The 72,089-nt window shown below is 47.7% G+C and overlaps 1 protein-coding gene across 1 annotated transcript; it reads right to left on the bottom strand.

The window, feature by feature from the left end:
• Positions 1–15,053: 15,053 nt before the first annotated feature.
• Positions 15,054–45,897, bottom strand: LOC118287410 (heparan sulfate glucosamine 3-O-sulfotransferase 3A1-like). The gene is made up of 2 exons (XM_035612554.2): positions 45,131–45,897; positions 15,054–17,553 (listed from the first exon to the last, which is right to left on the bottom strand). The coding sequence occupies exons 1-2, from the start codon at positions 45,766–45,768 to the stop codon at positions 16,932–16,934; spliced, it is 1,260 nt and encodes a 419-aa protein (XP_035468447.2). The 5' UTR covers positions 45,769–45,897; the 3' UTR covers positions 15,054–16,931.
• Positions 45,898–72,089: the final 26,192 nt, after the last annotated feature.

Raw genomic sequence — 72,089 nt, 5'->3', positions numbered from 1 at the left:
AAAAAAACTTCTCTTCGACAAGATGGAATATCCCTCTGTGATCAGACTAATGTTGTTGTTGTCGTCTCTCCTCGCCGGCTCCTCCCAATGCCTCTTCTCGATGTAAATAATGAATGTCCTCTCCCGGAGGGCATCGGCTGTAACCAGAGTGTGGGTATTTAACTGCACATTTAAAACATTAGCCAGATACTTGGAGCGTCCTGCCATCAGTGACAGAGGAGGGGTGGCTCGCAGGAGGGAAACAGGAAAAAAGGAGGAAGGGAGGAGAGACAGAGGGAGAGATTAGACATGGGAATTACGTTGCGGTCGTTCATAAAATGGTGAAAGCAGGAAAGGAAACATGTTCCCCCTGACCGCACGAGGCTTTGATGGGACTTGATGAACTCTTGCGTGTGGGCGTGGGATGGAAACAGAGGCAGAAAACGGAGAGAGATGTAGGCACCACGAGTGCTTTGGCCAAATTCATCGTCCGCATGGTTTAATCCAATGTGTTGCTTGGCGGCAGCTTTCATTCATCAGTCTGCCCTTAGCTGTGCTGACTAACACAGCCTGTCCACAGCAGCAGTCAGCGGGGAGATGATCCGCAGTAACGGGTCGAAATTTGTCTTTCCACAATTCTATTAGCTGTCATTCACTGCCAGAGCTCTCTCCTGCGCAAATGCAATACATCTTAAATGTCAAAGCTAAATGGCAGATAAGGCGTCTTTAGCTTCTGTGACGAGACAAATGTTAAACATAATGTGTTTTGATTGATCAAATGTGGACATAACTTTGAGTCGCCGGAGAACCGGCGGTGTGGAGGGTTGCTTGCACACAAGCACATCTCCCTAGACCAAATCATTAGATCAGGAGATTGAGGTTGAGGATGAATTAGTTCACAATAAAAAGGAATTTTTGTTTTGGCTGCAGCACAAGTGGCAGGGAGGACAAAAACAAAGACTTGTGGGTCGCCAGGTAAAATTCAAAGGAAGGGAAGCAGGTCGGTACAGGAGCACATTACCGAAACAGGTTAGCAAGACCTCAAGTCTTAGCTGAACCTCACAAGAGCATGAAGAAGTATGTGCTGTACAGTCTGACAATTGATTGCGGAAAACCAGGCTGGTACGAATGCAGGTGAGCTGAAGAGGGAAATGGGAACAGGTGTATACAGTAGGTAGGCGGGGCAGGTCTAATTGCTCCACCTTGTTCACAAGCTAGTTGCTAGGGTTCATTTGCAGCCTCCTCCTTGAAAGATATTTCATGAGAGTGGTACGACTGAACCAAAACACCTAAAGTTGTGGGCTGGAAAAACAAAAACAGAGAGTGGGAAGATGCCAGAGCGCTCCCTGAAGAGTTGGAATAATTCCCTGTAGGTTCATTAGTTTGAGTAATCCCATAACAAGTTGCTATTTGATCCAATGTTTGAATTTGGACATTCAAAACAGATTCACAGTCTTGTACTCCTTCATGTCATTTGCTTTATGAGCTGCTTCTCCCTGCCTCAGGCATGACAGGACCCCCCTCACCTCTGTTCTGTCACGTAATGAGACACAAAGCCCAGTTTATTTGAACAAAGCTCTGCAAACAGGAAGAGCTATGAATCAGCAAATAAGATAAGTTGTCACAGATGTGCTGGTGGGCAGTTTTGATGGCCAATTAATTGGAGGCCATAAAAAGTTCCAGTTCCTGTAGGTTTTAGGGGAGGAGGGGGCTCATTGTTGTAATGGGATCATTCGGTCCATAGAGTTGGTCAGATTGCTTGAATCCAGCTTGTTAATCTGATTTGGGTGTGTCTGACCTTAGCGTGAGTCTGCCAAACAACCTCTGCCTTTCTCACAACTACCGAAGGGCCAGCATAACTTTTCATTTTGCCTCGACTCTCCCTGTATCTACAGTAGGTAACCGATACTTTATTATCCCCCCTTGACCTTTAAATTTGGGACTACTCCTCAAGTAAACACGGTAATCAGGTTTCCCGGTCCTTCAGCCGAGGCCTAATTGAAGATACTCAACTGAGAACTCAATTGTGCAAGTGTGATTTAGTTAGTGCCTGGCCTAATTAAAGTCCTGGAAATGACCTCCAAAGTTCTGTGTGGCATTAATCAGCTAAGACACCTCATCAAGCCACCAGAGGAAGGTCTGCTCGAGCCTGCACTCGCACAGCAATAACTTGGTGTGTGTGTGTGTGGGTCTGTGTGTGTGTGTGTGACTGATTTCCTGGTCTTTAACCCCCGGCACGGCTCTGACAGGATCAGCCACACTGTGCTCTATTGACAGACCTAATCCCACCTCCGTGTTCGAAACCTCCATTGCCTGCCACCATCCCGACACTGCACACGTTCCTCATTTCCCCCGACATGTGGTTCAAAACACAGGGACCCGAGTTGTTTTAAGAGCAACACCCGCAACCCCCCCACCCCCATCATCCCCGAGCGCGAGGGACCGAACTGGCTTATGCTCACCTCCCGCCCACCCTCTGCAAATGTTTGCCTAGATCTGCGGAGGTAATGCATGCAAGTTTTGATTAAAGCGCTCCCTTATGTGTTCTGGCTCAGGAGCTGCTCAACCATTAACGCCTGTGCCATGAACAAATGGATTGTGTGCCAGCGCCAGAGCCCTGCCTCTCAGCCTGCTCCGGCTCTCCTCCATCCAGCTCCACATTCAAAACTCAACCTCTTAATTCCCTTTTAAATGTTTTTGTGCCGTCCCTTCACCTCCGCATCCATATGCTCACTCTGAGAACTTTTGTGCAGTTTGGCGCAGGTTTTCTTTGACCATTCGCTGATACACTGCAATAAGTTTCAGGTTTGTTCCAGCAGGACTTAAATCAAATAGCTTTTCAAAGATTGCACTGGCAGGAACTTGGTTGACGAAATAATACAAACTTTTTACAGAAGACTTTTGTGCAGCATGAATCATAAAGGTTCGGGACAACAATTCATTTTTCTCTTCACAATGTGTTAACCTACAATATGATATATGCTCAGTGCAACTGAACTAGTCGTACTAATGTGTGAATTTGAAATGTGACAGTTCTGATACATTAAGCATTAAATCAGGGTTGAGTTATGAAGAGTGAGTAATGCTTTTTAAAATTCACCTGGAACCTGGTTCCAATAAAACTACGAACCTGTAAATTGGCTTAATATGGGCACTTGGCCTCTGCTGAATTGAAGCTATTCAATAACATTTCACACATTGCATCTCTGCAATTTAGTTCCGGAAACTTCTCATAAAACGCAATCTGTCAAGAGTCGAGCCCGGAGAGGCCCGCCGCTCTACCTTCCAGAATCTCCTTTGTGCCCTGGTGCTCGGTTGCAGTTGTTTTTGTCTTATCACATTTTCACACAGTCCCCTCCGCAGCCCTGACAAATTTGAAATGCCGCTTTTGTTCGTGGCGCTTCAAAGTAGAGAATGAGAGAAACGGGGCCCTCGGAGAATCAGCAGTACCATCGGCGCTAACGCAGGCGCTCTCCATCTGCTGTGGAAAAGCAGCGAAGGATGCCAAGGAGGCGCCGGGCACCACCAGTGCACTACGGTGAAAGTTATATGTAGCCACACCATCACTCTTCTTCGTGAAATCATGTCCATGCTTGACCGCGAGCACCGACCAAATCAGGTGGAGAGTCATTTGCCCAACGCCTCAGACGGTGACTGGTACATAGACCACTACTACTTCTACTCCTCACTTTGATTTATAGCGTCACCAAACATTTTCCTGAGGAGTTTATGATCTCAATCTCGAGTTTCTAGTCTTCTTCAACGTAGCTTGATGTTCATTTTGTAAATTTGGTCCCATTTAGAGTAAAATAGACGATGAAGCACAGTATGCATTGGGGCGTGGATAAAGCGTGATTGACAGCTAGTACCGTCCAATTGGTGCCGGTTGCAGGTGTAGGTCAGGCCCCTCCCCCGGCTCCTCCAAATATGGTTTCTTTGGTTTCCAAAAACCAAGATGGCGCAGGTCAAAATGCTAAACATGAGGCTTCAAAATGGCAGCTCAAAAAAAACGACACTTTGTGAGGGGAGCAAGATTAAATGGTATGATTTGTGATTTTACCGGCAGCATGCTGTTAGCGAGGCACAGAGAAAGAGGGGAAGTTGGAAAGAGAAATAGTGTGGGAAGGGAGACGATGGGGGGGGGGGGGTGAAGAAAAGGAGCATTAAATCAGCAACGGTCTCCCTCACACTACCTTAACGGAACTTCTTAGATTTCTTTGTCTTGCTCTCATGCATGACACAGATTCGTAATAAAAGAGGTTGTCGCTAATACGGGCAAAACTGTGGAGCAGGCTGTTTCCACAGCTGCTCTCACGCTGGGACTCGACGAACGGATTTTGGCCGAGCTACAGGATCCATGATCGGTCATTAGACACACGTGCCAATCATACGTTCCCCTGTGCCAATCACGGATTTGCTTTCCCATCCTCATTCCATTCCTTTCCCTTTTTTTTAAACATAAAGCCAACAACACGTCTTGCAGATCTCTGAGAGGACTGGGCAATATTTTTGGAAAAGCTCTTTAAAACTAATGGTGCCTTCCCCCCTAAATTGTGGGGAGGGTTAGAATAAAGTGCTACCTCACCAGGCCTCTAAAATTGTCAAACTGAAACAATATGAGCAGAGAACATCACTGTTTGGTTCATGCGATGTTGCGACGGGGGATCGCTCGTATACACCGTTTGGCTCTGAAGGGTCTCGGGTGAAAAAGGTCAGGGGGGTTAGTTTCAAACTAACCGTGTCACATATGGAACCGCGTGACCCACCGCATGTCCTTCGATCTCTGAAGTACGAAAGTCGCTGCGCACACACAGGCGGTTCACCAAGCGAAGCGTAATCGTCCCCATTATCCACTTTATGAAAATGATATGACTTCTGCTGCACCAGAGTGCTGAGTTTAGCACAAGCTGTTAAACACCACATTAACTTTCGGGACCCAAACATGCATAAAGCAGAGGCTGCAGCGATGCATTAATATTTATGGGTCGGCAACGATGCCTGTGCTTTTTTTTTGTTTTTTTTCTTGTTAAAGTATTTACAAAGTTCTGTTATTGATTGCGAGGAGGGAGCCGTCCGCAGAGAGCGGAGCGCAGCAGTCACGGCGGCTGGTTCGGACCTGAGAGGTCACTGTTGACAAATTAGTTTGTTGACGGGTCAGCGAGAGGGGCCGCGAGCCTGCAGGAAGGGGTCAGGGGTCAAGTTTGTGCAAACACAAACTCGACGCGTCGCAGCTACCGTCGGCGGGGTGGTGGAGGGGGATCTGCAGGCTTCGGCTCTCGAGTCGGAGGAATCATTTACTTAGCAAAAGAGAAATGATGTCAAAATTTGAGTTTCGATACAGTGTCAATTCCGGTTGTGCAAAACAGAACGCTGCTCGAATCCGCCGTGCCGTCTGGCTGCGTGCCACGCGTTCCATCGCTCCATTACCTCCCCTATTGATTGAAGGGGCTGGATTTGATGTGTTAATCCGCTCTACGCGGTGAAAGATTCCTGTCTTTGGAGACACTAAACACACACACGCGCGCTCACCGACGGAAAGTAATCAACTGAGAATTGTGCAAGGCTCCTCGTTCACCTTGCAGTCCTGTGAAGAGCCTTTGATCAAGAAGTGCTTGGGTTTCACATAAACGCCTGGATACCTTTCAGAGAGCGCGCTAAGCACACGGCTACTCGGGGGGATTTAGGCCACTTTAATGCCTGTTTTCAAGAGCCTCCCTGTGGCATTCGAGCCAGCGCGCTCGCTCGAGGTTGCGCCGGCGAGTTCTGACGCGCCACACAAGTGGATATCACGGGACGCGGACGAATAGTGCGATTGTCACGAAAAATACTGGCTCAACTCCAAAAAGCCCTTCTCTTTTCTTGTGCGACAACAAAGCCGCGCGCCTTCGCGCTTTTTTTTTTTCTTTTGCCGATCCCGAACCTTCTTCTGTCAGCTCTTTTTTAATTTTGAGGCTCAGGAGAGGGGGGGGGGGGGAATGTGTCCTGGAACAAATTTTGTTTTGCTAAACATAAAAAAGGTGACCAGTAAATTCCGTAAGATACAGTATATTCTGTAATCGGAAATTAAGCAGCTTTTCGCACATTTGCTGAATCCACTCCTAAAAAAGAAAAATGGCTATATATTTGTTAAAACCGCTACACTTTATTACGCTTATATCTCGTTGTCCACATTTTCTTGACTTTATCCCAAAGCATTATTACTTACATGCTCAATAAAATAATCATCATTTCAAATGGCCGTGTCAGATTTCTGTGTCAGACCACCGACCGACGACTCTGTTTGGAAACACGCTCCCTTCTGTCCCAAGCCCCGAGTCAAATGAACCATTTTGAAAACTTATCAAATAAACATGTTGTTCTTGAGTTCGTCAGCATGCACAATTGCGTGCGCGTCTCCTTTGTCTCGTAATCGCGTTCGACATTACGGAATCCCCCGGCGCGACGTCGGCACTGAGGACTGTCTCCGTCTGCAGAACTGCAGCCAGGTTCATGAATATTTGTCTCCATAATTACTCAACTCTCCCATCGCCACCTGTCATCATGAAACATGTTTCGCGGGTGCAACAGCCTCCACTTTAATTCCAACAAATGCACTTTTTTAGTTTAGACATTGTGGAGCGAAGTTGCAAGTTGCAGCGTTGACATTTCTGTTGTTGACATTACTGTACAGGGCTTTGGCCGACGTAGCGCCGCAGGCTTTCCTTTCCGACCCACTCACTGCGAAGAGGGACTCCCTGACTCATTTCTCCATCCTTCCACTTACATCGGAGAGACATCGTCAGACTTACCTCCTGGCCACGAAGCACCGGCTCCCCATTTTCCAGTGGTCAGTGCAGCATATTGACAAAAAAGAAAAAAAGAAAAAGCAACACTCGCCCAAGAGCCCCCGCCGCCGCCGCCGCCCCCCCATGAATCAAAGCGCAGAGCAGCGAAAGGTTAAAAGCTCCTGGGCCCTGCAGACACATTTTTCAGGGAAGGGGAGGGAGGGTGGGGGGACGGGTAATAGGATCAGGGCTTCCATAACTCCCCAGAACAGCCAATCCTCCCTGGTTTCTGCCCGTTTAGCCTTCAAAGAGAAAGTCTGTGTGTCTGTGACGGCCCGGTCAGGGGGGGTTAAGGAGGAAAGTGCATTTTTTCGGTCACAAACTCAATTTCCTTGGTGAGCTGAAGAGGCCATGCTTTAAGATCCGGAGCGTAAAGCCTGTTTAATTTGTGCCACACAGTCTCCCTCCTGAACCTCTCGCTCTGGGGATGGACCCACTCCCGATGAAGGAACCCGCAGTCCAAGAATGTCTATATCCCGAGTCGCGACCCCTTTGTGCGATAACACACGGAGGTCTTTGGTGTGTCTGTGTCGTACTTGTCTCTACGTTGTTATCTTAATGTGGAGGAATTTGTCAGCGAAGAAAATGAGGCCAAACAAATTAACCCGGTTTCTCATTATTATCAGCGACTTCACAATATGTCCATGAATGTTGCTTTTGCATGAATTTCGGTAGATGCAGCGTTTTATGGTCCGTGCTCCATCCGTAATACAAGGTTAAAGAAAAAAAACCACAGCTCTACTTACAGAATATTGTCCACGGTTTTATCTTGAGTTCATTGTGAAATTTCTGTGCAAAATCGATTCAGCTCAATGGATTTGTTCGTGCAGACGATGTAAATCCCAATTATTTTCACTGTGTTGAACTTTGACAAAACCACGCTGAGATCTGAGCGGACTAATTTGAATGTAAGAATAATATTTCGTATTTCCGTTGACATCCGAGGATGCACTTTAGCCGTTGTTATTTTGGACTTGTTTACCGCGCGAGGCTTTGACATCGTGGTAATCCGGGCTAAACAGAAACACCACTCACCTACGTGGCCTTTGTACCGCATACACGCCTCGACAATGTGATCAATTATCACCGTGCCACTGAAGGCTGCACGCCCGAATGCCTGAACCGCTCGGCTCATGACTGCGGCGAATACATTTCACCCGTCATCACTCGAGCGAGTGGTACACTGTCCCCCGATGATTACAAAAAAGAAAAAAGAGACCGCCATTGTCCCGTGCGTGCACAGCCGAGATCGGATGACGACGACAGGGCGAGCGTGGTGGAGCGGAGCCCGGGAGGAAGGCGACGAAGGGGGCAGGGTTCCCGAAGGGGGTGACCTCGGCCCCGGATCCTGCTCGCCAGCTGCTGCTGGAAACCGGACACCCGAGTCCCTCTCCGCTGCCGCCATCCACCTGGATCGCTTACCTGACACACACATAAACTATGCAGCATACACAAAACACGGATACAGATGCAAAATGCCAATGATATCCCATTTGGTCCTGCTGGACAGTATAGTCATGCACACGTTTTATCTCCTTCTGGGAACATAAATTGCTGTTGAAACTTTACAATAGGCTCTTTGGGAATGTCTTAAAGGTCAGTTTTAGAGTATAACCTTATTTGTTTGTCCAGTCTACTTCTTCTCAAAGCTAAATCCACCGTTGGCCTGGGCTCATCTACAGTACGTGTGCCATGTGCTACCTCCATGACTCGTGCTGCTGCTGCTGCCAGCTGCCCCTCTTCACCTGCCCGGTGTTGGGCTTCACCAGGAGGTCATAATACATGGGAGGTTCCTCGCTACCCACGTGCCCAGCAATGCAAATGTTTTCTCCTTTAGGAACTCCGGAGTATAGTGCGGATGACGCCTAAAAGGGCCACAACAGGGCCACAACTGCCTCCGACTAAAGGGCCTGTGCCCAACGACGGGTTGCTGATATTTACCTTCTCAAATCTCATAGAAAGATTCATTGGCCCGGACTGCGTAAACAAACTGTTACTCACAGACAGTTTCTCTTCATGTATGTAGTTTTTTTTTTGGAGACACCAGTAAAATGAGTTCCTGCAGCCAAGTATTTTGTGTCGTGCACTTGGCCAGGACATGCTTGAAAAGGCGATTTGTGGTGGGGTTTTTTTTTTTAATCCCACCGAGGTTTTCCTTTGTTAAATAAATACCAAGTACCAGCGGGAACCCAGACGCACGCTGAGAAAAAGAGCAGCACGTCAAGAAACGTCCACAAGGTTTACGACTGTTTCTCAAAGGCCAGGCGGCGGCGTTATGTGCGGCGATACATCACACTCAGGCATACCGTACGACAATCAGTGTGTGGAGAAATACTTGACTGCACATGCGATCCTTCACACCAGGGCCAGCCCAAGCCTTTTGTGGGGCCCAAGGCAGAGTTTGACTTGGGGGGGGGGGGGAGGCCCCCACCGCCTTGGCGCCACCAATACTATTGACTATGGCCCTGATCATTTGTACACCTATTGTAAATCTAACTCTCCCATTATTAATAACATTTGTCCGCTGTTGCGCTGACAGAGGCAGTTGGAATTAATTAAAGCAGTAGTGTTTTCTAGCCAGCATGTTAACATAATTTGTGTATGATTACAGTTGACTGGGACATTTCAAGTTCTCCTGGGCCACTGGAGCCACATAGTTGGCTCATGTCTCTAGGGGCCGACTCCGCTTGGTACAAACCTCCGTGATTACAACTCCATCACCTGGCAACACACTCCTTTTGGCAAAAGAGTGACAAACTGCCGTAGCTGTCGTATTTATGAGCGCAAGGGGCCACCGTTAGCGCGCACGCATACTTCACACGGTGACCCCCGTGGCACCGTCATTTGTCAGAGCGAGACAAACCTCGGCTAACGAGGCCTAAATGAAGGAGTCGGGAGGAAACCTCCCAGGTGGGGCGGAGTGACAGAATGGGGAGCGACGCTGGATAAACACCCGCAGCGTTATGTCATAGGGTTCCTCTGTATGAACAAACCCCCTCCAACACTCCCAGAACAGGTTGAAAAAGCGACGGACTAAATCGAAGTCATTTGACCAAAGGGACGACTTCAACCTCCTCGGACTGCGGCAGCTCAGGTTCCCCCCCGCCGCCCCCGGTTGCACCGCTCTCTATCTCTACATCAATCCCAAGTGTGCCATGACCCGCTCCACCAAAATACACAGTCCTGAGATGAAATATTGAATTGGTCTGTAACACCTCACAGTGCTCTCCTCCGGGCTAGTTCATCATGTCGGCTCTCTCCAGCAACACTTTGCCTCCACAGCTCTGGCCCCGGGTGATAAATAATTACTCGGTGGAGCCTTGACTTTTCTTCCTTCTTCTGCGGTGTTTGCATGCTGTCGCTTCACTCAGCACTGTGGCACTCCGACGGCGTCAATTATTAACCAGCTCCTTTTGCTTTGGTGTGTACTCTTGTGTGTTTGGAATTCAGTGTTGTTTCTGTGTGAATAATACCACGGGGGGGGGGGGGGGACAACAACTTTGGATCGCATGTCTCAATGTGAGCTGACAGATGGTTATGCTCGATTATGTCTTTCTGTTTATTAGTTGTAAATATGGGGTTGCTTTGTGTCCCAGCGTCTGTGAAAGGGTTCTCGGAGCGATTCAAAAAGGTTTGTGAGTTTCTCGGCAGTGTAGTGCATCGAGGACCCGCGAGGACGATGATGGGCCAGTGTCCGTAATGAGCAGGAGGTAAACAGGGGCTGGCTCTCAATCATTCATAAGGCAAACAGGGTGTGCGCTGAATGGGAATAAGTGAGTAATGATTTATTCAGGGCTATTTGTTTCAGGCCAAACGGGCTAATTTCTCTCCAAAACAACTTTATCCAACTCTGCCGTCTCCTGTCACTGACTAAACTCCTTCTTTTCCTCTGTGAAAAGAACAACAGACCAGTTTGTACAGTCTCACCCTGCTGCCATTCAAGCGCTAACGCTAATCAACACACTGTCTGAGGAACGTTTCATGCACGACGACAAAACAAGAAGTCAAATGTGAAAAGTGAAAAGCAAAACATACAACATTTGTTTCATTATGATTGTCAATAAATTAGAAAATTACAATCCACCACCAAAATATTAACAGAATAGACATTGTGGCAAATGTAACATTTCGTCCCTATTCTCCCTCGAACCACAAATTTAAAAGTCAAAAAGGCAGCTTGTGTTTTCAGGGTGAAGTTTTGTCCCGTCGATGTTTCTTAACTTAATTAACAAGTTTCAGAGCAGTTGGTCAGTGGGTTTGTCTTTTTTTTTTAATTTTAGACAGTCAGGCTAGCTGTAACCCCCTGCCTCCAGTCTTTATGCTAAGCTAGGCTAATTGCCTCCATAGGCTCTAGCTTCATATTTAGCATATATCAATCTTCTCATGTTAGTCTCAAGCATCCTTGAAATTATTGAGCTATATCGCTTCACTAGCTCGAGTTGAAAAATGTATTTAAACTGGTGCAAAAAAACAAAACTTTAGACAGCGCCACTAGCAGTTTATCACCCAGGTCGTTTTTTACGCTAAGCTAAGTAGGAGCCTCCACTTTGAGAGGCTAGAACCACAAAATATTTGGCGTTTTTGCATGAATTTACCAAAGCCACTGATTTACAGCACTGTAACAATAACTCACTTTGGGGGGGAAAAAAACTGAAAACCGTGAGTCAGATGAAAAACAAATCTTTTGGTTCATACTTACATGCCACAGTGTCCCAGTTCATTTAGAACTAACCCTTCCTGAGTTATCTGGCTTTTGCATAACCAGAACAATGGCTGTCATGTTTATGTGCGCGCGCACACACACACGCGCACACACACACATTTACACAACTTTCCCCCCCAAAACCCGATCCGTGCAGATGCCCAGTGTGATTGTGTGACTAAAAGGTTCCAGTGCCGCGCGGCCGGGCCAACAGAGCCTCCCACCGACGGGGCAGAGCCTCTCCCCCCTTGGGGACGGGTTTTGGCCTCTGCCCCTCAGACAATCTGGCCGTCTTGTTTGGAGTTCTGTCACCCTGCCTTTCGTCCAGGGGAAGGAAAATCTGAGCTTAACATGAACACATCTTTAATCATGTGTCAGGATCAATTATCGCCCCGTGGAGCGGCAGCAGCTCTTTTTTGAAGAACTCCTTTTTTTCTTCTCTTTTTTCCTCGGGAGGGATGCGTGAAAACTCCGAAGTCAAAACACACATGTCTGGAAAGAGTCCTGCTCCCAGACGATGTTAATTGCTAATTTTTTTGCGAGTTGTCTGCTGTACTCCGGGGCACAGAAGTGACAGTTCAAAGAGAAGGCCCCCCCGCTTTTATTGCCAGCACGCAAGCCACTGGTGAAATGCCTTTTCATCGCGATGCGAACAATTGGTCTTTTTTTCATTTTTTTTTTCTTCATGGGAACGTCTTAAAAATCCAAAAAAACCAAAAGAACAATTGCCGCATCATGGCCCCGGAACATTTCTGTGCCCGTATGCATTTTGCAGGCCACAATCTCTCTGCTCTGTCACAATGAGGACAATCTGCAGTGCGGTCGGCGGTGAAATGTCAGAACTCTGGGAATGCGAGTCCTCAACAGAGGCGAGCGGAGGCTCCCGTCGCTCGTTTGAAGCGGTTTGATGAAGAGATGAATTTGTTGATGGCTGCTGCGTGTTTAACGTAAATGCCTTTATGTTTACCCGCCTGCAGCCAAGAGTATAAAACACAGGTGTCTCGGCTACATCTGGCCACGTAGGGCACCAGATAAGACTCGGGGAAAAAATGCCGCTTTTGAAGTTTTGCAGATCTCCCTCTGAGATGCAGCGCTGCACGATCAGATGAAGCAAACCTGAAATTGAAAGTGCGACTCAGTCGCCCCTCCTGGCTGTTTTGATTAAGGCTGTGTGTGTGTGTGTGTGTGTGTGTGTGTGTGTGTGTGTGGGTATGTGTGTGCGCCTGCCGGAGATATTTGCCCAGACTAGGCCGGGGGGGATTAAGGGGCTTCTCTTCTGGGATCCAGAAAAAACAGAGGCCTGATCTCCTCCATGTCCCTCCGCGGGGCAAGAGGCGGGTGGCGACCGTGTTTCGTGTGTGCGCGGAAAAACCAGTGGGTCGGGCGCCAAAGCGTGCACTCGCGGCAAAAGATGAACAAACCATTCCTGGCCTTTCTCCCCTTCAAAGCGATCTCGCTGATCCCTTCACTTCATCATTTGACATGGCCTTTGAGAAGCCCGTGGCACCTCACGCCCGCACGCACATTCCCTGTGCCGTGTTTTTCCCAAAGCGCCGGCGGGCTTTCTTTCGTGCAGCCCACCCGTCATTCGTCGCACCTCTGTGTGCAAACACAGGCCGCGAGTTGCGTGTGTGGAGGGGGGGGGGGGGGGGGGGGTCTGGATGAGTGCAAGTTTAAATAGCTTAGCGGTGCGTGCCAGCTAATTGTGCACAGGTGACTTTACACAGGTGCGTCTCCACGCTGTTTTTTGGCGAGGTTGCGCGACGCCCAGTTTAAGAAGAGAGCTCATCAAAGGGATTTTCCGAGGCTGCCGGACATGCCTGTCTTTCTGCAGCCGCTCGCCACACGCCCTCCAAAAGCCCACCACATGCTTCAAGCTCCTTTTTCTTTCAATCGAAGGACTCCGAGTCGTCCGCGGGCTCCGTGCCGCTGATCCTGAGCCCAATGCTCACTGACAGTGGTGGTCTGCGCGCCGTCCCGCCGCAGATGCATTTTCCTTTTCATGGTGAGCCGCCCCTCAGAGAATTGAGCGGGAGGATGAAAACTGTCGCTCTTTATTACCGTGAGTAGCCGTCGCCGAAGAGGCCCTGCTGCCGCCAACCCCCCACCCCCTCCCACCCCCTCCTCGCTCAGGATAGGAATAACAAGCAAATTGAACAAGTCAACAAATGGACATCAGCCTCCGCTCCCGGAGACTCCGCGCGGGCAGTTGACGTCACTTTGTGTCAGCGCGCTGCCGCGGAGCAGCTTCGAACGCGCTTCAAAAAAGATTCGTGGACTCTTCCTCCCTCTCGTCGCGATTCGTCCGCTAAGTGCCTGTCAGTGCAAATTTAAGTCAGTCGGCGAACCGCAGGAGGAGGAGGCCAAGGGATTCCTTCGGCGAGGAAAGACATCATACAGGTGCGGAGGAGGAGGAGAGATGTTTACAGAACAAGTTAATCCCTTCGGGCACAAGCTGAAGCGAACGTACACATTGTAAACTATTATGTGAGCCACGTGGATACGTTCGTGGTCTCAAGCGATCAGTTTCGTCGAAGGCCGCCCTCAGGTACGACGTATAGAAGTCGTAAAAACATGTGCGCGTGTGTGCTAGTCGATTGGCCATTAGCGTTCACCGTAGAGGAAATAACTTCCACGGGCCTAAAAAAGAGGTGATTTGTAAGATTGGACATTTATACGCACGTTATGCATCAGCACTTACCTCCGACTTCATCTCTTCAGAAGCTTTCAGGCTGACATTCAGGACGGAGATCGGCAAATTGCTTCCTCGAAGACGGGCCGACACTTAACTTATTAAATGGATCTCCACTTTAATGCCGACCAAATATAGAGTCGGACGGATGGAAAGTGATTCGACATTCAGATTGAGGAGACCACGGCGCTTTCATGATGTTGAGTGGGCTTGTTTTAGCTGGTGAAGATGTCGTTTCCCATCTTTTAAGGGGACGCCATCGCGTCGCCAACGTACAAACCTTACCAGAAGTTCTGTTGTGCACAACAACCTACGTCCAGACTCAACGGTGTGAGCACAATAGAGTCCCATGTTTTTGGCCACGATGAACAGAGGACGAAAACACCGTAGCCTTGTCTCTAAGACAGCAGAATATCTGAATATTTGATCGATTATTTCTTCATTGTCGTGCATCACTTCACTTGCCGTCGTCGCCCCGCAAAATAGGAGCTGCCAGGCCATTCGGAATGAGGCCCCCTCTCAGATCCCAAGTGTCTTCCGAAGATTCCTCGACGCCTCCCTTTTGATCCTGTCCGCCCCGGAGGCCGGCTGCGGGTGAGCAGAGACAGTATGCGCCGGTGTTACCAGGGGAGACATGAGAGAAGCGAGGGGAGCGCTGCGGCGGTTCTGCGGGAAGCCGAGCTCGTTAGACGCGCGAGCGGCACTGCGACGACTTTAATGTTCCCTCCTTCGGCGCCGTGCCGCGGATCTGGTATCTTGTTACGCTCGTGCGTACGACTTATTTTTTTTTGAGGTCGACTCATTGTTATGAAAAACAGAAGCGGAAAAAAAAAGAGAAAATACATCCAGGCCAGTGTAAATTAAACATGTACATATAGCATCTTTTATTCAATGAGTGTCTTGAGAAAAACTCCCGACAAACTTGAGGTGAACGACAGTCAGAACAGCACAGTCAGATTGGTAACACGATTATCAGGGTTCTTTTCCGATGCTCGCCCTGAAAAAAAACCCCCACACACACACTGTTGATTTTGTGTCTTTGGAGGAACATCTGCTTTCAGAAAGTGGCTCACAACACAAGTAGACAGAAATTAGGGAAAAACAACTCAGCCATTGTTCTCATGCGCCCTCACACACACACACACACACACACACACACACACACACACACACACACACACACACACACACACACCGCCTCGAGGCAGGGAAGGCCAGTGACATCAAGTGTATTCAATTCACAACGAGGCTTGTTGAGGAAATTCGAGTCGCGGCCCGGGACCCGGCCCCTCGGAGGTCTCTTACCTCCACCGGAGTCGCTGTTGCTTGAATAATCGCGAGGTGCCATCTCTGCCTGTAACTTCATTAACTGAAGGTTTTCGGGGGAAACATCCCTTGAAATAACATGAGCCGCAGCTCCGACGCTGAAAGTGGACACGAGTGTTTCCCCCCCCCGCACTGAATAGCAAATACACGTTAGCATGGATGACCTGAATGAGGATAACACGTTTTGTTAGCGTTCAGTATAAAACAAACAAAAGAAGTCTAAAGGCATGAGCGCAATAATCAAAGAGCAAAAAATAATCATGAGGAGTTATTCAAAATACAAACATACTGCGTTGAGTAAACTCTTGAATAAATACATTTCAAAAATACATATATTTTTATCTTTTCATATCCTTTTTTTGCTAGAAAATTTGAAAGCAGCTATGTATGTTTAAAATATGGCATTAAATCACTCAGTAGGAGCTTTTTTATCAAAAGCCCCCAAACACATTTTCTTAAGGAATCACTGCATAACAAAGTTCTCTCTCTCTCTCTCTCTCTCCAGACTTAAAAAAGAAAAGAAAAGAAGAGTTTCTTCCGATAGTGCAGGGCGAGACATGACGAAAAATCCCTCGACAACTCAATCGTCTTTTCCCAGATGAAAACATCTCCATGATTGTGGATTAGAGGCAGCTCTGATGATGAGAAATGTAACGGTGAAAGATTGCATATCCGGGGCTGCCGCCGCGGAGAGATCGGAGCTCCCGTCTCTCCCGTAACAGCCACATATTGCTTATGGTTCGGCGGCGAGGCCGTGTTTCTGCGACAGAGTAATAAGGACACTGTCGGGGAGAAATCTATATAAGATTTTTGACAACAAAGTCGGAATATTTCTGAAAGAGTCAAAGTAAAAGTCAAAAGTTCAGAGTAAAATTTAAAACATTGTCACGGTTTTATGAGTAAATCAATTATAATATTTTGGAAAACAGTCTTGCTATTTTAAATATAACCATGTACTTGCATCATAATGTTTTAGCTGTTATATTCTTGAGAATTAAAATCATATATATATATATATATATTATATATTATTAAGAGAGCTATGTTGTAAAATTTATACAAAAATAATTAAAAGGAACAATTTTAACAGAATTAACCCTCAATTTTACAAAATATTAAAAGAATCATAAATATTATGAGAATACATTTATAATTTCGATGAAAAAGGGGGTAAGTTTCGAGACTATAATAAGCAAAACTTTACAATTCGATAGGCTAGATCTGATAAGATGTCCATGTTTTCCCTTTGTACTGTCGATCAGTACAGATGTTTTTGAGTATTGCGATATTTACGTCTTATTCCTTGAAATATGACAACTTTGTTCTCAAAACTTTTTTCCTCCTTGAGTGGCCCTCACTAGTCCATCGTAGTTTTTCCCATAGTCCTCAGTGTCACGGACGAACACGTTCAGTCATCCCAGCCAAAAAAGCGTCCCGTCATCTGGTAGAACTTCATGTTGAAGGGCCGGTAGAAGTCCCGCAGCCGCTGCACCACCTCGGGGTCAATGTTCGGGTGGGTGCGGCCTTTGGTCTTCCCCAGGCAGTGGGGCTTGCTGCTGCCCTCGGCCTTCTTGAGGCAAGGGAAGCCCTTGGTCTGGTTGAAGTAAAAGTGTTTGTCCGTGATGATCCGCTTGAGCCCCAGGAAGTCCTGCACGCGGCCCAGCTCTCCGGCCGGGTCGCTGATCAGCCGCTCGCCGCTCACGAACAGGATCTGGTCCATGGGGAAGTACTGCAGCCAGTTGTCCAGGTGCTTGGCGTAGATGCCGATCTGCACGGCGCTCCACGAGGTGTCGATGAGCCCCGTAGTCCTGTTTTTGAAGGTGAGGCTCTCGAAGGAGGGAATGTCGGGCTTCTTGGACAGCGTCTGCGTGTAGTCGGAGATGGCCCTGGTGACGGGGTCCCTCACCACCACTATCAGCTTGGTGTCCCGGGACATGGCGGCGATCCGCGCCGGAGCCTCTCTGGTCACAAAGTAGCTGGGGGTTTTCTCCATGGTGATCTGGCCCTCCAGCGTCTTGGGCATCAGCTCCCTAGGAAGAAAAAACAGAGAACAAGAAGGGGGGGGGAGTAAGATATTTTTTCGAACTGCACCTCTGACTCAACGGCACGAAGCAACGGACACAACCTCTCTTATTACAATAAACATTACAAGTGGATGAACTCAGGCTAAGTCATCAAAACCTCGGAATCCAATCAACCAAAAATAACAAAGCTAACGGTGCATGTGCAGTAGTTTATTTATTTGATCTCTATCAGGTGTGACCAAATGTTGATTTGCAGTTTTGGCACAGCACCACGCTTCGGGCTCGTCTCTGGATGTAGAGACATTCTTGCGACGATAGTATGCAGATGCTACGTCAAGTGATCCTTAATGTAGTCAGAGGCCTTAAGACATCAACAGGACTCCCCTGGGCGCATTTGAAAGGAGGTATTCTTCACTCTCATATGGCGCAGCAGGAAGAATATCAATCTCTATATCCATGCTATGGTAGTGCTGGCTATGAAATATTGATACTTAAGCCAAAAGGCCCTCTGCGCATAATTGATCACCTTCCTGTCTTTTACCTTTTTCGACAAATGGAGAACATCAAGAAGCTTTTTCGATGCAGGAGTTGAACATGTGGTCTTACCCTGTTTGTAGGTTTTATAATCAGTTGGACTTGAGTAACTACATGAATATGTTCACCCCTATGAAATGAAATATTAGTGAAGAAAAGTATATTTAGAGCAAAAACGTTCAGCTAGGCACGCCCTGAGGTTATGACATGTGATGGTCGAAGTCCTTTTTTTGTCGCAAACTCACAGAAGGGATGGGGAAACAAGCTAATCCATTCGGCCATGCCACCCCACGACTCCCACTCCTCTTTCTCCACTTTCCTTCTGCCCACCCGCCTTCAGGACAGTGACTCCCAGCAAAGCGGGTAAAAGCAGCTCATGAATGATTAAAGCGCCCTCCCCGTGCCATTTAGAGCCTCTACAGAATACAGCTTTAAAATTCACCAAAGTACAGAATGCAGGCGTCAATTATTCATCTGCTCGGGCTGCTGCTGTTTAAAGCGATGACTGGCACTGACAAAGTGGCCCGGGCTGCTCCCGGGGCAGTTTGCTGCCCGTGACAGAACTGCTGAGACCCCTGAAGGACGGAGGTCATCGGAAATGTCTGACGGAACCGGAGGGCGCGCAAGACTTCCAGCGTGCTGCTTATGATCGTTCCGTTGACATACAATCAAAGTTGCAGCTTCTGCCAACCGGCGAGTGTCTTCCTCTGATGTGATGGGCGCCGTTTTTCTGCCTGGTAAACAATCATGCTCCGTTTAACATGCACAGAACGAAATGAGACAGAGGGCACCGAGATGCTTGCAGAGGCCAAGCTTTACACAAAAAGAGTGCATGTTCAAAGGACATCAGCTGTCATGATCAATGTGAGGGCGGGTTTCACCGAGGGATTTCTCCAGCAAGTCCTAAACAAAATATATCAACTGGAAAGTCCTCATTGACAAAACAACATCGATTAAGGCTGGGTTAGGTCCAGGCACAAAGACACCGAACACTGATCTCTTGTGCCAAAGCGCAATGATTTCTTGACCCATCAAACCACACGACCGCCTCCTTCTGTAGACTTAGGAGTCATTATTCATGTGAGGACTGTGTTTTTCCCTTTATTCCAAAGACTGGATTCATGTTGGAAAACAAAACATTTGGACCACGCTAAAAATCCTAATCAGAGATCATTCCAAAATATTCGGGATTGACATTATGACGATTGAACTTGTCAGAGTTCTGATTACTGAGGCAACAGCGCAAGTGCGTCTTTGCCAGTTTTCCATATGGTTGTTTCAGGATTTATAAAAGCTGCCGGTTGAGCACAGCACACGAGGTGAAACAGATCTAAAAGCCGTAAGTCAATACCTCCAGGCCAGTGTCAAAACACACGAGTTTATGTGGTTGAGTGGATTTTCTCCGTGAGGAACAGATCACAGGGTCAGCACAAGGAGGGGGGCATGCAGGAAGTGGTCGATAAGAGCAAGAGCAGCAGCTCACGGGCGCACCAATGTCTCGACATCCGCTGGCAACGTTGACCATAACCTGACACCCCCTCCCAAGTCCTCTCGATGTCGTCGACCTCTACAACAGCTGTGGACAAGGCTCCTCTCCTCTCACATTAGCTCTGCCTCACCGCCCCAAGAGTCCAGGATGAGGCTGCACTCTGCAATGGTGCTTTAAAACAAACCCAATGTCATTTTGGAAGATAATGGCTACCAGGCAGTAATGAAGAACGTGGAGACTAATTATTGATAGACGGGGGCTCTCTGTCGCTGGCATGCAGGTAAAGTCTTCCTGTTCGACTTCCTTCCTGCCTGTAGTGGCCACATGCTGATTTGGTGGAACCACTAGACGTCTGCAACGGCCCCTGCAGTCCAACAACTTTATGATAGAAAGGAGAACATTATTGTGTTATGAAAAAGAAATGAGCCCGTACCAAAAGGAGGCATCCATATTTGATGGCATGTGCGGAGCTTGTTCTGTGGTTGGTGCACTCACAGCGGTGGTATGGCAGGTGCGAGGGCACTCGGCGGGTTTCAGGGTCACTGTGCGTCGTGGAAGTCCAAGTATGAAGCACTCATGTATGTCAGGTTGATGTAAATTTTATAGCTATTGGAAGAATTCGGTTTCAGGTGCACAGAGTGCAGTCACATGAAAAAGGATACTGCTTTCACTCCCTTGTTCTGTCTTCTACGAAGCTACAGATGCATTCTAGGTCTTTATTGTTTAATCTTGATTTCCTGATTTAGCATTGCACTATCCTTTTTATTCCACACTTCTCCTTTCCTTGTCAATATCTGCCACCTTCATTTCCCACAAGCAACTCAACGATGACAATTCGGTTGGAGATACCGCTAGGTAGGCTATCTAATGCTAGTAGGGGCCAATTTAGCTTCGGACTGCTAGCCCCAAGCAGAAATTAGGAGCTATCTTAGAGAACTTTAATCTAATTTCTTTCTAACTCCACACCTACATGTAATAAAGAAAACTAAAATTCAAATCTTTTGTTTTTAGAACCAACTGACGGTGCTTCAAGTCTTGTCACTTTGCACAGGTCTTTCACCAAAACCAAGTTTTTAACGTGCAATAAATACAAAATGTAAAAGATTTGTGAAAAGGTGCCCATAACAAGTTTTTCTTTACTAGTTTTGGACATTTTTGCAGACTAAAGGATTAATCAAAGACTAATCAGCAGATTTAGCGATAATGAACGTAAGTGTAAGTTGCAGTCCTGGTGTTGATTTATTTCCGTCAATCAAGAAGCATGTAAGTGACACCATCGTTACACAAGCAAAGATCCTCAGTTCTCAGCTTTTAGTCGGGCAAAGGAACAAGACACGCTTGGTTTTAAATCAAGTGAACCACACTAAGGTATTTCTTTCCATTCGACAGCAGACACATACGGTGCTTTCTAATGAAACTTTATTGGCAGGGTATAGGCGATGTAACAGATGACAAAACCGTTCCAAGTGCTTGAGATTTACTGCGGCTCCAGATTCTGCTTTGATGTCTTCATCGGGCTGCTAAAATACGACTCCCTGAGCACAGTCATGCACGAAACGCAGGCTGCGGGGTCCACTCGGGAAAACATCCACGCCGGCCCCCGAAAAAAAAAAAAACAGCACATGAACCCTGGCCTACCTTTAAATCAAATTCCCTGCTTTTGGCAATGCGTCGAAGTACTGGACGGAAACGAGAAAAATACTTGGGATTAACCAAGAACATCACAAACAGCTTGTGTACATGACAAAACATAACACATGTTGTAATTGTACGTCATTCCTCTCATATGGAACTAACTAGCTGCGGAGGGATGCCAGGACTCATTCAGGCGACTCTGTTCCCCGTGAAGAAGCCAACTCCAATGTACACAGTGAAGTGCAGTACATCACTCAATGGCTCCTTTGTAGACTCGTCTATAAAGTAACCACGTTGGAATAAAAGGCCCCGATGCACCGCTGCTTTCGTTTTCCCCCGCCGAACGGACTTCACTCGCAAAGTACAGGCTGTGACTCATGTCTGCCTGTTATATAAATGCCAGAAAACAGTACGAAGAATTTCGCCATAAGGTCGTATTTACTGTAAATCGGGTGCGCACACATAATTTCGACAGCGTGACACGCAAATTAGGGAGGAGAAATAGAAAAAGCTAACAAGCCATCGGCTCCGAGAAGGAGCCGCTTCCTCGCATTATCCCCGGACCCTTTTTAAGGAAAAGGGCTTTGGATCTTGGCCAACGTCTGTCAATTGACAGGAGTTGTAAAGACTAAGAGGCAAGTGGGCATGAGTTCTGTCCACTTCTCCCCCCCCCCCCCCACAAGGCTTTGATTAATCCTCCCTCCTCCTGCAGGGAGGCCTGGCGGGCATAAATACACACCCACAGCATTCCCCTGCCCTGAGCACCAGATAATAATCTTGTAATTGGCTCAATATTTCTGCTGTTTGCAGGCGAAGCAAAGGGGCCAGTGCCGTGCCTGGTGTCTCGGACTCACCAGATATTTTCCAGGTCAGTGGATGCCAGTGGAGGTCAGAGCGACAGGAGGAGGGGGGGTGTTGATTTAGAGTAGTGGCTGCTGTGCGGTGAGGAGTTGAGCCCGTTGCGATGAACTCGGCAGCTTTACAGCTCTGTCCACGTTGAGCAACAGCGCCGCCCTTCACCTGCCCCCGCGGGCCGGGGGAACGCAAGGGGGGAAAACGTATGAGGTGGGATCTCGCTGTGTCACGGCCTCTGCAAATGACTCTGGGATTCCAATAGAAACACAAAAATGACATTTTTGTTTGCTTTCAACTCTCATTCACCTCCCTCAGTAACAATCACATTGTTTTAGGGGCGAGCAGGGAGCAGCGCAATGTGGCGCTGGCTTCGAAATGTTGGATGGAGAGCGATCCAACTATTTATAATTCAGGGATTACAGATGTGAGCTTCCCAGCAGCAGACTGTCGCGATCAGGATAAAAGTTTGTTTTATGACCCCAACACTCTCACTCGTTCGGGATCAGACCACCTGACCTTTCTTTCCCCCCCCGTCCAATGGATTTATAATCCTTGTTCACTGTGCCACTTTTCCCTGCACACCTGCGCTTTACAGCTTTTTAAAATCCTCTCTCCTGCCGCACGGTGAACGTCTCCTCCGACGCGGCTGCACAGGATCACTGTCATAGCTCCGGAGGCATGTCTGAGGCCGACAACACCGTACCGACAACGTATTGTCACGCGACGTCTCCCGGAATTCCAAACATGGCGGACAATCGACGCAACATCTCATGTATCATCTTTGACCTAACACCCTTAAAGTATTTAAATGCTGCGTTTAAGTTCAAACTTTTTTATGACCAATCAAAACACTACATTCACGACATCGTTATAGCGGCAACAACTCAGGTCGCTACCTGTCTTCTTTCGCTTTGACGCCACAATTCAAATATCTGCCACCGACAGAGGAAACGGAAATACTGAAATCGACTGTGCAACCAATCACGGTGCGAGCTCTTATCGCATTGTGGCCCTACAGCGCGGCCGCAACCAGAGCTCCAACGCCGAGTATCTAATTTGATCAAGGACAATCAGTGTGTCAGTGCCAGAGAGCCAGCGTGGCACCAGAACCCTGGAACCAGCTCAACCGAAAGGAACACAGTCGTATTTAAGGTTTTCTATAAAACACCTGCGCTTAAAGCTTTTTTCCTGCCAAAATGTATCCAGTGAAAAAAAAAAAAGGGCTTTGTCACTGAAATCAAAAACTTTCATTCTAATGAAAGTCCGTATGCTCCCGGCTTCTCTTTGTACATGACGCTCTGCTTTAAAGGAAAACCTCAAACGGTTTTGTTTTTTAAAAAAGAAAATCGTGATTGTTTTTCATCACACTGATCGATTCTGACTCGATCCTGATTTCACCTTATTAAAAATGCATTTTGCACAACTTGATTCATGTGTGGCGCATTGGTCCAATGGACACTTATGAAAAAATTAAACTTAAAAGCAGCTTATTTTATAGGCAGCCATAATTTCCACAAAAAAAGAGAAATGTTTTTAAACCAAAGAAACTTTCTTCTCACATGGTTTTCATAGAACCTTGGCGCTTGATTTAGGGTCGGTTCCCATTGATTTACTCCCATTTTGAAAATCATTCGGTATGAGGAAGACGAGGGAATTAGCTAGAAATAGTGGGAGTCATGCTCTGTTTAGGATACAGAACCAAATTTGTCTTATTAATGAATCAAAAGGATATTTGCACTTTGAGTAAGAAAAAACAAAAAAAAACTATCCAGGGCGGGCTCCTGGAAATACAGAGTGAAATTGGAGCGGTACATGGGAACTGTAGGGGGTCGGAAGCAATTTTGAGGGACATACAATTACTAGATAAGAGTCATCTATTCTTGGAAAACAACGTGGGAGGACAAGGTCCACTGTTTTCCTCCGGGAAATGACAAGCTTTTGATAAAGAGTAAGTAGGAGAACCCTGCATGACACCGGGGACAAACAAGATAACAACGTCACTGTGGATGAAAAATAGGAGAGAAAGGAAAATATGTCAGCTCTTTATTCAAACGGAAAATGAATTGTCAGCTTGATGATCGGGGAATGTTTCACATTATGTAGACAAGGATGTGAAGTTGTTTTCAAAAAGGAGGAGGAGGAGGAGGAGAGCTGCAAATTAAGATTGAAGATGGGAAACAAAAGTTGTTTTTAAGTTTATGTCATTCATAAAAACAACTTTGTTAGAAACTTCCCAGGGATATATATATATTAAAAAAAGGAGGATAAAGCCTGACGTCCTCCCTTCGTCTGAGATGGAGAGGAAAAACAACAAAGGGAACGAATCAACAACACAAGAGCCGGCTGGAGAACGTCAACATGGTAAATTGTAGAAAACCTCACAAAAGTTCTTTTTCTGTTTTCATTTGTCTTAAAATTCAGTCCGGGCTACTAGACGGACAAAGCATTCAAACACACACACACACACTTCCAGCCTCAAACACCAGGGAAAAAAAAAAGTGTTGGCTTGTTGCCATGACAATCTATCAGAGTTGAAAGTCTGGCTACACTCGGAAAATGTCTATTTTTTTTTTATGCACTCAAATATTAGAGACCTCATAAATAATGTCTGGACAGAAGAAAAAAATAAAAACGATCAGACCTTTGTGATTTGCAACTGGGTGAACTTTATTATAAATGGAGAGCAAGAATAATATTGTGGTAAAAACTGTTTTTTTTTACATAAAATCATGTATGAATTAATCTCCCAGCTGGACGCCGGCCTCACCACTGAACGTCGCTGTGTGCGATTTTGGTAAAAAATTTATAGAGTTAGCTTTGCAGGATGTTCTTATAAATTTATCAGAAGTGTTTTTAACAGAACCCTTCTTTCTTTTTTTTTCTTTCCTTGGTGCCGAGTGCAAGTCCCCGGTTGATTGCATAAGGGGGGGAGAAGCTTTATCTTTATGGCAACTTGCTTGTGAATAATTCACCCTCTCGAACTGTGGTGGAAGAGCGACGGAGGGCAGTAAGAAGGATGCAGGAGGCACATCCAAGCCATCGGAATGCCTTTTAGACATCGAGGAGTTGGGAGTTCGCTCCCTTCCCGAGCCAGGCTGCATATCGGCACAGGGGTGAGAAGTGATGAAGTGCAGCGAGCAAAAAATAGAAGTAAGAAAAGAAACAGACGCAGTCAGAAATATCCCATTTGCAACCGCTTGTATGATTTGATCCCAAAGTTGGAAAACGTTGGCAAGAAAGTTGTCTGACAAGGTGATGAGCAGAGTTGAATGGTAAAACCCACCGAACTTATCATTGCCACTGTATCATATGTCTTCCTGTGTAGTTAGTCAAACTGTTTTGTTTCTCTGTGGACTGCTATGTGTATCTTTCCTTTAAAGATTGAAAGTCTATTTTATTTGTTGCTTAATTATTAAAGCCCCAGCGTGTAATCTTTGTAGTTTTCTGGCGGCATCTGGTGGTAAAGCTGCGAACCGCGACCAACTGAGCGACCGAAGGGGGACACTTCATGGTGGCGCACCGCCGATTCCGTTTCCGGTTTACCGCAGCGCGGAGAATTCAACGCGGACGCGACGTATTCGGGAACCGTTTTGTGCAGCAACCGTCTTCATCACGCCGTAGCAACATGGCGACTCGCACGGAGGTCGGGTCCACCGCATGTAACTATATTTAACTCATTCAGAGTTGACGGAAAAACATTTGGTTCTTTGTTGCAGGTGATTATACATATGTGAACACATAGTTATGGACAATATATTCAATTTCTGTGAATAAGTTCTTCTTAAATATTACACACTGCAGCTTGAAGACACTCCTTTTTCATATCCAAATGCCTTGTTCCGCATATTAGGCAATTCTCTGAGTATGTAAGAATAATTTTAACCACTTACAAGATGTCGTATTCAGCTTTTCAGATATTGTAGATATGGAGAGATTTTATTACTTAGCCTGGAGCGGATTATTTTCTCTCAGTGCTGCTCAGTTTAGGACTGAAACATCATTTTTCGTTGCTGCGGTGATCGTGGTGAAATATAAAAACACAACTCCCCTGGTGGTTTGGAACAACTTCATTTCCATCCATCCACAATTCAGCTTTTTGGTGCGTTTCATACCTGGATTTTCGCGTGCAAATTCCGATGACTTGTGACCACTGGGACGCACGAGTGTGGTGAGAGTATACGGCAAGAAAAATTAGCCCGAGACGCGGAACCCATTGTGATTATTGCCCAGAGAGTGTGAAAAAAGCGAGGTTACATTTTGAAATGATTGATTTATGTTCCATTAATACAAATGACCATACAGTCAGACCTAGCCACTAAATATAACCCAAATTGGAGCTCTGTATTGTATCTAATGTCATCACATGGGGTGTGTGTGTGTGTGTGTGTGTGTGTGTGTGTGTGTCTACGCGATTCTCAGACACGGCGCTCACATTACTTTTTCATATTTCTCTGACCCACTTGTTCGCAGTTACACGGAGTGTGAGACGGAGCGTGTGGAGACGACTCTTCAGCGGGATCGGCTTTGGCAACCGCTCGCTGCCACTTCCTCTTTCTGCCAAGTCAGTCCTCAAAGTCTCATCAGCTCCGGGGGGAGATAAGACACTTAAACTCGGGCTCAATACCGAAGCTCATTTTCAAGGTATTGTGTCTCTCGGACGTTCGCGTACGCGGCGAAGCTGCCTTCATTAGGCCATATTACGTGGTCCCTCTGTAGCTCGCCTCATCCTTTCTCCTCAGCTTCTTGTATTGAAATAATCTGAAGGGGGGGGGCCACAAAAAGATCACAGAGACCCACTTGCCTCGAACTGAAACCATTTTAAATTCGTCACTCGAGACTGATTTGAATAGCAAAAAAAATATTTGAAAAGCAAAAAATGAAAGCCCTGTGTCAAATGCACGAGAGCAGAATTAAATGTGAATTAGTTCGGAGCCAAATGGAAAGCTCTGAGCGGACTGCTCGGCAAATAATTACCCATGACAAAAGGCTGTGGGCTTTTGTCTTTGGGACCATTACCATGGTGACATCGAGCCGCCGAAAATATTCAATGTAAACATTTCCGTCTGCTGAACACGCCGCGCCGACTGTCACTAAAGAGATATATCGGTTACGAGCCTCATTTCTGCTGGCACACATCCCGCCGCCGCCGCCGCTGCTGTTTCTCTTGTTGAGAAAAGAAGCAACTGGCATGTTAGAGCTCAGAAGAAAAACATAAAAGCTCAGCTTGTGATTTATAAAAATGGCTAAAAGGCTCAAGACTGATAACGCAAAGCCCAGTTTCAGATTATTCCACGAAACACAGCTGTAAAATGATGGGCTGGCGAAAAAGGAAAAAAAAGAAAGACAATCCCTTCCCCCTTCTCTCTTTGTAGACACACTTGCACTCGTCTTCCTGAACAATCCTCCGCTCCAATGCAGCGTTATTGACTTCACCAACTGACGTTTGACGCCGACTCTTCCTGTCGTGTTAAAATCTCACCAGACGATGGTGCCTTCTCTTTATCAACGTTAAAACCAGCGTCCTTCTTTTTCGTCAATGCAGCGTGAACCCTTATCAAGTGTCCGACAATCCATCAGCCCCGTCCTGCTGTAAACACGCTGAGGCGGCGAGGACGACGACGGACCGCAGATTGTTTCAAAACTCTTGGCACGAGCCTCAGCTCATCTTTTAACCCTGAGCAGCTCTCACTTGCATCTGTTTTCCATCATACTGTCACAGAGTCGCGAGGGAGCTCCTGTAAAAGTGAGCGTCGTGGTGTCATGGTTACCGACTGCACGTCTTTGCACAGTTCACAAACTGCGGTTGAAGAACTCAGTCTTTTCCTAAAACTGCTAGTTTTTCTTTTCGAGAGTTACTCCAACCGGTGAAAATAGTGCATTTCCTGGGGACTATTTTCAAATATCTGGTGCACTAAGTGGGTGTTTAATGCAGGATGACGGTGTATCAGCGGTTTGATTCCCTGTGTTCATGGAGGAACACGTCACCCCCAGTGTAATGTGGCCCATAAATGTGTTCTTCAATAGATTTTGAACATCAGGCTTTGGCTATACACACACCATATCTGATAATAAGATCAATTCATTCTTTGGTTTAACCGTATTCATGGAATTTATTGACTAGGAGTCAAATATGGAATATTAGCAGCCTTAGCTTTTCACAAAAAGGTGAAAACGGGGGTGAATCTGTGAAAATATATCTGGGGATTAAACTGAGAAGAGAAAGGCTCAAGGAAAGAGCTGGGCGACTGTACTGCACTGTACTGTAGTGTGTGTGTTTGTTACTACATTATGAATTACAATGCGTTTGTCTCCTCACTTTAACCAAACAGAATCACATTTACACAAGATGAAACGCTCGAGGAGAGACGGTGTCAGGCGCGGCGTCAAAACCAGAATCTTTACTCACAAAGTCCGCTTTGATCCTGCACAATGTTTCCACCTCATACCCACAAGACGGGCGCGCGTATCAACGCACCGATAATAATTCAAGTCGCACAACTGCTTTCCAAATCACGGCGCACGCACACACACACACACGCACACACACGCACACAATTAAAATACGAAGTTGACAGGTTGAAAGCCGCGAGTCTGAGTCTGGTTGGCACACTTCTGAGAGCTGTGACTGTACACCGCCTGGGACTTTCTAAAATAGAACAACTTCTGAAAAGGAGTCATTGTTCTGTTCAAATCCGAGCATACGTAGGAGAAGCCAAAATTAGGCAGGTGGCGTCTTAGCCAGCGGAGCCGGCGCAGACGGCGGCTGGCAGTCCGTCGCGCTGTGAAACGCAGGACGCCGCGGACGCCGTCGAGCGCCCCGCGGCACAGAGCCGGTGTCGGTTTTCCGGGGGGCCGCCATCGCGCCGAATTGCATTACAGTTTAGTACTCTCCTGCAGTGTTCCGTGCCGGGGCCTACGGGCCGCGGAGGGCAGGAGTCGACCGACGCGCAACTTTTCCGTGTGAAATCCGATAGCTGCGACGTCACGAAGGCCAAACGTTTGACAGTCGACGCTAAACTGGGTTGAGGTGCACGCGGAGTCAAGAGTTCTAGGCTTACCTGGCCCGACGGGACGTTAACGAGACAGGGAAACAGTGCCGCACATGTGCAACGCATGTGCGGCGTGCGGGCTCACGTTTCTGTTTGGGCCGATTACGGAGGGAAAGGGGGGAAAGGCAGATAGACGCAGTGAGATACTGGGCGAGGGGCAGTGCGGAGAATGCCGGGGATAAGAGTCAAGCATCAGGCAGGCAGCAGTGTCGGGGAGTGTGGAAGTGATTACACTGTCTCCAAGCTCTCCCCCCACCCCATTTCATTTTCTCCCTCCTCCCTCCCGCTTCCCTCGCTCCATCCTTCCACTGCCGAGCTCAGAATACAAAGTGCCTGGCAGCGTCACATCGCTTCCCCTCGCCTCCGCGCCAAGCCACGGCGAGAGCGCGCCAGCGAGCTCACACCCTCTGCACCGTCCTGCCGCCACAGAAGAAGCGGAGGTTAGCAATGTGTGAATGCTCCCCCTCTTATCGCATCTTTTGACATGAACTCATTACAAACGGGCTCGCACAATCTCTCCGGCTTTTTAAAATGTTTTCCTGGATCGCCGCGCCGCAGAGCAACAGATGCCGGCAGGAGAAGATTACGTTCGCTGACTCACATCTAGGAGCTTTGAATATTTGATGGGGATTTTCTGCTTCACCTTAAACCTCCTGGAGAATAAATAATGAGTTTGGTAATAACAAGTTAGCAGAATGATTTATGCTCACCGGAGATGAGAATGTATGCATGTGGGGGAAGGCGGCCAGGGAGGAGCTGTGGGGTTAAAGACATGGTCGAATGCATGATTTCCATTCTGCGTCCCTTGCATCATCCATTAAATAAATAGCGCCGGGAAAATGGAACTCGGTGCAGCCCGTTTCTGTCGAGGCAGCAGGGCCGTGCATGACGAACAGGTGATGTTTTCGAGGTGTGTGAGGCACCAGTTGCACGAGCTCGCGGCGATGGCAAGCGGCGCCAGTGGGGTGGGGGCAGGATGAGAAACAGGTTGGAGCCGAAAGGAAGAAAAGGTGAACTGTGGAATGTGAAAACGAAGCAGGAGAAGCCAACGTGGGGGCCCAGGCGATTTTGCCTGGGGCTGGGTTGTGACCCAGAATCCAGGAGACCCCCCGGTGAGAAACCAGGAGGCCCCCCATTCCAAGTTGAGCTGGACCGGTGGCACAACAGGAAAACACCTCCACTTCCTCCAAAGAGCGCGGAGAGGTAACCCCATCCGGGGAAGCCGGACCGAGGGCTGCAAGATAATACGGAGGGGCGACGGAGAGCCGCGGCCTCTGACGAGCCGCTGACAACGTGCTAACGCTTCAGTCTGTCAGCTCTCGGCGAGCGAAGACGGATGGTTTTAGAAATAGAAAGTAATTACAGGGGCTAAAACCCTCATTGTTGGGGTGAGGGCCGTGGATATAGTGTAATGAAGGTTTCTTCTTTCTCCAGGCTAAAAAAGGGCATTTTTGGTTGAAACTGGAGAGTGAGAGGAGAAGCATAACACCAACGCGCGTGACAAGCCTTTTTAAAATCACATCTGATCTGGTTTGTATGTCAGATCCAAGGGGTCTCCATTTCTGTTCAGTTCCCCAATTTTTAGGACCAATGCAATTTAGTCCAACTCTACTTTTGCTAGTTTCAACGGCAGAAAGGAATGGTCGCTGTGCCGTAAGGGTAAGGGCGATCGTGCAAGGTCAGTAGACTGCTGGACGAAGCACGACGGATGCGGACCACCTCAACGTCTTTGAGCCAGGGTTCCTCTGAGAACGATGCCAACAGGTATAGTAGCTTCCCCAAGGACGGGTCCCCCACTGATGCCCCCCCCCCCCGCCGTCCTAAGGGCAAGACTTCAGACCAACCAGTAAGAATCACTGGTGCAGCAACAAGGTGGTGATCCCCAACTGGCTTCCCACCCAGCAACTCCTGCCCCCAATCATCTTTATTTTAATTCTATATCAAATCTGGCCACAGAGAAGCTTTGACCAGGCAGTATGTGGTATTTTAGATGTGAATCATAAATAGATTATTGCAACTGTTGACTTTCGTTTGCCAAAATCAAAGGTTCTGTGCAATGTTCAAATATAAAAAATCTTACTTTTTGGGTGCATGGGAATATTTCATACGTTTTGATATCAGAAAAATATCCTTTCTAATACCATGAGTAGGATTTCAACCGTATATCGCTCCACCCTAATCATGAATGACAGGGGGAAAAGAGAGAAGAAGCCCTCACAGTATATATTATAGTAACAGTCCTAAGCCTGCTGCCATGGGATCCAGATGAACGTATATGCTTCAGTTTAACACTTTACCTCCAGCGCTCAAACGGTTAAGCCCTGGAGCTGAGCCAGGAGACTGACTAAAAACGGCTCTTACACTTGAACGGCTATAGATTAACAGTTATCTCCGTGAGGGATGTTGCACTTCACTCCTTTACGAGGCCCGTCTGTGCTGTATTTATCTACGCCATTATAGAGGCGAGGCCTACGTAGCCCTTCTCCCCCGTATCATTCCAATAACGAATGTTCTAATTCTCGCCGAGGCCCCGAGTGATTACTGAGCCAGCGCCATCACCCGATCTCGTGTGAGCCGGACGAATGCATGTACGTACACAGGCACAGTGCCGTGGATATATGGCACACGAGGTGCTCAAGGAGGGGGGGGGGGGGCATGCGTTATCAATCAGAGGGATATTTTTCAATATTTCACACTGATTTAATCGTCCTAAAAACACATTAACATTGAGGGACTATTCCGTGGAGAGATAATGGCTGGATATTTGTGCTGTTATTGAGTCAAACTCTGCCAGGCTTGAATGACGGATGTGCCCCGCATACAGAGGGGGGGGGGGGGGGGGGCGTGGCGTGAATGAATGCGGTCCGGGCAAATCACACTTATATAAAATAAATTAAATGAATAAATACAGAGTGCAAAGACAATGTTGAGGAGGGGCCGGGCGTGCGCGATCCTTCAGGAGAACACACGGACGCGGAAAGGAGGCAAACCAAAACGAAGCGCGAATTAGTTCCATTCATATTCATGACAGTCAAATGGAGGCTATTATGAGCCACTTTCAATCACATTTGCATTTACATTACGGGCCTGTAATGTAAATGCAATGGGAACTCCGCAGGATGAATGGCGGTGGAGCAAAAGTGTGGAAAACAACTGCTGCAGTGTGGGTTCAGTACAGCCCTTCATGGGAGTGAACTGTATATGTATGCGTGTATAAAATACATGTTCTATCCACGAACGTATGTCGTCAAGAATGTGTCTGCGTGTGCGTGTTTGTACGTTCACCTCGTACGAGCTCCTCCAAAGGGCCGTTTTTTTGTAGTAATGTGCATCCGAGAGTTCATCAGAGAGAGAGAACCGAGCAGTGGCACTCGATTGCCAGAAGTAAAAGCTTTGTGGGTAAAGGGTGGTGTGTGTGTGTGTGTGGGGGGGGGGGGGAATCCCTCGTGCTGAATTTACGCCTTTGCCAGAATCGAGTCTGTTTAAAAGCCAGTTGGACACGAGAAAGAGAAATGAAACATAAGAGCAAAAACAGGGCGCTGAAAGAGAATATTCACTGCCGCTGCCACTGCCGCTGCTGGGCTGAGTGGAAAATAATATGATGTAATAAATGGTATGTCAGGAACAGACCTGGCCAGGGCAACCGCTGAGCATGTGTGTGTGTGTGTGTGTGTGTGTGTGTTCGGGCCTCTCCATTAGAGCCCAGATAACATTTGGTGGGACGAAACAAAAGCGCAGGATCCTCAGCGAGGAGCGCCCCAGCGGAGGTGACGGTGGCGCCGCGAACCCCTTCGACAATATGGGCCTAATTACGCGCAGTCGTCTCAGGAGGGGCCATGAATCAATGCTTGTTGTGAATCCTGAACTGCAAAATCAATACAGTTGCATCTCAGTGGGCCGTGATGAGAATCTAGTTGGCGGTAAGGATTCTAAATCAGCCCCACAGTGGAAGCCCAGTAAGGTGTGAAACACATGTTGAATTAAAACACGGTGATTAAAACAACATGGGCGTTCTGACACTTTGGATGCGCATGAGGCGGTTTTTGTAATCAAAGTGGAGCAGCACGACAGCGCTTCATTGTGATTAATAAGAGTGATAATTCATTTTTCTCCGTCGCTACTGTCTATTGTGATCGAGAGCGCTTATTAATGACCGGCGAGCCAGTGTCCATGTGAGGACAAAGCGCGACTCCGAATTCGTTCGGAGCAACGTGCAAACCGACGGAGGGGCGCTGAACTCCCATTTGTGTTCATCAAACTTCTGTAAATTGTTTGTGTAATGAAATTATGGCTGTCGTGGAGGCGAGGGGGGGGGCATCAATTAGGCAGATAAGCAAATGAAAATAAATCAGTCTTTTCATCAAAACGCTCGGGCCTTTGCCGCCCGTGTGTCCGGTAAACAGGAAAAACAGGAAGTCATCCTTTTCGGCGATTTGCGGAGTCTATAAATCGCAGTGACAAGCAATCGCCGGATCAGCCGCTCCGGTTCGTGGGAAACAGCCGGGGGGGGGGGACTGGGTGGGAGGGGGGACATTACATCCTCCCTCAGAGCTGAAGATGGAGTCGGGATAATAAATTCTTGAGGCTCACTCAGATGAAAATAAATGTGAGCTTCATATTTCACCCCCAGCGTTGGGTGTGGTTCCAACCAGTACATTTGAATGAATTTTGGATTATGCATGTCGTCAAAGCATTGGAGGCAACGGCTGTGAGCGTCGTTAGCTGCTTCCAGACATGCACCGACGTCCCGACATCTTACGGAACTTTTTTTCCGGGGGGACTGTATGCGAGAACGCAAATGTTCGCAAAAGGTCGTTTCAGAACTTTCCCATTCGCGAGACCCCCTGGATTACAAAATGACAGAAATTAAAAAATGACAGTAAGATGGCGAGCGAGTGGGCTCCGCCCCTTGTCTGAATGTTCCTGCGGTTGTGACCGCGTCTGACTCTGACAATCTCCCGTTCCGTTCTTCGTATGCGAACGGCAAATTCTCTGACATATATATCTGACGTGGTTCGCACATGCACACCGCGTCCATGTCGGTCCCTCTCCTCTGTAAATACAGTTGTCATTCACTATCTCTGGCTTTACTCTCTCACCGCCGCTGACTTTCCATTACAGAGCAGAGCCCTCATTCAGAAGCGGTGCGTTCTCCCTCTGTGCTTTACTCGCCGTCAACGTCGCCATCTGGCTTGAGCGTGAATTTGAACATTATTGGATCTTGCTGACACCAAGAAAATTGTTTTAACAAATACCAAGAATGAGATTGTAGGTGGTCGGCGGCCGACAACGATCCCGCACTTTAATACCTTCCAAAAGCCTCTCAACGTGAAAGATGGCCAAGACAAAGTGATGTGTTAATGTTGCCTCCACACCCACAGACCCAGATAATGTTACGTTAACTTAACTTTTCATACGCAGCCCGCTCGCCTGCGATTTTTCACGGTTTGTCCTGGCTGGCTTTTCTGTCTAGTTATGTCTCCTTGTTTGATTTCCAGTGGGATTGAAGAAGCATTTTAATCCATAAAAATCTGCTTCGTTTCTCCTCTCCGAGAACTGGCAGCGTTCGCTCGCGTCACTGCAAGAACCGTTACTGAGATGCAAGTCGATGAAACAGGCATATCTGTGGGCAGCTGAGGATAATGGGAACAGTTCCATGATCCAAATGCATGCAGGTTGTTCAGTAACTGTGACTGCATTAAAATGATAATTCACATGTCCATTGGTCCGTCTTTCACATAATCTTTTAGGTTTTGTCTGTGGATGTAAATGTTAGTTTGTTTTTAATAAGTACATTTTTTTAATACCGTTATAACAAACCCTTTATTTTGAACCTTCGTTTGAATCTCTGTACATGTCTATGCACATTCTACATGTGCAGCAACTGAAAACACCACACGAATTTACTTGAAACAGTGGTCAAATATGCACACCAGGGGTAAGGGACTGAGTTAGTGCCGCATGGGAGAGCCACAGTGAGGCGAGGCAGCGTTGTTAATGGATGTGATCACAGCTTCCTGGTGAATAATGCAGCCCTGCTAATTGGCTGGATTAATAATTGAAGTGGGAAGGGGGGGTGTGTGTTCGAGGAGGTGGCGGAGGGAAACTACGCACACAACCGGAGAAGACTTCCAAAAGTAATACAGTATCTTGTACATCTGTCCACGCTGGTGATTGGCTGTAAATTAACCAGCTTCCTCCTCCTCCTCCTGCCGCCGCCGCCGCCGCTGCTGCTGATGTGACCGCAGAGGAGGATGTGACCGTGCGAATCAAAGATGTCAGAATTAACAATCGGCCTGACAACATAATGACATAATGAGCCGCAGCCCCGCCACATGTTTAACCGTCGAAAATGACCCGGGATCACGTCAGGGCTCCACAATGTTGATACACCCTGCACCCTCCAGGACTGGCCGCGGCCGACCCAGAACAAGCCAGCTGCACAAATAAAAAGAGCACTGAAATAATGCAGAAATGAAACATAAGGTATTGATATAACAGGGTCAGTTTTTTTTACAAATGCTTGGCACGGGATCTGGAGCGTTGTGATCCGGGTGCAAACTGAAAGGGAACTAATGCTTTTCAGAGGCGGACGGGACACAAGCTCGAGAGAGAGAGAGAGACAAAAGAACGGGAACGAGAAGAGTTTGGAGGGTAAGGGTAAGAAAAATAAATTTGACTGTAAACTTGATTCATCCGCTGTTCTCGGAGGTGTCCAATTTCCAGAGAATGCATAAAATCAGCTCATAAAGAAGTCTCGTCTTCCTGTCTCTCCACAGGTCAACACCTTCAAACCACCGCCAGCGGCTCTTCCAGGAAACAATGGGATCAATATCCCCGGGGGGGGGGGTTTCAAAGGATTTCTGACAATCCACGTTTGTTACAGAGTTCAATGGTCGCCAGACACAAAAGAACAGAAAGAAACACAATGACCCGGTCTGATCATTGACGCCAATGAAGAATACACCTGTGCAGAAAAGGGGATATTGTGAAGCTGGGGATTTGCAAACATTTCCCTTTGTGGCATGATTGACTGATTGATTTGATTTATGATGATGACTACATGCATTGCATTAAAAAGCCATCCAGAAGCCATTTCCAGTCAGGAAGTTTTCAGATTCACAGTTTCCAAGATGCGTGCATGCTTTCTTTCCCCTCCCGAGTATGTCTACAGCTACAGGCCGCAGGAGGTTAGCTTAGCTTAGCCTAGCTTGGCATGAAGACGGGGGACACAGGGAAATGGTGACTGCGGCTGTGGTAACACATTTCCGCCTACACCAGCACCATCCCTACCCGACACGTTCAGAGACGAGCCAGCGGAAGCTGCTGCAACTCAGGGGTTTTGGCCCGGCGGTTAGCACGTCGGGCTCCCGTACCAAAAATCGCTTACTGCCCCTTTAACGTCTCTGCTGAGAAGAAACAGGATTTTTTTCGCCCTGCCACCGTTCACCCCTCACACGTCTCCGCTCCCGCTCATTAACATGCGAAGACTCGTCTCCGTGGGAGGAGGTACAACGCCGAGGATGTTCCCTTCGGCGCTCCTATTAGCCAGACATGTTGCTTTTGACAGCAATTTCCCCGCTGTCCGACGTACAGTCGGACCTAGTTACGGTAGCAATTACTGCCGTGCAGGTTGAGATTAATTGAATTACCGGGTGGCTTCCCTGCTCTCCTCTGTGTGGGGCGTATCAATCACGGCCTCTGCGCTGCACACACCCTTCATCACCCTCTTCCGTCTTTGTGTAGAAAGAGACGCAGACTGTGCTGTTGCACTCCATCGATCAATAAACGAGTCCGGGGTGGCAAACTCATTTTCTAACACATTCTTCTCTTTAATCAAGCAGCCTGACATTTTAGGGTGGAGGGGGGGGGGGAGTTAGTAGAAGCGCGACGCCATTTTTTATTTTTTTTCCATGAAATGGTGGTGGAAATTAAAAAATAGAGCAGCTGCGGCTGTAATGACTCTTGTTTGACTCGATGAAAGAGAAAATGGCTGTGAATGAGTTCAGGGAATATCTGTGATACATTCCAATCGATGCCCTGTAACAGGAAACCCTGCCACGCAAAACAGTAAAAGGGCTCCTTTGTGCAATCGCAACCTTTTCTCGTTTGAAACACAATAGACTTTGTGCAGCGCGTTTGTTTGAGCAGCTGGATGTCTACTTGAGGCACCAGGTAGCTTTTTCCTTTCCTTTTTTTTTTTAACCGACACATGCGGAGGATCCGCGGCGCTTCTGTTTGAATAAAACAGCCCTCGGCGCAGATTAAATGCCACTCCGTCATCCCTCCCTCCGTTCACCACCGCCCCTTTATTAGCTGTTTTTAAAAATTGTGCAGGATTTTCTGGTCGCGGCCGCGCCAAACCCTCATCTAAGGCATGTTTTATTTCACTCGTCGCCACCGCACGACTCTTTTTTGTCCATCACTTAGCAGGAATACATACAGAACACAGAGGGGAAAGCTCCAAAATAACATCTGAAGGGAAGCAGAGTGTCGTCGGCCTTGCCAAAAAAATGTCAATCCCTCATTTTCGATAGAGCCACACACACACGCTAGTGCATGAAGCTTAGCTACAGTTCAATTCTGTGTGTTGCACGGAGACAGAGGTTGGGCAGTCAAATGGCGGTTTTGCCTGAGGTGCCGTCTGGCGGAGTCCCCTGCCCATGTCTGCAGGGCGGACTCTGCCAAGGCGACTGGCGCTGGCCGTGCCCCGCTGGAGCAACAGAAAAGGCCCAGGACGCCCGGTGCCATCCTATCACCACACAGGCAGCTGCAGATAGCGCACATGGCAAGTGTGTCGGAGTCCCTCCGTGCCTTTAAGCGCACACGGGCGGAAAAGGGAAAAGCAATTCCATGTTTGGTCAGTAAACACCCCCCAAAAAAAGACCCTTGAAAGCCGAGTGAATGGAAGCGGAGGGCTGGAAAGACGAGCCTCCGACTTCCAACAGGAGTAGACACTTGAACGTTTTTTAATTTTACAGGGAAACTTGAAATATAGGAAGGAGCTGTGTGCCAGATGAAGAAAAAAAAAAGAAGAAATGTGGTAAAGAAAACACTACAGTTGGAACGGAAAGACGGAGGACCCAGGAGGAGAGGGCTTCCTTCTTTTTATTGGTTCCCAGGCTTTTCCACAGCTCTGCTTCTCGCTCTCTTTTCTGTCTGTCTCCGTCTTTTTGTCTCTGGTGGAAAATACGGAGGACTCCCCGTCCTGTGATAAAGCTGTTGCCTGCGAGGTGGGGAAAGAGAGATCCATCACGCCGAGGCGTTGGGCTGTACCCCGCCAGTCCGCTCCACTGAGGGCTGCAGCGCGTACGCGCTCCGTCCATGCATCGTTCACCGAGCCCGTCTGTGCCCAAATAACATGGGTTTGGCTGCATAATTCTGAAATCCTTAAGCACTCTGGCAAATCCTCTGAAAGTCTCGATACGCATGAATTCTGGCAGTGGTTTCGCGGTTTGGTTTGGTTCGCTCCTACGGAGGAGAGCTGAAACAGTTCGGTGCGAGAAGCCCCCTCGCCCTCTCCAGTGCCAAATGATAGGGTTACAGTCTCTCTTTGTTTGCAGAGGGATAACACTTAACTCCCATCAACCTCGGGCTGCCAGGGAGGAAAAGAATGAAACATAAGAGGGACAGAAATCTAGTGCAGGAAGAAAATTGCAAACATGATTCTTCCCTTTCTTCTCCTTTTCGTTTCAGTCATACTGCCCGGAGGCACAACTCACCTGGCGGGTTTCCATGAAGTCCAAGGAAAATAAATCATGGACGCTGCTTGGAAAAGTTGTAAACTAGTAAAGCTTTTCAGGAATACCGCCTGAAAAACCTCAGTGACTTGAGAAAAAAACAGGGTCAAACCTCTCAACCTCAGAAACGATAACGTCACGATTGATTGAATCCGGCGCGTATCTCTACATGGACAATACAAAAAGTGACCGGGAGTGCTCCGTTTGAAATATGAATCCCAGAATAAATGCTTCATAATGTCAGGGGGCTAATGCCTCATAAAAAAAAGGGGCCCGACAGCTGCTAAGTCGAACGGGGCCGCGAGATACGACGGGGGTCAAACAGGTTGCTGACGGCCGCGCACACAGGAACCCAAAAGTGAACAAACAACCCGAAACCGAGAAACAACGTCACCCGATCCGAATGTAACGGCACCATCTGTTGGCACTGTGAACTCTGAGGGTGGCACATTCTGCGGGCAGGCCTCCAGGCGACCCCGCTGACCGTGATCAATCACACTGCCGTTTCTTTCACGTGTTCATCAAAGCCCCCGCGGAGTTCCCGAGTTCCCGATTCCCCCGGCACCTGAAATACTTTAGGCGCGACCGCCGCCGAGCTCCCTTCACCTAGCGAGAGGAACGACAAGCGGCTCTTCTTCGTCTTCCTTCTTTCTAAGGGTGCGTCAGGTGAGTACATCAGGTGTGAGCATCTGGTGGAGATCCAGGTGGTGCCTGCGGAGCACCCTGCACCTGCTGCCTGCCTGTCCTCACCCAACCATCAGGGGGGCGAATTCCCAGGATGCCGGAGGGCAGCTGCTGACAGGCACTACTTTGGATAGTCCCCCCCCCCCACCCCCAACCCTTTTGCTTCTATCTGCCTCCCCCCTGCACGGGGGCCTCCAGGGGTCAGCTGCTGAGGGCACGCAAAGATGTCGGAGGGGGTGGCGGGGTCAAGGAGTTGGCGAGGGGGCCGCGGCCGTTAAGTGAGTCGCATGCCTTCGGCAGGAGGTGGCCTTCCCCCGGTTTTTACAATTATACCCTCACGATAATCACTTTCACGGTCCGTGAGGCCGCTCGGCGCTCATGCTCGGGAGGTCTCCGGCGAGCACGTTGCGCGACCCCCGACCGCGGCCCCCGACCGCGACCCCTTCCACCTCTGACAAGTTCCTCCCAGCTCCACCTGCCTTCCGCCAACCTGCCCCCATGTGTTAACAGGTGTAGTCGTGCTGCTGGGAAACGTGGATATATCGTATTCTGTAAAAACTCTGCAAAAAAATCTATCATCAGCTTAGCTAGCAAGACTTAATTTCAATCTTGAAGGGAGACCTGTTTTTTTATATCCCAATATTAAAAATAAAACCCTCTCCCTCCCAAAATAAGTCCCACTCCAACGTCCTGTTTGGTGCCGATATTCATGTTGAATTGAGTTGAAAACCGTCCCCGGTCCAGAACCATTCCTCTCTAAGTGTATTTCATTGCTGCGTGGTATTTTCCGACGTCGTGGTGAAACGGGATAAATCAAACCCGGGGATGAATCAGGGGGAAATGAGTTAGATCTGTTTTTAAAATCTCGACTGTGCGGCGGAGAGAGATTCTAAAACAAATGTCTCCTTTCAAAGTCTTCGCGAAGAGACCGTGGAGATGCTTCTTCTTTTTTTTTTTTTCTTTTTTTGGAACACGCAGACGAATAACACCGCGGAAAAGAACACATTCCTGGGTGTTCCTTGTGCGTCTGGCGAACGCCGGTTGCATAAATCCAGATAGGCGAGTGAGATAAGTTAGAGTCGGTGAATAGAGTTGGCAAACTATTTTTTTTAACGCTCCGAGGAACATGTCAGGCCTGTACTCTGGGCCAGATCACACGGGAGGTGCTTGGGAGTTTGTGTGCTGACATAAATATGGAATTAAGACTGCACACACACACACACACACACACACACACACACACACACACACACACACACACACACACACACACACACACACACACACACACACACACACACACACACACACACACACACACACACACACACACACACACACACACAGAGAGTTAAATTTGGCGTCATGTTTCAGCTGGTTTGTGGTGTTTGTCATGAACACGCACGCACACGTTCAAACTTGTTTCGAATGTCGCACAGTTTTTGGGGGCTTTTAATATCTCGGTCCTTTTTCTTCCTCTTCACTATTAACAATCTGGCCTCTCCCATTTCTACAGTTGTGTCATGCTTTCCACTGCTCGTTTTCACAAACGCTGGGAATCCAACAGCTCCACACATTCAACGGCGCATGACAAATGTGACTTGGTATTTTCTTTTATGCTACGCAGTTGCGTCAACCGAATAGTCTCATCTAGGAAAATGCGAATCACAAATTCATTCATTTTCTAAATAACATTATTCCACACATTTACACCTGGGTCCTGGATTGTAAATTGAAAAAAAACAAGCTTCTAACTTTTAATTTGTTCTGTTTATATATATCCACATGTGAAGGCTGCTCCCCGCTGGCTCTCACTGTACGATTAAGAGCCTTTATTTTATTACCATTACAGAACCCCCTTTCAAACCAGGCCAGCTTCGTGACGAGGGGAAACCCCTAATTTAATGTGACTCCTCGGCTTTTCTAACTGGACGCGCTCGTTTTTCATTTGCTTTCTTCGTGGATTACAGATATTGAGGGGGGAAAACGTGAAGTGAACTCTGATCAACTTTACACAAACGATGTTTGCCGATACACACGCGGCTGTTTACTTCCTGGATATTTGATTTGTTTCTTCAAAGTTCCTGCCGGTTTGAGGCCTCGTCTGAGTGTTTGTGCATAGAAGACAAAGACAGAAATGTGTGTGTGTGTGTGTGTGTGTGTGTTCCTGGGTCGGGGTGCCGATGTGTGTGTTTGTTTGTATCTAGATAAATATGCGCGTGGCGGAGGAGGCGGCACATTGTACTCGTCTTTAGCGGGTCACGCATGTTTTTTCTTCTCCCTTTTTTTTTTCCGGGCAGGGTCATCAACCCATTAAGGGATCTGGTGAAGCCTGATCCAACCGGTCTGCAGACATCAAACGGGAACTGCGGGCGGCCGAGTCTAGACGAGTGAACAAACTGGGCGCTCGGTAACACAAGTAGGCCCCGAAAGAAAACAATAATCGCGGCCACTCCCGCGCCACGGCCCTCTGCCCCGGTTTAACAGCGCTCGCGCTCGACCGGTTCCTCGTTCACTCGCAGCGTCCCAAAACAGGTCGCGTGCGATTATACGGCTACGCCGCTGAGAAAAGTGTAGTGAAACGTAACACTGGCTGAGGCGAGCGATTGGACCGCGTGTTGGTTTTCCCCCCGTTAAACAAAAAGGGCCCGATTTCACACAACAGGGACTCGGGGAGTCGAGCACGGAGAGAAGGCAAGAGACATTTGATATGAATGGATAAAACTATTTTTTCCCCGTTTAAATAAATATTTACTCCCAAACTTTTATTCCTTCCTTCTATCAGGTGATTAAATTCAGACGGTAGTCCTATTTATTATTATTCTATCGTACTGTATCGTATTTATTTAACTTATTAGCTCACTAGTTGTCCTACGTTGACCTCTGTTTGTCTGTTTTTTACTGATTTGTGCTTGACGTGACATTTTGGATGTTGTCTATGTTCTGCTCGACGGGGTGCAAATAAAATGTCCCGTCTTGGGATCAATAAAGTCGTACGAATCGAAAATCTGAATTTGCAAAAGTGATTTTGCTTTTCGAGCTGAAGTCAGCATCTGGGATTACCCCCCAAAAAACCTAAATTTAAATGTACTGAGTAAAAAAAATATGAGGTGTTCACTTATATCTAAATAAGAGAAATAAAAGAAATTGTGTTTTTTGGAAACACAAAATTGAAGTTCGACTTTTTTAAAGCTCTGAAATCCACGTCCGCATGAATCACAGGTTCTCTGGCGTCAGAGCTTCGGGCGTGCGACTTGACTGTTAATGCGGTTGGTGGGAAATTCCCACCAACAGGGAAAGGCCGGAGAAGATGTACGGAGACGTCGCCGCGTCACATTAAGATGAGCTGAGAGGTGTCCAAAAGTGTGTTCCACACATTCCCATAGGCATCCGAGAGGACGGGCGATTCACGCCGGGGGGGGGACGCGTATCAGCCTCCACAATAAACAAAAGAGTCTCCAGAGACGGAAGCGTCTTGAGTATTCATCGCTGCTGACGAGGGGGGAAATGCACAATTCAAGCAAATTGGGCCCAGTGATTAGTCACAGGAAATCTGGCCAACAGATTGTTGCTGTTTTTAAAGCTTCATCTTAGTTCAAGTACAGTTCCATTCGAGCAGTCAACTGGTGCGGAGCTGCGTCTTGGTGTTTGTGGGGGGGGGGGGGGTTCGTGTCTCGACCCTCAGCACGTTGGCTTTTAAAGTGTCTCGCCTGAGACGCGTTTCAAACGTCCATGCAGCCTTGGAGCTGTCAGGACCGCTGAACTGCCGCCTGCCCGACGCTTGCGACGAAGCAGTTGTGCAACCGGGCCCCTGGTCTCCTGCTGCCGACGAGTTCCCCCTGAAGTGAACAGTCTCACTGTACGTGTTACGACCGTTCGAGCCAACGGCTCGCAAATGGACGCGACTCAATCAACAAACCGAAAGGGGGGGGGGGATGAACTCCCGCCGGTGCCGCTTCTCTCTTCCTCCCCTCCCCTCGACTCAAAGCTCCCTCTGTTTGGAGTGGACAGTGTTTACGGCGATAAACCCCCCCCCCCCCCGCCCCCCCCCGGCGCTACAAGGTCTGTGTCCTCGGAGGCACGGTCCAAAACATTCCAGAAGAGTCTTGGCAACTCCTCGGGATAGATGGGACCCTCATGGATATATGTATAAAAAAAAACAAGCCCACAATGGATGAATAGGTAAACAGAAGGGTGTGAAAGAGTGATGGCGAAAAGAGAATGTTCCCTCTCAGAGAGGCACAAAGAGGGAGGAGGTGTGTGAGGGGGGAGATGGGCGAGAGCCAGAGGGTTTCGGGGGGGGGGGGTCAGAGCGAGAGTAAAATTTTCTCGTCTAGTGGGTGCTGTGTGCAGCGTTGACTCAATCAGAAGGTGAATCGTATTCTCCTGAGACACTTCAGGTAACCGCTCATCACGGCACTAATCCTTCTTCATAACAGAGCCGCAGTGTCAGCGACCCCCGAGGGGGGGGGCACATTATCCCCCTCCCACCACCGGCCCTGTGGACGTGTGAACGCGCACACACACACTCACACGCCCGCGGTGACAGATGAAATCAATCACAAGTTTTTTGGAACTTGGGCAGAGAGAGAGAGAGAGAAAATAAAGGATGGAGCAAACACTCCTCCTCCGGTTTGTCGAAGTTCCTCTGGAACTTTCAAATGATTCCGTGGGAGTAAAATTTCGGACTGAGGTAATAAAAAAAAACAACAATCAAAAGAAAGTTTGATGCACTAAATTACAGTTTCAGCACAATTTACCTTTGACGCCACTAAACATTTGTTGAAAATCGTCACTGTTGTAATTCATTTGTTGTCAAATATTGATATTTTCACCTTGCTAATTAAAAGTTGTTGAACTTTCTGGATAGTCCACACAACTCAACATTAAGTTTGACTGTTTAGTGAAGATTAGACACTAAATTATGATTCATTGTACATTATAATATATTATAATATATTTAATATAAATAATAATAAATATAATAATTATATATAATTATCAATTTGTAACAGCCAATGTGATCCGGCCCTTCTGAAGAAGTTATGAATTAAGTGAAAATTCATGTTACGTGAGCAAGTAACTTGTGATCACAGACAAAGTGCTAAACCTGAAATAAAGTTGATTCAAATAAAATGTAAAAAAAAAAAAAAGAAAGTAAAGGAAAAAACTGCACAGAAGTTTGTGTGAAGTTTCACAAGCAGGGAAATCTGATTTACAACTTGTCCAGAACATGTTGTATGATTCCACCACTCGACCAGAGTCGACCCTGAAATGTAGCAGCCTCCTGATAAGATCTGAAGAAAAGCAGGACGGATAAATATCATAAAGCTCATAAATCAACAGATCGGGAGACGTTACACAGACAAGACCTCTGGGTTATGAACAGGGAACCAGTCTCTATCAAGTGATGTGGGGGTCAAAATTAAAAAAAATTGGATGAACACAATTTATCATCTTGGCAATTTAATGACTCCCGGCACAGATACGCCTGCGTCATTTTAATTGCAGGCCAATATTCAACGAGATACAGCCTCAAATTCCATAACAGGACTTTGGCCTCGTGTTCATCAGTCGTGTGTGTCGGGACGGTTCACCTGTACCACTCCAGCCCGTTGTCGTAGTTGCGGTCGAAGAAGTGCGGCTCCGCGCCCACGGCCCTGATGTCCGGGTGCACGCGCAGGAACTCCAGCAGCGCGCGCGTGCCTCCCTTCTTCACGCCGACGATGAGCGCCTGCGGCAGCTTCTTGCTGCCCTCCCCGAGCGGACTGAGTTTACCTGCGAACCTCGGCGACACTTTCCTGGAGGCGACCGATAGATCCGGCGGCGGCGGCGGCAGGAGCGACTCCTCCTCGGGCGGCTCCTCCGGCAGGCGCGCCGGCGGCGAGGAGGAGGAGGAGGAGGAGGAGCGCGCGGCGGCGGCGGCGGCGGCGGCGGCCCCGTAGCCCGTGGCCAGCTCCTCCGAGCCGGCGGTCCATTCGTACACCAGCCTCTTAGTCCGCAGCGACCTCAGGTCCTCGAAGAGCCCGGCGGAGGAGGAGGAGGAGGAGGAGGCTTTGCCCGGTGAGTGCGCAGAGGAGGAGGAGGAGGAGGTGATGGAGGTGGTGGTGCTGCAGCGGTCGGCGAGGCAGTGCAGGAGGACGAGGGAGGTGAGGAGGGAGCACAGCATGACCGCCGCTCTCCTGAAGGTGCCTCGGGACGGGGCGTCCAGGGGACTGACGCGGCTAAAAGCCATACCGGTCCCGGGGTGGTCGCTGCAGGAGCCGCGGCCATGCTCGGCGCACACAGCTCAGCCTTCTCTCCATGGACACACCGGTGGAAGGAGACTTCATCCACAGGGCGCTGCTGTGAGGAGGGGGGGGGGGGGGGGGGGGGGGGGGGAACACCTCTGCCTCCAGTCCGCCACCAAGGGAAATGAAAAGACAAAATAGATACCTGATGCGCACAGGTGAGATTTAAAGAGCAAAGTGCCCAAAAATAAAAGCGCACAGGTGCCTTTTTACGCGCTCTGTGCGCGCAGGATGCCGCGACCACTCCGGTCCTGATGTGCCATCCCATCCGCACGTGTACGGAGTTGTAAACTTGTCTCGCGTGTCAGGTGGCGCGACAGACGCCCCTCTCCTCCAATGGGATGCAGAGAGAGGAACACATGGGAGCCAATGGGGTTTCCCCAGGTAGGCGGGAGACGGAGACGGAGCAGCTCAGCCAAATTAGAGGAGGAGGTGGAGGGGGAGGGGGATCGTGTACAAAACAAAAGTTGTGTATTAAAGAATGGAAAAAAATAAACAAACCTGCAACAAAACATGGAGATATTCACATGTTGATTAATGTGGACAAATCAGCTTTAAGCACAAGCAAAAACATGAAACACAAAAAGCACAAAACTCTGCAGGCCACATATAAAGCTAGTGTCATGCTCGCAGGGGTAATTTTAGAGATGTTTGTTTTGGTGCGCCATCCACCGCCACAACTTTCCACTGTGGCGGCAAGTTTTTCAGATGCCAGAATTATTCCATCAGATCTCTTTTTAAAATAACGAGCACGGCCATTTTGGTTTTTTTTGCCGCCGAGGAGCTAGCGGCCCACCCTACGGGGCGGCTGCCTCCGAGTCAGGGCCACCAAGGAAGGCGGCCCTCGGCCATGTGAACTCATTTTTTATGACATATAGAAGGACAAAAAAAAAGGGTGGGTGAGGGGGGGGGGGGGGGGGAGTGAAACGATGATAACGGGGGTGAACATTATTTCTTTACAAGTGAACAAGAACAGAACCAAATGTTTCACATCTGCTCCGGCCTGTCGGCCCATTAGCATGAGAATGTGCAGGCAGTGTTTCAATGCTGCACAGCTCACCGCTCGAGAAAGGGGACGGAGACCTCAACACTGGGGCTGTATGGCCGCTGCCAGATGTCCCCCCCCCCCCACCCCGTGTTGTGGAGACAATACGAGGGGTGGGGGTGGAGGGTGGGGGGGTGTCCTGCATTTAACAAGTCGCAACCCCGTGTCCTTTCTCTGTCCCGCCGACGCCGGAGAGACGGCAGCATGCGATGACACCCGGCGTTCCCTCACAGAGGTCAAATGGCTTCACACGCCTTCTGAACAAAAGTCAGCTTCTCTCTTTCTTTTCGGGACAAGTTGAAATGCTGAAAATTATGAATTAACATAATTATGACAAGAGGCGATGTAGGAGCACGTTAAATACTGGTTCCGAACCTGTTGGTCTGAACCGATATAAAAGACGTCACAGGAGAAATCTGAGGGGTTCGGTTGTTGATTCACGCTAAAATACTTTTCTCCTCAATAAAAAGTGCTGTTCCTTCTCATGTCCAGGTTTTCATTGAAATAGTGGAAATATTTTTACGGTGAAGTGGCAGAAGTATTTGGATCCGTTACTTTAGTAAAAGTTGAAATATCAAAGTTGAAAAATCAGCCCTGAGTTTGAAATCTCACCAAGGAAAAGTATCACAATTTCCATTTCTGATTGAGCAAACTGGTGTTATATATGAATATATGTAAATATTACATACATATATATTATTGAATCATTGATGTAATAACATGAAAGCAATCGTGGATTTACGAAGATACTTCACTTCAGTAAAAAAAGCAAAACTGCAATGTAAACTCCGGTTCAAGTCAAAGTGTGAGTTATACTGTTAATATATGTATTAAATTATCAAATTATTGTCATTGATGCATAAGCAGCATTTTAAAGTTGTAGATGTTTAAAGTGGAGCTAATTCTAACTTCTGTATATACAGTTGGACACTTGAATGTTTCATCTTTGTATCATATTTTTTTTATAAAATGATCAGCTGCCTTGAATTGCAAATGTTTATCTGGTCAATTCAATCTGGCGAATATAGTTTTACCTCAGAAATATCGTGTGGAAGTGGAACATAAAGAGCAAAATGCTCGAGTGACACATAAGTTATTGTCAGACGTAAACTCGTTCTCGTGTAAAAGTATTAAATGACTCTCCTCTTCTCACTTTCGCCCCTCAACTCCTCTCAGAATCATTAAAATGAAGCAACGTGAGGAAGAAAAATCACTTTGGCTCAACTACACACAACTCGTATAGATATATCACATTTATATATCGGGGCCGGACGGGACGGGGGGGGGGGGGGGGGGGGGGTCAGACATTGCTTCATTTTCAGGGGGGGGGCGCAGCGTCAGCCAGAAGAAAAGTTGGGAACCGCTGATGAAGCCCATTGATTAGTTTAATAGCACCGTCGTGTTCCGTGGCGTCTGAGTGGTGGTGACTCTAAATCTGGGGCGTGCCTTGTGCAATGTACCCATTTTCCGTCGGGTTTTAATGTTTGTGCAGCGACACATACTTCCTTTAGTATTTAGTGTGTAATTACACACCCAGACATCGGTGCTTTTAAGGAAGAAAAGAAGAAAAAAAACGTGCGAGCAGTCTAGAGGGCATGTAAAAACGTAATTCCGCTTTCATCTTCGCCGTTTATCCAAATTGCGGCGCTACGGTTACACTGACGCAGCCTTTTCGGAATCTTGGAACGCGGGTGTTGAGGGTTTTTTTTCAAAAGCTTAAAGGGGGAGAACAAACACCAACTGTTTATTATCGTTTGAATGCAATGTTGCGTTTGCTTTGCAAATTGAATAAAAACATTTTTTCAAATCATCAGGGCGATGCCATGGGAAAGCAGACATGTGGCCAGGGTGAGGCCCAATAAGGAGCCGGGTTTGTTTTTCGTAGAAGACGTACGAGCCATACCTCGACTCTCTCTCTCTCTCTCTCTGTCTGTCTGTCCAATGCACCGTCAACAGTGTGAATATAGTCGTGCAGGAAGCGTTTCCATCGGCGAGCTGGCCAAGTATTTAGACTGCGCGTCTCGGCCGTGCACATAATCTCCAGACGGGTTTATGAGCTGGGGCTTGGGAGCTGTCAGTCTCGGAGGAGACGTCTTTACTGCCAATGTTACGGCCTTTACGTTTTTCTCAACCTGAAGTCTACGGTGATAAAAATTCTACCTTTTCTTAATTTTTTTAGAAATTATTTTCAGGACAGCGGCATTTAAATTTAACAAGTTGCTCAGAACGTAACAGTGATTAAAATGCTGAGAAGTCAAAAAAAAAAAAAAAGAAAAAAAAAAAAGCACCATGGGGCAAAAACATGGCGAGGAACAGATGCAGCTTGTAAAAAAAGAAAAGAAAAAAAAAGATTTACACATGGAAATTGTACGCTTGTATTTTATGACATGTTCCATGCTCCAACTGTGATCAGCGTCGCAAAATTTCCACACGAGCCGAGCTCCCCGGCTCCCGGCCGCGCGTCTCCTCGCGACCGGCTCGTTTCTTGAGTGAAATGCGAAGTGGCATCGGCCACTTAAAAGCTTGAATAAGTCATGTCAAAACTAAAAATATACAGTACAATAACCACCGCCCAGATACTTCAAAACCCATTGTACATGGAGTGTACTTGTACATATGTGTGTGGTGTGTGTGAGCGGTGACTCAGTGTTTTCTTCACAGCGAGAGGAAACGTCCTCGCTCTATATACACAGCTGTTGGCCATTCGTCCGAGGGCCGGGTGCTCTTCTGCTCCGGTTGGCAGGCCGCGCGCCGAACAGGAAGGGGTTTTCTATTGAGCACGGCAACACAAATAAATCGTGCTCTTAATCAGATTAATGCTCATCTGAAGTGGGCCGCTTCCCCCAAACGGGTTCCCCAAAATGTCTCTCTCTCTCTCTCACACACACACACACACACACACACACACACACACACACACACACACACACACACACACACACACACACACACACACACACACACACACACACACACACACACACACACACACACACACACACACACACACACACACACAGTACCAAGACATTTGAGCAAAAGCACACAAAGCAATTGCATGACATTCATCAAATGCTTTATCCTAAAGAGAAGAGTTTTGTGGGAGGAAGTTTGTTTTAATAAGCTACAAATACTAGTTTATATATATATATATATATATATATATATATATATATATATATATATATATATAATCTGCCATTGGTGATGCCTCAAAACAAAAGCATACTTCATTCATGGACGACACAGAGGCACGGGGATTCAGCGAGGGTTAAAGAAGACACTCTTACAGTTTGTGTGATGCTGCTTACACTGCGGTGTGTGTGTGTGGTGCGTTACATTCCTTCCTCCAAGAGGCAGCAGGACGCAGCAGATTACGAGCCCCGGCAGCAGCAGGAGGAGGAGGAGGAGGAGGAGGAAGGGCTGAGTGGCTGTTACGTCCCGTCACTGTAATCAGGTTTAAACGCAAGCTGGTGTGGACAGGAAAAAAAAAAAGGGTTAATGTGGCACGTATGGGTTCGCTATGTTGCATCGCAGACGGGAGAGCGGTTTGGCCAAATTAATCTCCGAACGCCTCTCGGCACCGGGGAAATTATGTAGCGGTGACTCTGAGTCACTCCAGAGTATGAAAGTCAACCTATTTTAATGCTCCACATGGGGAACTTCTACTGGGGGGCTAAGAAATGTGGATTCTTTTAAAATGAGATGAACATATTTTTGAAACTCGACAAATCTAAGTATTTTCTCTATGACATTCAGATGACTCAGTACGCAAGAATCAGAGTTAAAGATCAGCAACGTGAGGGTGTGGCAGCGGCCTCGGAGCAAAGCAAACAACCCTTGAAAACAGATTTTCAGACAGATGTATCTGCAGCGGTAAGTGGACTTCTTTCTCCAACTGTGCAATATCCACTTGAAACCAATGAGAAGAGCATTGGCAAAAAAATATACAAATATAGAACTCCGTCGTGTAAAAATAACTGTTCTAACAATAGCAGGACATTTATTTGCATATAGGATCATCTGGAAACGGAGGAAATGCTTTATGCTTTAAAAGGGCCAGTAAGCGACGGAGAGTGAGGAAATATTAGCAGATTTTTCCAAAGTGTGTATTGGTTTAGAATCGCTTATTGCCTCTTTGAGGCTTAATGCCCTATTTTGGTCTGTGTCAGAGTCTCTGCCCTCCTCTACAACCAGGCTGCCGGAAGATACGATAGCATCATGACACAAGGAGCCACGCAACCTGGGAACAAATGTGTTACCTTCTGGGCCGGGGACGAGGCCCAAAACACGGAGGGGGAGATGGTGTCGGCGGGGGTTGATACAGGATTGTGACCGGTGTCACGTGTGAGGCCCCATTAGAGCCGCGCCCGGGCGCTGACGTGCCGTGTTCATTAAAAAGCAATACGCGGGAGGCCGTTCTGCCATATCCTGCAGATAAGCATCGGCTCATACGTCCAAAAGGACGGCGGCTTTCGGCCGCGGGTTGTTCCAGCCACCGCACGGCAGCGTGCTCGCAAAGCACAGAGCATCTCCCAGAACATGCGAGTTCGAATCAACTACGTTGCAAACGGAGCACGCAACTGTGGCGGGATTGAGGGTCAGGGGGCCGGAAAACTGGCCAGGATGTCTTCGTGCCGTTCGCTGTCCCAATGCGATGAGCACGGAGCCCGAGCACGGATTGATTGAAGCGATGATCTGTTGAATCAGATCTTTTTTTCCCCTGCCCGGCTGCAACGGCGGTATGACGTTTTGCTGGTGTTCTGTTGAATAAGTCTTGGCCCTGATGTTGTGGACTAGAGCAACAGCAATCTTTATTTCGGCATGTTGCACCACCACGACTCACTTCTTTGACGACACCACGGCAATCGGACTCATTTGAAGCAGTGTGGCACAGTTAGTGCACACCACGCACCAGCGACACTATGTTGTGCCCGCTCAACTATTTTCTTTGGACGCGATTCAAACCTCTGCCTGTAAACGAGCTTGGCCGTATGTGCGGTCGGTCTCCAGCCGGCGTTGAGGTGAAAGTCGGCCCCGACTCCTACGCCGATGGACACGTGAGAGTCTGAGCGCCGTCCAAGACAAACAAGAGCCTCGGGCTTTCTTGTGACTGTCGTGGAAGTCCGAATAATTCTCTCAGTCAAAGCAAAAGCACGAGGACGGCGGGTGCAACCTGTCGGTGTGCGGCGTGATGAATGGGGGAGACGGACTGTTTTTTGGGAGATCCCATAGCCCGCCCTCCCTCCCGTTGATGACCTCCCTGAAGGGTACAGGAGCGAGAGATGCAGCGATATATAAAAACTGGTGCAGCTGGATGTGGCGGATATTGCCTTACCTCGGGAGAGGGGCTCCGTTGCTTAATGACAAATGGACGGTTGAAGAGACAGGGGGGGGAAAAGATTGATATCCTCACATCCAACGCGCAGACATTCCATCTCATCTCTTCCTGGACCGTCTACGAGGTGTGAAGTTGTAGTAATTCGAACCCGTTGTGGCTGTCATTTTTAAAATGTGTGTATTTTTTTTGGGGGGGGGGTTCTCAGGTGCGTCCAGGCTCTCAAACTCTGAAACCACAGACCGCTCGCTCCCCGTCAGAGAGGTCATGAGAACTGGGATGATACCAACGAGCGCTAACATGTAAGTAAGTGTGCGGTGCGGTATGAAAGGATTGTGCTGCATCTGATTGCATGAAGCACTGGAAGCAACAGAAACAATATGTTTCACTGGGTCAGCTCTCATGGCTAACTCTGCACTTGGCTACTGTCCAGAGCAGACAACAACTGTTTCAAAAAAAAAAGAGAAGGACAATTCGAACAAATAACCTCGAGTTAAACGTCCCGCAGTGTTAATAAGTTCTCTCTCCGCGGAGTGAATGTCCGTCCGAGGTTCGCTCTTGTCATCTCTTTTTCTATCACTCTGTCAACGCATTTCTTTTTCTCTTGGGATGTTCAGATTGTCAATTCCACCATCTGCCGTTTCCGTCGCTGAGGACGCAGTTCCTTTGTGCCGTAAATCGAGTCGTCGCTTTCCTGCGAAAAACGCGTCCTGGTGGCCAAAAGAATATGGAGGTGAAAGCGAGACTTACAGACGACCAATATAACTGCGGATGATGTTTTTCAATGGCTACGCTGTGCAATCACTGTTAATATCAACTTAAAGCCAAGAGGTTGTCTACTTCCGCTTTAAAATTCTCAAGGGCGGCCATTTGATCTGATTAAACAAAAGTAAAGGTCCAAAGTTTGTTATTGTATGAAATATGACCATAGTTGTCGATTTAGATCGCTTTAGGGAACAGGGCTGATGAAAAGGAAATGGTATTCCGAGGCGATTTCTCTTTGTCATTCGGACAGTGAAAGTTGCCATCTCTCACTGCCAGTGAGGCGGCTTTCTTCATGCCCCACGTGTGGGCGAGGCGCTAACCTCTCACCCCGCGATGGCAACATTTACGTCGGAGAAGATCTCGTCTGATCGGATGGAAAAACGTGCAGTGACGACCATTTTGTTAATGTCGGTGCCTCTGGAGTCTAATTAAATTTCTGCCTTGGATGACTCAATAATAACAGCTGAAGCGTGGATGATACCTTGTTAGCCGCTGTGCATAATCAAAAAAAGCATGGGGCTGCCACCGTGCCTCCTTTCCTAACCTCTTCACGATTGTCTGGACTTGGGAAATTGTTGTCTCAGAGCGTCATTAATGTATTGCTGCTCACACTGCTTCAAAAAGATCAGACCTTCAGTTATGTCGGGTATGAAAACTCTTTAATTGCTCCCCTTTACGAGGCAGACGTAATCATTTCACCGTGCACCACAACTGCTGATTCACCTTAAAGACAGGTTTGAGCTGAAGGTTAGGTGCACTGTTTTAAGGGTGGTGTGTCAATTAGCTGCCTCAGACTTCAGTTGCGTGTCGGAACAGGAGACTCGAGAAGCCACTTGTCATTTACATTCCTTTTTTTTATACTAAATTTACCATAAATAAGATACTGGCATAATATATATCACTACCAAGTCTACGGTGGCCCTGAACTGCGAAACACAACCACAAATGGGAAAACACAGTTGCAAATCACAAAACACAACAGCTCATTCAATAAAAAACACAACAAGAAATCATAAAACACGATGGCAAATGAGAAAACTGTTTCGTGAGTTGTTGTTGTGTCGTGTATTCCTCGTTTGCCGTAGTGTTTTGCGATTTGTCAATGTGATTTGCACTTCAGGGCCACCGTACATATATTGTTAATTGTTTGTCTCACTATAACATCTCCTTAAGTCATAGTTTACAAGTACACGTTTGTTTGTGTTTTGCATTATCATACGTTACAATTTGCACATCATCTTCATTAGATAGAAGCAGACAAGTATAGTTAAGTTGCGTTTGTGTGTATTTGTTCAGCTTTTCATGAATGAATCTATATCTTTTGTTTGGTACTCACCTTTCCCGCCATGTGTTCCAGGAACAAAAGGGGGAGGGGACAGAACACTTCCTGTATTTCATACCCTTGGTGACATCAGCGGTGATGTCACTGGGGGAAACCATTTGTGAGGGGAGGTGTAGTGGGTTTGAAACCTATTATTCACTTTATTTCAGATGAATTCTGGAAAGCAGATTGTTCATAGTATGTTTTGTGGGGGAGTGCTACAAGACACCTTAAAAATTTCAGGTGAATTTGTTACCTCCACTTCCCTGCTTCCAGAGGAGGCGTGGCTAGCAGGATGGAACAGGCCGGGTTGGCACCTGCTGACGGAAAGGGGCTACTTAAGCAAAGTCTCTTTGGGGAGATCAGTGTGTAGCCATGTACACGTGAAGTTAATTTAAGTTGTTTTGATGAGAGTTAAACTTTGTTCAGTTAAGCTGAGTAAACTGTTATTTTGTTTCTTCCCTTTTTACATATTTTTTGGGTTACACGAGTAACATGGGACCACCTTTTATTTTGTAAATAAACATTCTTGTGACACGGCTTCTGAGTCTGCCTCTGGTCAGGCTTCCCACAAAGACCACAACTTGGGCAATTACATAAAGAGCTCCTCATTTATTGGGTTCATAGAATAAAATCTGTTGGCAACTTCATAATTGCGTCATGAAAAATTGTGCAGTCTTCTCCGAAAATGCCATGTGCAACATTGCGTGAATGAGTGAAGTCTGCCGTCTCCTTGTTCCACTTTTGTGTCGGGTTAGCGCCGCCTTCAGATGTTGAAACTTGCTCTTAAACATCTTTATCTTTACAGCAAAGTCACTTAAAGTTAATCACTGCAGAGCGAGCAGAGCCATCGAAGCCCTAAAACGTCGCTCAATCGTAATTATGCGCCGGCCGCTGGCTGAAGTCAGGTGGACCCGTCACCAGCGGGGAAACTGCTAAAGCCATTAAGCGATGAGAGTCCCTGCGCCGCCGCAGAACATTAACTGAGATCCGTCAGCGACCAGTGGGGATGTGCAGACAACTAGTGGGCACATGTACGCCGCCGCATATTCTGGGAAACTGACACACGGCGACATATTTATACACATTGAGACACACACACACACACACACACACTGATCGCACGGCCGGGACAGATGTGACGGCTCTGACAGTCGAAGCTGAGCCCCATCTGGGCTAACAGTTAGGTATGTTTCCCCGGGAGCGTTTCCATCCATAGCCCCCCAAAAAAGCGCTCTCCTCTCTCCGCCCCCACCAGCGTGTTGTGTATACTCACACGTGCTGGTGCCACGCGTTCGCAATTTTCTTCTAATTCTCCAAAAAGAAAAAACTGTGTCACATTCCGCACACACAAACCTCAACGCAGAGCTTTTGTGTCTGCCCCCGAGAGAGAGGAGAGAGATCCCTCCTCTCTCTGATGAGCTGCCAAAAGGGTGGGGGGGGGGGGGGGGGAATGAGAATAAAACATTGCTGCCGTAACACAACCTTTCTTATCACTTTTTTTTTTACCACTCGCGGGATGACAGACAGCGATAAAAATCAAAGTCTGGCCAAGGTTGCGTCAACTCCGCCTCCGCGCGTAATGAGGACGGGGGAATGCAGATGCACGGGAGGAATCCGTCCTATTTGCTCTGGAAATGGTAATTATTTGTATGATTTAGACGCTCGGGGAGTTTAAGAGAAACCAAGCATGTTTTTTTTTTTTCCTTTTTCACATTAGCATTACGCCATCGGCCTGAGCCCCGACAAAGGCAGAGCACCAACTGTTTACTCTGCTCTTTCACAACTGATACTACAACTGTGAGGAGCGAAATGTCTGCTGCACGTGGAGGCTGAAGAATCTTTAATTTAATGGGAAAGACAACCAGAGTGTCCTGCTGCTGCAACTGCACTGCACATCCACCCCCTGCCTCCCCACCCCACCCGACACCACCACCACCACCACCACCACCACCCAGCAACCTCATTTTCGATGCACAGATAGCGGAGATAGGGCCAACACCTCTGCCGCCACTGTTTGACACGACTAGTTTAGAACTGGTCTTTTTTTTTTTTTTACGGAGGCAGTGGAATACATTACCCCGCCAGAAACATAATAATAATGGAGACGCATCCATCAAACGGGCCCCCGTGCATACATTGTGTAATAAAGCTTATCTCCGGGTGACACAGCCCGTCTGACTCGGCCTGCCAGCCAGAGCGAAAAAGCGAGCGCGCGCGCACTCTGCCATCAGGCGCCGGTTACCGCCGCATAAATATGCAGTTTAGGAGTCAATGACATTTTAATAAGGTAAAGCTGACGGCTCACGGCTCGCACACAAACACACAGTTGTTTCCAGAGTCCGTGTCTACACCGAGAAAGAATATTGTCTTTTTGAATATGTATACCCCCATCAGCTGTCATCACACCCCTCCAAATTGTCAGACGTTGGTGCGTAGCCCCCCCCCCCCTTGTTAAATGTTTCTATAATTTTTTCCAGGCGTTAACTGGATTCAGCCGCCTGCAAACTGCGTTGGCTCTCATCTCCACTTTCCATATTATTTAGAATGGGGCCTTTTTTTGTTGATGTATGGCTCTGAGCTAGTTTTTTGCTGACTGTTCGCGGGGACTCTCAAAGTCCCCATTGTGGCCCGGAGCGGAGGCGAATGTGATGTCATGCCTCCCAAACACCTGGGAAATCCTGGGGGTTTGTGTCAGAGTCTGTTTGGGCGACGCGTTTAACTAGGAGGTCTCACTCGAGCGGGGGGCGCGCTTGGGACGGCTTCGGCGCTTGCGAGCGATGATTAATGGCGCCGATTGCGAGTCCGTCAGATTTCGTTGGCGATGTTCGTTAAGATCGCACGAAATTTACTTCTGACTTTACGTAAGCTGATTACGTCACGGCAAAACTGACATTAGTCTCAAAATATCCCTAATTCACAACAGTTTGACTCTCGTTTAATATCCTGCAAATTACTGAACTGTTTATTAGTTTTTCATCCCATAAAAACCCAGATAGTCTGCGACTTTGTTTTTTCTTCTGCCCCACCTTGTCAATCAAGAGTAATGTGCGCTGTCATTGCGTCACATTTTCAGACAGCCACCCCGCTACCTCGCTGAGACTACGACGGCTCCAGATGGGCTGGAACAACATCAGCTTCACAAACACACACATGCATTCTTCCATGCTTTGAGCAGCGCCGATTAGGTCCCTTCGCCGCGTAGGGCTCCTTTTGCATCAACTGGGATCTCGCTGCAGTTGGCGACATCCCTCTTTTAGTCCCCTCGTCTTTCGGAAAGAATGCCCTTGAAAGGCGTGTGGCAATGCAAAGACTGCAGCAACACATGTTGCCCAGTAGATCCCGTTGTTCAGGGCATTAATGACATTTTTGGTAGCCTCCGTTTACCCGCTGGCACCTAATGCGCCACATTTAGCGTAGCCCCTTGACACCCGGCCCACGAGGGAATGTGGGGATGGATACAGGCAGAGCGAGGGCCCAATGGGGATGATCCTCTCAATGCGGACTGTCGCTCATTGTCACCGTGGTTCGGGCGTTCGTGGCATTAGAGAGATTAGTGTGAGGGCATGGCTCATTGGACTCCAAGCGGTTGTGGTCCTGCTTCCTCCCCTTGAAATGGCCGAACTCAACACGACATTTACTGTCAAAAAGATGGATCTCAGCTGCCTCTTGATGCATCCAGTGCCACATAGTGACAAAACAGTGTGCTAAAGGCAATGACGATCACAAACAATGGCTGCACGCGCGTCTCCAGTATGTGTTTTTATTCTAAGAGGCCGCTAATCAACAAGGAAACAGTGTGAGACGGTTATAACTAAAACCAAACTCGTCTAGACAAATTATTGGTTGAGTCAACCTGCTTTTGTATGTGTGGGCTGCTTCTTTTCTGTCCTACGCATTTTAAATGCAGGGTTGCTGATATCTCATTAGGTGACAGCCAGTCCGGTGATAAGCTGCAGTCAGACAGGATGAATCCCTGTCTCGCCTGCATGGCCTCAGACACCACACCCAGTCCGGGGCCCTCCCTGGTAGACACATGCACAAACACTCACGAGCAAATATGAACCTTTGCACATGCACATGTATGCAGGGCATGAATGTACACACAGAAACACACACACACACACACACAACAACCTCAGCTGTCACGGCCTTTACAGCTGATTTACCATCTTGCCATTGAAATTGTGGGCAGTGGTATGCTTACTGAGCAGGGCAAAGGAAGGGTAAGGCTTTCGTAATGTATCACCTCGGACTGTAAAGAAAAACTGATGCACTAGAACGTCTTATTACTCAATGTCGTGTTCTGCTTTTGAGGGAAAACAGTTTTGTGCTTTTTTTTTCCTACGCTGCTGCTGATGATAAGACGTGAAGATATGATGCCATTGTGACTAAATTTAGCTTCGATCATAACTCAATTTTACAAATAATCTCCTGTAGTGACGGAGACAAACCAATATTCACACATATGGTAGTTGTGGGATTGTGTGGTTCAGGTAAATGGCCTCCTGGGTCCAAGGCTGCAAAGCTCAATTATATTGTTTGTAAATTAGACTTTTGGTCCAGACTGAAATATGTCAAATTTTTTTTGATGGATTGCAATGAAATATTACAGACATTCATGATCCGCAGACAAGGAATCCTACCAAATTTGGTGGTCCACTGACTTTTTTTGTAGCGCCACCCTCTGGTCAAATTTTATAGATAGTATACTATATTGGTTTTTGAAAGAATGTCTCCAGAAGCTAATGACATTCCATTCTGCCTCAGCTGTACGCTGTGTTCAATGCTAGTCAGAAAATGCTAGCGTATATGCTAACAAGAAACACTAAAATGGCGAACGTGGTAAACCTGCTAAGCGTCAGCATGTTAGCGTTGCTGCGAGTCAAAGCGACACTTGTGTTGTGTTTGAGAACTCTGGACCGAATCAGTGTTTTTCCCCTTTTGGTTTGGTTTTTCTTGTCACACAAAAGAATCATGGGGGGGGGGGGGGGGGAATTCAAGCAAACCGAAAAATGCGTCACTTCAAACCACATGAGACGATGAAAGTGTCTTTAAAATGTAAGAAGTTAAAGGATGTGTCCGCTCTTATTTAGTCACAATGACAGTTGTGAGTTCTGAAACCCGACTGTTAGTGTAAGATAGTAATTAATAAGCTGCATTTATGTGTTAAACTAACATGTGCAGCATTTTTATGAAGGGTTTGCTCTAACGTAATCAACCGTGATGTATCCGGAGCACAAATATAGGGCTATATATATTTATATTTAACAGAACTAGAGGCTCTTTCATCTACCGAGTTTTCTCGGTGAAGCCAGCAGCGGCGTGGGAGGAACATCTTCAAGGGCAAAGGGCGTGTTTCAGTGCACGTTTGGTGCGTGTTGCGATCGAGATGCGCTGTGTACACTGGCGGATAGATTCTCTCCCCGGCTCTCGGTTACGACTGTGCCCCTTCGCCGCATAACAGTTTACGTTACACTTGGAATCCATCTGTATCATTTTGCGCGAGAGTGCAGCGGCGCGGACAGATGGGGGATCTCCGAACGCTGCAATATGGCAACCCTCTCGAAAGACGTCGGCTCTCCCTAAACAAACCCCCGGAGGCTTTTCCACCGGGGCTGCCTTGTGTCATGCACAGCTCCAACTCGTCAACGTCAAGTCGAAAGGCCTCTCCTCTCCTCTCCTCTCGAGAAACCTCATTACAAGTCAGGTATTAGGACAGAACCTTGATCCAGACACACGTCCCGTGCCAGACGGCCGTACTGAGCCAACTAATCCCCTGACATGCCAGATGAGTACCTGCTATGCTAACCCTTCATCTGCTGGGGGGGGGGGGGGGGGGGTTAGGACGCGCACTGGTCCAATTACATTCAAGCTTTTATGAGAGGCCAACAATGTGTTCTTTCAAAAACCAAGCGGGATTTAAGCTTTTATTCCTTTTCTTTCGTACAGCGCGAGGCTTTGCCTCTCAGGCGGCACCCTGAAGTATGACGGATTACACGTAAGGGTGGAAAATTGACTTGACCAGTTTGTCATGGCTGTACATTTTTTTTTTTATTAATGTACAGCCGCATTTTGGCTCGTTACGTGGTTTTAATTCCTACCCCTGGTCCTTGAGGACAGTAAAAAAAACAAACAAAAAAAAAACCCCTCACCACAGCCGCTGGTCGGATTTCAACCACGGTGTCTGAGGTTAATGATTTCTTGGGAAAAAAGGGAACTGTTTTGACCCTGAAATGAAGTTGTATGGTGCAATAATGGAGCTCCGCGTTGTTTCGCGGAATTTCCTGAAATTACTCCCTGCTCGGCTCGAGGCAGGATTCTTTTTGAGGTTTGCGATTTGGCATTTATGGCGACGTGTGCAGCAAAGCAAGCAAGTGATCCAGAATATCAAATGTTGGATTCACCACACGTTTTCCAGTATGAATATACTCATGAACTATGATAACAGAGATTTCACACCTTTGTGTGTCCCCCCCCCCCCGGGAACACTGAGCCGTAATGGACAGCAAACTGATGAAACCTCCGTTCTCTGACAGCCCAGCGTTTAGACGCACGTCGTGTAAAGGGTGTGTGTGTGTGTGTGTTCAGCAGGCGGATGGATAACTGCCCACCGGGGCCTTGTAGTCCGCCTCACAAGGACCGGTTCTAATAAGAAACCTCCGTTTCAAGCCGGCCCCTGCTCAAATGGTCACATTGGCAGAGATTAAAAGAAATAAAGAGGCTGAGATGATCCAAAGCACCAATTTCATTTCAAAACTCAATCCGGCAGTGCACGGGATTTGCATAGCTAATTAGCGGATGTCCCCCCCCCCCCGCCCCGCCCTCCGCCCTCCGCTGCGGCTCCTCCGAGCTCCGGCTCTGTACTGACAGCGAAGGGAGGCTGAGCCCCCCGGCGCACAGACCTCTGAACCGGGCTTATCTGGCTAAATGAAACACCATGTTTCTAGTGTAAACTATTCCGCGGCACGTCGCCGAGCGTCGGCGTCGAACTTCCGGACTGCCTCCCGCGTTCATTGCCGTGGAGACGTGTACCCCCACACGGCTGGCCTACTTCTGTTTTTTTTTGTACTTTCACAGCAAAGGGAGGCTGTCGTCCTTTATGGCTTTCATTTGGGTTGTGTGTTCTGCTTTTCTTCCCAGCGTGTTGAATGGTGCGAAGATTAGCGGCAGTACAGTAGATTAGGCTATTCTACCCTCCATCGAGCTACAAAGGGTGATTAGGAGACATCAGAGTCGGGCATTAAGTCGATTTTCAGTTGTGCTAAGTCTTCCCCGAGGCTCGGCGGGAACTGTTAGTGCTCTCTCTCTCTCTCTCTCTCTCTCTCTCTCGCTCTTTATTTCGTATTCGTCTTTCTGTCTCTATCACTCACTGGAGGCAGGTTGAATGAGCCCACGCAATGAAACGCGTCGTTCCTCCTTAATGACGGAGGAACAACGAGGGACGCGAGATGGAGTCGGATGCGGAGAGCTGCCGAGGGAAAAAGGGGGTGGGGGGGGGGGGGGGGGGGGGGGGGGAAGAAGACCGCACCTACGTGCATCCATGTGTGGTGTTGAGAAGTCGTATGGTTCTTATTGTACTGCAAAGCTTTTACACCTAATCGCCCCCCTGGGCAGGGGGTCTCGTGATCGTGATAGAAACAATAACAGCCGGGATGCGTACGTGAATGATCGAGAGCGAGAGATAACGCTCGTGGACTTGAGTGGAAATGGATAACGAGGAGTTCAGGAGCTCATTGGAGCAGCTACCGGTGCCAGACGATCACCGGCTCTCCCATTGATCGTCAACACTGTATCCTTGTCTAACGAGGTTTTAATGAGCCTGCGATTCACCGGGGATAAATATTTACCTTCGTCCATTCATCCGCGTTAATGTCATCGTTTGGGCCTCGTCTCCATCACCGTAATCCCCCCTAATCAATGTGGGGAATAGCTTGAGTTGAGTTGCTTCCCTTTAGGTCGTTCCGTGCAGTTTGTTGTCTCCATATCCTCCCCGCCGTCCCCGTCCCCGTCCCCCCCTGCCCCCTCCATCCTGCCTCCCCTTCATTCTCAGGGTCAACCCCTCTCCTCTGAGTGTCCCGTGTGTCTGACGGTCATTTTGCACTTCGTGTGTTTTATTAATCACGTGCAAATTAGCCCCTCGTCGCCGATGAAAAAAAATCCTCAAATCCCTCTTTTGGGCTCCCGCCGCCGCCGCCGCCGCCGCCGCCCCCGTCCGGCCGCTAACGGGGCTGTTGGGGCGAGCGCCGCTGGAAAAAACTCTCAACCATCGTCATTTATTTTCACTGCGCGAGGGGGGAAAATATGCACTGTTTGTGTTTGCGGATGTGTTAAAGGGCCACAACGTTTGGGCTGTAAACCCTCCTTCTCCAGGCTGTTAATGCCGACGCCGACGTCGCTTCTGGTGGCCGACGACTGCGCGTCTGTTTTGGCTGCGTGCGTGCGTGTGTGTGTGTGCGTGCGTGCGTGTGCGTGCGTGTGTGTGCGTGTATGTGTGCGTGTGTGTGTGTCCTGCAGCTGAGTTTGTTTCGCCGCCAGGCCGGGTGTTTTTTTTTTCTGTGTGGCTCTCACACATCGCAGCCATTGGTTGTTTGGTGGTGCGGCACGACGACGGTTGAAAATAAATCACAGGCGGTTTTAATCAGAGTGAAACTGCGCAGACCAGGCCTATAAATGATGGGCCAAACTTAGTTCAGCTCCCCCTCCCCTCCGCTCCCTTCTCCTCCATCTGTCTCCATTCTTTTGCCCTCTCACTCTCTTTTAACAAGCTCTTTATCCCCCCCCCCCCCCTCCACTATCACTTTGCCTCCTCTTCTCTCACTATCTCATCATTCTCTCTCTCTCTCTCTCTCTCTCTCTGCCCGTGTCCTTGACTGCCGGGGCTCCTCCTGTAAACAAGGCGAGGAATCACATTTTGGCATTCCTGAAACAACTCTGGGTTTGATTTTTTTACAACCCAATTAAATTCCGAGTGGTAAATCAGCAGGGCGCCTGGGAGCACTTCTCTTTTCTTTTTTACTTTTGGTTTTGTTTTTGTCTCTCTCTCTCTCTCTCTCTCTCTCTCTCCAGTGGGAAACAAAAGTCCAGGCCTCTGTCGGAGCCACGGACAAAATATGTGACCGTGCAGGACCCAGGTCCGCTCTAATAGAAGCAGGGCGGAGAACATGAGACGTCTGATGAGCCTGTTTACGGAGGACAGACGCCGCTGTGGGTGTCCTATCTGTGTGAGGAATGTCAACACACTCTCACACACACACACACACACACACACACACACACACACACACACACACACACACACCATCGTACAATCATTCATTCCCACTGTGACTCCTCTATATATACACACACTACTCTCTCTCCCTCTCTCTCTCTCACACACACACACACTCACACACACACACATACACACACACACTCACACACACACACACACACACACGGGGGCAGACCTAGATACAGTATATGGTAAACCTGTCACTAAAACAGAGGCATTTGATTCATCAGAAGAGAATCAATAGTGGAATATTCTCCACTCCACCAGTGTCCCATTAATCTGCCGGTAGATTAAAATGTCACCCGGGAGCAGCGAACGGCAGCCGGGGGGGGGGGGGGGGGGGGGGGGGGGGGGGGCTGTTTTTCACGCGGCCCCCGACAGTAATTGCGGGTGCTGATCAATCAGGGGGGACGTCGCGCGATTGTCATTTTTCATTACGGAGACAACAGGTTACGACAGGCCGCCGACGTTACGGTGACAAATGTGTCGCTAAGGACTTATCGATGACTGGCGGACTCGAATGGAGGCCGACGGGAATCCGCAAATTTACAAAATTCTACGATTATTTTTGGGGATTTTTAAAAAGGAACATGTAGCCGGCTAGAAAAACCTGACACGGTCTCTCTCCACTGATGAACTCATCTTCTGACTCATTGTTGAACATCTCCTGGCGGAGTGAGACGCTCGCTGGAGCCATGTGCGAACCGTTGGCACTCGGGGTCTGATTGGAAAAAGCTCCGCAGACAGGGAGGCCGTCGGGGGAATTCTCAGTGCGGTTTCCTCTAGATGAGCTGAATAAACGAGTGCGGTTGTGTTCGTTGCATCAGTAGCTCTCACACACTCACACACACACACACACACACACACACACACACAATCAAAGCTCACACCGAAACACCCATATGCAAACAGTGTTTTCCGGCCAACAAGCCCCGATGCTGCTAAGTGATAAATGCAGCGAGCGCCCTTTCAGAGACTGGATGACATGAAGTTAATTTGGCCCCAGCGGGACACGTCAGACCGATGAAGTTCCATATTAGTGCCTCCGCCTCACAAAGGCGCCATTATGCACGCCGCGGCGAGATGTGGCACGTCCACAGCAGCGCTGCGTCACGCGCAGTTCTCCCGGGCTCCTTTATTAACTCCTAAGTCCTGCTGTAAAGTTGGGAGGCGTTGTGCGAAGGGGAGGTATGGGACTATAGCAGGACTCCGGCTCAACGCCGCCGGTTGCCAGACAACTGCCACGGCCACTCTGACAAATAAGGGACACGGCCTTGAAATGTCCACGGGGCGGAATTGGTGCGGCATCTATGTTATTGCTTTGTGTGGGTTATGAATGGCAATTAGCGGGGAAAAAAAAAGAATGAGCACATTTGGTCTGCCATGCCTCACGGGGTTGGTTTTTTTTTGGTACCGCTGCTAAAGAAATTACCTCAAATCCTAAATGACGTGTCTCACTACGTGGTCTTGGTGTTTCGCATGTTAAGAAAAGGAATCCCCCTGCCAGGGTCCGTTTCTACACGGTCATCGTGTCACGCTGCTCCGTCCGCTGCGGCGCCCGTTTACCGCCGCCCCCCCCCCCCCCCCCCCCCCCCCCCCCCCCCCCCCCCCCCCCCCCCCCCCCCCCCCGGCTGACAGCGCCGCTCAGGACACACGTTGGATAAGACGTGGCGGAGAAGGAGCGGAGAGGATAATACAACCGGGGTCAAAGGGCAAGAGGCGCCAGTGGACTCTCATGATTACACAGGTATCTCAACAATGTGCCGCTTTGTCTCCGCTGACGGGGAGCGATATGGATGCCAAGTCAAAATAAGGTCACTTTTTTGCCGTGAATCAGATGACGAATGTTCGGGGGCTGATTCCCAAACTGTCAGGGACTTCAAAAAAAATCTGAATGCTTGTTGATAACCCATTCAAAGGGGCATTTTGTGCGCTTTGCAAATCCAGCGCTGTCAAGCGGCCGAGCGACACTCAATTTATCACCGGTTTGATGTGTTTTTTCAGCTGTGGCTCCCAGAATATTTCCACTAAGTAAACTTTGGGTGGAGAGGAATCCCACCTGTGAGAGAGAGAGAGAGAGAGAGAGTGTGAGCATTAACAATGAATAGTTGATTTTTAAAAAAAAGTCTTTTTACACTATGTGATTAGTTCCATTTCAGCTGTGGAGGCATGAGCAGCAACGACGGCCACTTTCCAGAGAATAAAACAAAAAACATGAAACTTTTTGCACAGATTTCTAAGGGGTGCGTTATTGTTGTGGTTAGGGATAACCACTTTTTGTCGACAGAATTCCTTTTACCCTTGAGGAATAACTTACCTGACTGCCGGAAAGCGATTTGTGCTTGACACTTCTGAAATTTGAATTCAATTTTTTTTTTTTAAATTAACGTTAAAAAGGTTTTTCAAATCAAAAGTTAACATTGGAACGTGTCCTCGCAACAAAGGCAAAAAAAAGGTCAAAGTGAATTTTTTTTTCTGCGTGTGTTTGCACGCACAAACCAAACATGGATCCATACCCTTTTGTATTGACAGTTTTGTGAATATGATCTTTACATGGAGGAAGAATGTCGATGTTGGTCAGCCGGTTGGTCCACCATTTCATTTGCGTCCGGTATGTATCTCTTTAATTCCGTTCACTGCTTTAGTTTATGACCATAAACTCCTGCAGAACCCCTTCAGCTTTGGCTGCACTTTGTATCTCGTGTTCATTAGGAAATGTTAGCGTGCTGAGCTGTGATGGGACACGTGGAAAACATTGGTATGCTGGAGCACGCTTGCATCGTCAAAGCACCACTGCTCCTACATACAGCCTCACAGAGCCTTTAGCATATGGCTAACGTTTATTTAATCAAGTCCCATAAAGGCCAAAAACTACTTTTACAAGGGTTGAAGATGTAACAGCACGCAAACAAAACTACACAAAACCAGGCAGACGGACTAAAGAAAATACTTAGAAGAACAAAGACAGGACTAAAAGTTGGAGTCCTCAATGTATAATCATCTTCAGATTGGCGAGAATTATCTGTTTTTCTTGATTTACTTTCCATTTTAACATAGTGCTCCAGTTGGGTGGGGGTTGGGGGGGGAAATATCAAAACGATATAATCTCTCTCGGAGCATCAGGGAGAGACACAAATACCAGCCTTGTGATTCGAAGCAATGGTTGCAAGATGGACTTATATGCGTTCGCGAGGATAGAACAGAGGTTTTTATTCATGGGGACTGGCCTTATGAATGAAAAATTTAAAAAAAAACCCACAGCAAATGGCTGAGTCCATGCATGGGCAGACATGACCGGCCAACTCTGGAATCCAAAGCGCAATTACGCGCGAGTGGTTTGAATTTTAGCAACAAACCTCAAAAACCTGAATCACGTGTGAGAAAGGGAGAATGAACGGCAATAAATAAGTCGAAAACGCGCGGCGGCGCCGGGTTATAATAAAAACACATGGCGGCTTGATGCCCTCTCCAGCTGTACCTGCGGAGTGGTGATGGGATGTCCGTGCAGCACACGGAGGTGGCGACTTGTCAACGGGTGGCGCGTCTCCTCGCGTCATTATCATGCGTAGCAACCGAGTGGCTTGGGCCGTTGGCGACACTTAAATCTACTTCTGATGACCGTGTGGAAGGAAACCTGTATGGGGTGGAGAGCAGGGTCTAGTTGGGCCGCGGAGAAGGAAAAAACAAAAGAAAACCTCCAGTGTGGGGTCTGTGTGAGGCGCTTTGATGTGGTGGAGATGGCGACGTCGCAGGGGGGCCTCCCAGGATCACCACCCGCGTACCTCTTGTCCATACATCCAGTATATTAAGCCACTCGTAGGCAAACACTTTCCCCACCGCTCCCTCTCCGTGTTTTCATGGGTGTGTTCGGAGGTGGAGAGAGAAGAAGAATGGTCTTAGAATTTCCGAAAAATATACATATATGTTCTTGGATACTAATGTGGCTAAGCCTAATCTCCTCGGGGCCATATGCTTGTGCTCAGTGATTCGCTGGCACGGGACTTTGGGAAAGAAGTGAAGAGGACCCGCGGGAGTTGTTTTGGGCCTTAGTGAGAAAAAGGGCGCGCATCCTCGGATGAAGGGCAATTCAGCTGCAGGACGTCAAACAGAGCCAGTTTGGAATCGACTGTGCCATCACTGTATATCCCACTCAGCACCTAAATGGGATGGTAGCACTGAGTACACAACTTAAAATATTCCTAAGCCCTGTATTAGCAGTGTTTAAATCCCCCTCTCTTTTTTTTCCCCCTGCTCTAATCCTCGCTCAGTTTGTGCCCGTGGAGGTTCAGGAGGACGAGTCCTTTGTTAGTACAACACGGGATTAACGTGAGTGTGAAGCTACTAAACCCTGCGGGATTACAAAGTTTACTTATGCCTTAAAATCGCAGCGATAAGCAACACTGGACATTGGGGTCTGTCTTTTTAACAGAGCCTGAGATCCACAGATCCGTCGTTTGATAAGGAAAAATGAACAGATAGCAGCGGGGGAAGATATTGGTCGTCTTTGTTGTACTTTTTTCTATTTCTGTCTGCGTGTTTTCTCGTCAAAAATGCCGACACGGCCAAGGTTAGATTCAAGGAAGATGCTGTGCGTTTGATCTTCTACAACTCATGCTCAAAAGACATTTTTCCTATGAAACAAACTTTTAACTATCTTGAAGAACAGCATGTGCTTTATTTTCACGATACAGAAAGTGCAACATACTGTAGATGCCTGTCAAAGATTCTCCAGAAGGACTTGTCTCCGTTCAAAGTCTTACAACAGAGTCACGGCAACATTGTTAAAAATTGAAGGAAAGTCAAATATAGAAAAATAGAATGGTCTAACTGTTTGAAAATAAAAAATGTGCCGCACGATGTGAACTCAACCGCTACTTCTTTCGACAGGGGAATATGTGAAACAGCGGTCCAAATGTCATTATGTCATTTGCGTTTGATCGGGAATACCAGCAAATCTGTGCTACCGAGGGAACAATAGCCAGATGAGAAAGAAAGAAATGAAGTTAGTTACTCAGCAGAACACTGATTTCTATACTGAGGCCTTTTCAGACATGCTAGCAGTGTTGATCCCGCCACTTTTTTCCAGACTGAAATATCTCCACGACTAGGCAACGTACTTCCTGGAAATTTAATACAGACATTCATGCTCCCGAGAGGATGCACCCTACAGCCGCAGTTTGTACCGGATGAATCTCAAAACACTTTGGCGAGTCTGTAAGTCTGTTTGTTCAAGTTCGTCCAACTCCCGTCGGCTTCAGCCGTACTTTGTGTTCATAATTTTCAGATGCTAGGGTGCTAACACTCTTAACTACGATGTGACGATAGTATACATTACACCTGCCAGACGTCACATTAACATTGTTGTTTGCATGCTAATGTTAGCATGTCGCCCAACGTGCCATCTCACAAAAGCTGCAAGCTTGACTTAAACTCTTAGCTTCTTTAGCATCGCATCTAAATGTTTGTAGGTTTAATGATTTAATCCCAACAATATCTATAAATATATAGAGAAATATGTCTTTCACACATGCACTGAGGTCCCGACATCTTCCGTAACTTTTCAGGAGGGCAATTTCCACAAATATTGCTCTGAAATTTTCCATAACTTTTCCACCCGTCCCCTTGTTAAATTTCCGGAAACTGTCCGAGTGAGGCCTTGTGAGAATACAGCAGGAACATCTTTACCCCCTCGTCTGATCTGGACACTCCCCGGCTGCGTTCTTTGTATGTGAATTGCAAACTCTGGAAAATGTCCCGACCCAATTTTCGAGATTATTTCAGGAGTTCATGTCTGAAAACAGGTTTATTTCTTCATTTCTTTATGGGATCGTTTCTCCTTAATGTACAGTACAGACCATATTGGCTGGCAGCTGCAGAAAGTGTCTGTTAAGTGCCATAAAGGGCCGACTTCAGTTGTTGTGTCACACATGCAAACCAATGGGAAGGTGTAATTCCATGTACTCCCTCCTAAAACACAAACACACAGGAGAAATGGGCAATATGCCAACTCCCTCGGGCGTGATGCTCCTTGACCACAAAACCCACAGTTAACACCTCGCCCCACTAAGCACACCCTCGACACATCCCCGACAAAGACAAAGAACAACTCATCTGCCCTTTTCCTCACCGTTTCGCATGTATCTGTCCATCATCCTGCTCTGCCGGTCCCTCCTTCTCATGTCAGCTCTTGAAAAAAGAACAAAATGATGATTAATGTCTTTACTCTAATTAATACACAGCTGTAGACGGAAGAGAACAGACTTGTCCCTCTGAAGGGATTTGAAGGGTAGGTAGTCAGTGTGTGTGTGTGTGTGTGTGTGTGTGTGTGTGTGTGTGTGGATGATGAAGGGGGATTCTGGTGAAGCTGTGTGAGGCAGACAGGTGGTGCTGATGGTGCGACGTGATTCACTTTGCTCCCCATTTGCATACATATGACAACCATCTGTGCTAATAGGCCTCTGCGATGTCTCTATTAGGCCCGCCGCCACACTGTTTTGCCCGAGGACCGCAAGCGTTGTACCAACATTGTGTTCATGTCCGTCGGCTCTGTGCGACGCGCCAGCTGATGCCATCTCGTGACTGGAGATAGACGGGGATGCGATGATTTGGTGGGAGGCAGGAGGCAGGAGGAATCCATATGGGCTCCCAAACTCGGATCAAAACTGTATTTTTTCTTTTGTGCATTTGTTCAGAACAGCTTGGAGTAGAAGATAACTGGTTTCTGCACAGGAAAAGTATTATATCTCGATAAAAGTTGAGAAAACAACTTATTTTGACATAAAAGACTGACGTCTATGACGATCCATACAGAAAATATCTCTCACTGTTTAGATAAAGCAAAGAGTCTTTTTTTATGGACTTTTTGCTTTGTCAGCTGTCGTCTGAGAAACGGCATCGACTAAATCTAGTGAAATGTGAGAAGGAAAGTAAAAAATAAAATGAGTGTGAGGTCGGATGCTCCACACAACGCCGTGCAATGACCCATTACTCACAGGACATTGAGGTGGAAGTGTTCATATTGGTATTTCAGCATCTCCAAGGTGTTTGAGCACATGGCAATTTTGGCTGAATGTGACGGAACAGTTCTTTTATTTCAAGGTTTTCCCAAAAAGAACTGTACTACCTTAAAGCATAAGTACGACAAGGGGGTTCTGTGGTGGGTTTTGGTTGTTTGTCTGTTTGTTAGCAGGATTACTCAAAACGTTCTGGACGGATTTGCATTGAAGGTTTTACCAAAGATAGGTCTCGGGCATGGTAACAGGAACATCATAAAGGTAGGGGATTGCGCAGCTTTGCCGGAGGTCTGAGCTCTCGGAGTGCACCTTTTCCTTTAGGTTAGGATACATTCTTTCAGTGAAGGAGATGCTAGTTTTTGACCCAGACTAAAGGCATAGAAGTTGAAGATGTGGGCGTACAAAACGCAGGACTTTAAAACAGGGTTTGCATCCTTATTTGTGCTTGAAAAAAAGGTTAAGATTGCTTGGTTAGGGTGAGTTTTCAAGCATTCAACAAATGATTTGGTCTTCTATTAGGCAATTTCTTGGGAAACTGTAATTGCCCAAGAGAACTCCACAGGGTAGCAAGATTTACAATGACAGCAAAATAAATGTGATACAAATATACGCAGCACCACAGGGGAACGGTCCTAAGAGATGCCGCAGAGGCGAGGAAATGAATAGTACTACTCATGTCTGAGTAGTTAGACCGGAAGAACAACAGGCAAAGAAGTCGTCTTACAGCAAAACTTATTCTGCAAGACAGTGGACATATTAGGCCCTGAACAAGATTGGTAGAGAAAAGGAAGCAGCAGACAGAGGGGGGGGGGGGGGCAGAGTACCCCATCAGGGAAGACTGCCAACATCAGCACTCCATTTTACTGCAGAATCCAAGCTATTTTTCTTAAGATTTTCCTTCAGCTTGTGTTGAGGAAACAACTCAGAACTGTGTGTGTTGGAGCTACATGAAAGCTGGAGGAACTTGTTGAGTTGCCGTGGCGCCTGCAGAGTTCCAGGCTCTAAAACTCTGAACAACTGCCTGTGTGTCTGTTCCATAAATTTACCAATAGGAGAAGAGAAAACAGAGCTGGGATAATGGAATCACGCTTGTTTTCTGCCTGGACTTTTCCATGCAACTTCCACGAAAAAGAAGAGGAAGAAAGAATTGATACCAGAAGAGTGTGCGATGTCTGCTCTTTGCTAGATACAGTCTGTGACGGGTTATTGGAGTTTGTGGCCTAAGGTAGAAGGGGACGCAGCTTTCGTTTTGTGCACATGCAGTTCAACTCTCAGTGTAATTGGGCAGAAAGTTTGAAGTTAGTAACGTCTGCGGTGTTTCTGTTTAGTCTTATCGAAAATTGCACGAGAAAATGTACTGATCTGCCTCATAGTGCAGTCGTCTGCTACCTCAGGTCTCAAGGGCTTATTGGCCATTGGCACCAAACGGTGCAAAGAATGGATCAATATGTTCCACAGCCACCAAGTGTGTAAATGTAAGAGGGGACAATGAAAAGATTCTGTAACA

This window comes from Scophthalmus maximus, chromosome 16 (genome assembly GCF_022379125.1).
Source record: "Scophthalmus maximus strain ysfricsl-2021 chromosome 16, ASM2237912v1, whole genome shotgun sequence".
Taxonomy (NCBI): Eukaryota; Metazoa; Chordata; class Actinopteri; order Pleuronectiformes; family Scophthalmidae; genus Scophthalmus; species Scophthalmus maximus.
This window is presented reverse-complemented; position numbering and strand designations above follow the sequence as displayed.

Bases quoted from the DNA above. Each gene is read 5' to 3' on its own strand.
- LOC118287410 (XM_035612554.2), bottom strand. From the start codon at position 45,768: ATGGCTTTTAGCCGCGTCAGTCCCCTGGACGCCCCGTCCCGAGGCACC. The intron at 17,554-45,130 runs GTGAACCGTCCC...TTTTCTTCCTAG, and splicing joins AACGGGCTGGAGTGGTACAG to GGAGCTGATGCCCAAGACGC.